General features: G+C 35.8%; 1 protein-coding gene across 2 annotated transcripts; it reads left to right on the plus strand.

Moving 5' to 3' along the window:
- Nucleotides 1-19,834: 19,834 nt before the first annotated feature.
- LOC137241013 (O-acyltransferase like protein-like) lies at nucleotides 19,835-40,732 on the plus strand. Of its 2 annotated transcripts, XM_067768145.1 has the most exons (7): nucleotides 20,227-20,333; nucleotides 24,361-25,532; nucleotides 27,459-28,299; nucleotides 28,356-28,475; nucleotides 39,455-39,700; nucleotides 39,774-40,332; nucleotides 40,482-40,732. In XM_067768145.1, the coding sequence occupies exons 3-7, from the start codon at nucleotides 27,590-27,592 to the stop codon at nucleotides 40,608-40,610; spliced, it is 1,764 nt and encodes a 587-aa protein (XP_067624246.1). In that variant the 5' UTR covers nucleotides 20,227-20,333; nucleotides 24,361-25,532; nucleotides 27,459-27,589; the 3' UTR covers nucleotides 40,611-40,732. The 2 variants fall into 2 exon arrangements, with proteins under 2 accessions (XP_067624245.1, XP_067624246.1); XM_067768144.1 differs by lacking the exon at nucleotides 24,361-25,532 and having other exon boundaries at nucleotides 19,835-20,333.
- Nucleotides 40,733-72,089: the final 31,357 nt, after the last annotated feature.

Consider the following 72,089-nt stretch of genomic DNA (forward strand, 5'->3'; position numbering starts at 1 on the left):
CACGATTTTCCTTACTAACACTAGTAATGGTACGATGCTATGGTACAATATTTATAGGCATCGTTGGTAGGTAATATTTTACTTTTTTAATTACTCGCATAGGGCTTTAGATAGTTATACGTACGTATATACATTCGTGTTTAGGCAGGTACTTTTTGGAATCAATGCTACATGGAAATACGCGTACATTGTTTGATTTCTTCTTACCATCGTACGATAAAAGCGCATTTCCATCATTGTTAGTGTAGTAGTTGTGAAAAAGAATACTATACATACAGTAAACATTAAATTTGCCTAATTTTTTCCTTTCGTATCTGTATTGGTATAAATTTACATAAATTCAAAGGTTATGTCCTTTTTTGTTAATGGGGGCTTATGCTATTATTTTGATTGCCCTTTGTTGGCATAAATATTTGTGCACAGGTATTTTCCTCTGCTGTGCACGAATGAATTAATAAAATTTATTTTAAAGGCCTTTCACGTTTGAGTCTGTATGAATCTTTATTATTTGTTAAAAACTTTTATAAAAAAATCTTATATATAAACTTGTTGAACTCCTTTGAAACAACTCGACCGATTCTCATGCAATTATTTGAGCTTATTGAGTAGTTTGAGAATCGGATCTTATCAGATTTTCATACCGCAAAATGGAAAGGGTAGTCCACCTTTTTGAACTGGGAATAAGGTATGGAGAAAAATAAAAAAAAAACTAGAGCGAAGAAAACGAGGGAAGGGGGAAGAGACTGAGAAAGAGATAGGGTATGGCGAATATAGAGTGAGAGTATATAGAGCGTGGATGAAAATTACGGAGAAGGAGAAGGCCACGCAGCGAGATGAGAGAATAAAAGAACTAATAAAAGAGAAAGAGAGGGGGAGGGTAAGTAAGAGTTGAAAAGCGAGAGAAGCGAGAGATTTCAAAAATTACTTTAGGATTCACCAAACCGTAAAATACTTGCTTTAAGCGTATTTCTTGTGACCTAAGGAATTGAAAGATACAAGAAAAATACATTTAGTTCAACATTTTCTACTTAAAGATACACGTTTTTACACTAAAGCAAAAGACGTGCAAATGTATAAATACGCGCATACATGTATATATTTAATAGTTCGCCAACCTAGAATAAAACTGCGATCAACTCAAGAGAGGAATAAAACTGATTGGCTTCCCAATATGCACTAATGTAATTTTTATCTTTCAACAAACATTCTCTTGATGATAACCCAGCAAACATACGGAGTCATAAAGGAATCATCACTTTTAGGCTTTCGATATGAATTTTATATTCTTCCTGTGATGGTCCTAAATATCACTCATAATGGCACATATACGCGTCATAAAAAGCTTACTTTCGGCACATATTGGACTTCCAACGGGCACTATTTTGAACTTTTTCAAAGCCATTTATGATTCTTAAAGTCTCATACATATATTTGCAAAATTTTGTTTTTGAATTAAATCTTTTTGATAAGGATATTAAAGGATACTTAAATAGCTAAGCATATTCAAAACATTGTTTGAGAATATGATCTAAGCATATAGTTCGGATGAAATCCCTGGAATTATAAGGGGCGGTATCCATATGAACGACATACCGAGGAGAGTATAATGCTTTGAAAATCCGCCAGAAAATGGCTTGAGTACTTATACTTCTGGGATACGATGAATGGAGACGGTCAACGACAATAAATTTAACCTAGTCCATATCAATGTGCAACAAAAATACAGAAAAAGTTCAAACATACTCGTATGAAAGACTTTCCATGATCAAATATGAAAATTTGGTCAAAGCAAACGGCTTATAATTTTCGTGATAATGGAGTCATAAAAGACTCTTATAGCATCATATTTCTGAGGCTCATATTTTTCACATATTTCGGACTCATATCGGATTTCTAAATTAGGAGCATTGAATTGAGGAATCCGATATTAGGCATAACTTCAGAATTTCAGATTTTTTACTCAGCTCTCTATTGATCTAGGTGTGCGATATATTTAATGGAAGTAGCACTTAAATTTATGTAATTGTGTGTGTGTGTGAGTGTGTGTGTATGTGCTTATCAGCGATCCAAGCAAATTGCTTGTCATAAATTTAACAGCTTTCCCAGTTATGTTATCAATTAACTGGAAATTCCTTGTCTACGTAAGGCAAAAGTATCAACAAAAACAATTCAAAATGCCCAAAACAGCAACAAAAGCAAAAATTTAACTACAAATAGTCATACTAATTGCAACAGGACACTTAAATGTGATAAATTTTCAGAATATTGCACAACAAAGGATGCTTATATAAAGGAAAGAAGTAGCAATAAATATACGAGAGTCGTTATATAAATGTCCGCATATGAAGTTTTTTCTGTTCTCTTGTAAAATTTTTATTTGTGCGCTATCCATTCTATAGTAACTACGAATATATATATACCAAGAAAGGAAGACTAAGTTCGGGTGTAACCGAACATTAAATACTCAGCTGTGAGCTATGGAGACAAAATAATGGAGAACCACCATGTAGGAAAATAAACCTAGGGTAACCCTGGAATGTGTTTGCATGACATGTGCATCAAATGAAAGGTGTTACTGAGTATTTTAAAATGGCGTTTTAATGAGGCTTTTAAAAGGAAGTAGTAGTAATTGTATATGTGAAGGCGTTTTCGAGATATTGAACAAAATGTAGACCAGGGTGACCCAGAACATCATCTGTCGGGTACCGCTAATTTATTTATATATGTAATACCACGAACAGTATTCCTGCCCAGATTCCAAGGGCTTTTGATTTTGCCCTGCAGAACTTTTTCATTTTCTTCTACTTAATGTGGTAGGTGTCACACCCATTTTGCAAAGTTTTTTTCTAAAGTTATATTTTGCGTCAATAAACCAATACTATTACAATGTTTCATCCCTTTTTTCGTATTTGGTATAGAATTATGGCATTTTTTCCATTTTTCGTAACTTTCGATATCGAAAAAGTGGACGTGGTCATAGTCGGATTTCGGCCATTTTTTACACCAATACAAAGTGAGTTGAGATAAGTACGTGCACTGAGTTTAGTAAAGACATATCGATTTTTGCTCAAGTTATCGTGTTAGCGGCCGAGCGGAAGGACAGACGGCCGACTGTGTATAAAAACTGGGCGTGGCTTCAACCGATTTCGCCCTTTTTCACAGAAAACAGTTATCGTCCTAGAATCTAAGCCCCGACCAAATTTCACAAGGATTGGTAAATTTTTGTTCGACTTATGGTATTAAAACTATTCTAGGCAAATTAAATGAAAAAGGGCGGAGCCACGCCCATTTTGAAATTTTCTTTTATTTTTGTATTTTACTGCATCATATCATTACTGGAGTCGAATGTTGACATAATTGAATTATATACTGAAAAGATATTAAATTTTTTGTTAAAATTTGACTTTAAAAAATTTGTTTTTAAGTGGGCGTGGTCGTTCTCCGATTTTGCTAATTTTATTAGGCATACATATAATAATAGGAGTAACGTTCCTGCAAAATTTCATCATGATATCTTCAACGAATGCCAAATTACAGCTTGCAAAACTTTTAAATTACCTTCTTTCAAAAGTGGGCGGTGCCACACTCATTGTCCAAAATTTTACAAATTTTCTATTCTGCGTCATAAGTTCAACTCACCTACGAAGTTTCATCGCTTTATCTGTAGTTGGTAATGAATTATCGCACTTTTTCGGTTTTTCGAAAATTTTTATATCGAAAAAGTGGGCGTGGTTATAGTCCGATATCGTTCATTTTAAATAGCGATCTGAGATGAGTGCCCAGGCACCTACATACCAAATTTCATCACGATATCTCAAAATTTACTAAAAGTTATCGTGTTAACGGACAGACGGACGGACGGACGGGCTAAAAAGTTTTTTTTTTGAAAAAAAAGGAGCTAGCTTATAGCTAATAAAGTTTGTTTCCAGAAATTTAGTATGAGGAAGTATGTATCTTTTGTCATTTAGGCCCTTACTTGACAGTTTTGAACTTATGAGTCGTTGAATGAAAAACAAAGTAAAGCTACTTTATTACATAAGTAATTATATACCGTTTTGTCGAAAGATCAATTGCTGCAATAAAAAAAGTTCAAACTCATTAAGATTTATTTAATTGTACATTTCTAATTTGAAATGGTAATTCCTTCATTACATTAATAAAAAAATATTGTACAGCTTAATAAACGTTGAACTGGCCGGTCAATATAACCTCACATAGACTGAATGTGCCCATATTGTACACAGCTTAATAAAACTATAATATAAAATATTGCCAAAGTGCAAAGTCATGCATGTATTAATTTAAATAAAACGTGTTTGTATATGTAAAAAAAAATATATTTTATTGTTTAATTTCAGCGAATGCAGTTGTATAACACTAAAGCATTACGCATACGCCCCGGCTGGCGATAAAAATTATTTTGTTGTTAAGTAAATATTACGCTATATAACAAGTAAATAAATGGATTCATTTGCATAATTTCTTATAGCAAAAAACTGTATAATAAGGCTATGCAAATTAAATGAATTAATTTAGCATCCTTTTCAAATTTTCATAAAGTTTTTTTATGGACAATTATTTTATAGTTATATTTACAGAAAAATGAAACAATGTGACATTCACATACCAATAAAAAAAAAATATTTGCATTTTTTATAATAAAAATAAAAACGTATAATCATAACTAATTACTGGTATCATAACTAGTATGGATACGTGGTAATTTATAACTCAAATTTTAGATTCAACATTTATCAATCAATTATTTAATGGCTAAACACTCTATTAAATAATTGGGCTAATAACTAATGATAACTCAAAGTTTCGATAAATATAACTTTAATCTTAACAAGAAAAAACTTATGTTTCTTGACAACATATTTCTGATAAAATGTTTCTGAAATAACCAAATGATATTTCACCATTCATATTTCATACTTAGTCATTCATAATTCACAATTCGTAATCCATAATTCATAATTCGTATTTCATACTTCGAAATTCGTTATTCATAATGCACAACTCATGCTTCACGACTTATAATTCATAAATTATAATTCATAAATCATAATCATAATTCATATTTCACAAGTCATAATTCTTGATTCCTGATTCATTACTCGTTATTCATAATTCATAAATCATAATTCATAAATTAATTTTCGTAACAAAAGGATTCATAACTTACATTTCATTTTTCATAATCCATAATTCGTGATTCTTAGTTCATAGTTTATGAGTTTCTATTCACAAGAATTCATAATTTCATTATTCAAAATGTTTAGTTCGTAATTAATTATACTTGTTGAAAAAAAATTTAAATTAGAACCCCAAAAATTAGTGTAGAGGATCAACCATAATCTCCGGAAGTTGTGATGGATTCTCTAAAAAAAATATTTGCTACATTTTCGTAGCCATGGCCAACTTAATTTAAGAGAACAAATCAAACCACTGAAAAGATTTTATGCTGAGCTCCTCTTCCAATTTGTATTGTGCTATAAATTAGTAATGACTCAAAATTTCGGTAAACCGAACACATTTGTAACATCTATGTTATTACAACAAGATAAAATAACAATTTTTGTTACCATATTTCTGATAAAATATATCGGAAAAAATATACATAATGCACAAGTCATAATTCATATTTGATACTTCGTCATTTATAATTCACACTTCGTGTTTCACACTTTGGAGTTCGTAATTCATAATTCAAAACTCATAATTTATGTTTGATAATTCATAAATCATAATTTATTATTTATTATTCGTTATTTATATTTCATAGCTCAAAAGTCATAATTCATAGCTCTTTATTCGTAATTCATTTTTCATTATACGTACATCCTTATTTATAATTTAAAATTCATAATTCATGATTCTTAATTCTTAATTTAAAATTCAATATTCATAATTCTGAATTCATAACTCATAATTTCATTATTAATATTCATAGCCCATATTTCATAATTATTATTTCATAACTAACCGCTAATAATTAATAAGTCAAAACTCGTTATTCATATTCATTACACTTATTTTAAATTGGCACACCAAAAATCGGTATAGAGGATCAGCCATAATCTTCTTAAAAAAAATAAATGTAAGGCGCGACAACCTCCGAAGAGATCTAAGGCCGAGCTTCTCTTCCAATTTGCGTCGTGCTCCTCTTGATTTTCCTTACAAATTTGCCGGACGGGACCTACATATTTTATGCCGACTCCGAACGGCATCTGCAAGGCAGATGAGTTTTCACTGAGAGCTTTTCATGGCAGAAATACACCCGGAGCGCTTGCCAAACACTGCCGAGGGGCGACTCCGCTTAGAAAAATTTTCCTCTAATTGAAAAATTTTATTTCTAAAATTTTGATGTTGCTTTGCCCGGGGTTTGAACCCAGGGCATAAGGTGTGGTAGGCGGAGCACGCTACCATCACACCACGGTGCTTGATATTGAATGTTACAATCATTCTATTGGCAACTATCTGAGAGGAAAGATATGAAATGTAGTCAAATGCACCCCACGCTTTTTACTCTGAATTAAATTATTCTGTTAATAACTTAAATTTTATTATAATTTTATTTTGAGGTGATTAACTATAAACGATTGTTTAACCTTCTACTACTGTTATATAAACTCTTTTTAATTGAAATTTATTTTCTATTTTTTAGTTCGGTTTGTGAGGTGCTGGTCTGGTGGAAAGCACTGGACACGGCGAGCACCTCCAAAATGCTAGTGTCAGTGCAACGGACGGCGCTTATCGGCATCAGTGGCGCTATGAGAACAACACCTACCTTGGCACTGAATGTCATGCTGAATATACATCCAGTAGATATTGCGGGAAAGGCAGCCGCGGCCCGGTCGTTGGTCAGGCTTCTTGATATGGGTTATATGCTTTCTGACTTCGGACACTCTAGCCTTCTTACTAGTTTCGACTTTATCCCGGACAGGACGGACTATTGCATGCCGGTGGCCGCTCCCTATACAACCTTCACCCCAGTCATTCCCCCGAGGGAGGAGTGGAGAAGAGGAATTATCTGGGGCATGGGACCGGTTAACTTGTTCACGGATGGGTCGAAGTTGGACGGAAAGGTTGGCGGGGGGGTCTTTTGTCAAGAGCTAAATGTAAGCCGCAAGTTTAAGTTGGCTGATCACTGCAGTGTATTCCAAGCGGAAGTTGCTGCGATTAAGGATGCGGTGGATGAAATGCTATCCAGCGCTACTACGGTTAGGGAATTTAACATCTACTCTGATAGCCAAGCGGCTATAAAGGCCTTGAGCTCAACTACAGTGCGATCGAGGGTGGTCTGGGAGTGCCTGACCACACTTGCGATTGCATCGAATTATTTTACAATTAAGATTATCTGGGTCCCGGGCCATGGTGATATTCCGGGTAACTGTCAAGCGGATCTCTTAGCCCGAATCGGTACAACTGAACCGGATGAAGATGGCTGTAGGGATTTCGGGATTCCGCTAGCCACCTGTGGATTGCTCTTCCATAGCTGGGCCTCGAGTCAGCTCAGCAAACGTTGGGCGGGCACTACTTCTTGTAGGATATCAAGATCTTTCTGGCCGAAAGTGGATGGCAGGAGGTCAGCTGAAATAATTGGGTTCACTAAGGCTCACCTATCAATGGTCATTGGGGTTTTGACAGGGCACTGTCCCATGGGTATCCATGCGGTACGTCTCAATATATTGGAAACTCCATCCTGCTGCATCTGTATGGAGGATGATGAGGTGGAATCACCAAATCACTTTATGCTTGACTGCCCAGCTTTTGCCAGAACTAGGCGAAAGTATTTTGATCGTGACTCACTTGGATCTCCCGAGGAGCTATCCAAGGTTGAGATCGGGATCATTCGGAACTTTATCGTTGCTACCCAACGATTCTCTAAGTAGTTATATCTACGTCACCGTTAGTTTAGTTTATTATATGTGGTATCACAACGGACCGTCATGTTGTCCAAGTGAGCTTCCTCTCATCAGGGAAGCTACCACCCAACCAAACCTAACCTAGTTCGGTTTGCTATAAAAGTGTGTTTTTTGTTAGTTTTTTTAAACTATTATTCATTTTTAATTTTTTAGTTCAAATAATTTTAAAAGTTTTAGTCGAGAGTGATGAAACCTCGAAACGCCACGGTCCATGGATGAATCCAACCAAACGGCACCGAAAAGGGCCAAGACGCAGGGAGGCTGGACGCGGTCTTTCGCCGAAATTGCCAAGGGTCGGCAGATCAAACCTATGGCCATTCAAAGTGGTAACAAGGCCAATTGACATTATGGCCGTTGACATTATGTCAACACACCATCATATTAATGCATTGTCATCGAGCCTTGATACGTGTGCAAAGTTTCAAATTAATCAGACTTCTAGAAACCGGTGAAAATTAAGCTCAAAGAATCTGCTACATACAGGTCAAGCTAATAAAAGCGTGTTAATAAACTAGTTTTATGGCAGGCGATGATGCTTTACCGGTAATTTGAACTTGCTGACATGACTACTTAGCCAGTCATCGATTTCCTATTGTAAATGTAATTGTAATTGCTTAATTTAATGTAATAAAAAAATATCGAGTAATTAAAAGTTTTTTTTAATTGACATAACGATTGTTAATGTAATAGATAAATACTCAAATGGATTAGCATCTACGTGATTAACCACATTTTATATGGTGCAATTAAACAGATTGGTTATTTGCATATTTCTATGCATAAATTGAAGCTTATTACTTTAAGGAAACTTTTTAGATTTAAGACAAATTTATATATATGTTATCAATGCAAATTAAGTAAACATAACGCAATTATGTACTTACTAGACAGCGCTATGATTGAAGTGCTTTGAAAAAAAAAATCGTAATTTAGCGTTTTTAATTCCATTCTTTGCAGATTGACATTTTATTGAAACGAAGTTTTTCAATTTTCATTCTTTATTTATGTGCTCATTCTCTTTTCATCACTTTTGTTATCGATCAAAAAGCAAAGTATCCTCACAGTCGTAAATCAAAGTCAATCACATCTCGATACATAAATACAAGTAATCTAAATTTTTTTTTGATGTCATTCGTAATTTGATTTCACTTTTGATGGCTTTTGTTTTTACTCATACTCTTTATGCGCTCTTTGGATTGGGTTTATTTGTAACAGAATCATTTGTTATTCACTTCACTTACAATACTAAAACGAAACGTTTCTGACAGGAAGTAAATGGCTAGCTGGAAGTAGAATGCATATTTCAAAATTAAAACTTGCTAACTATGCATTATGAATTATAAATTATGACTTGTGAGTTACGAGCTATGTATTATGAATTTCGAAGTATGGATTAAGAACTATGAGTTAGTAATTATGAATTACGAAAAATGAATTATGAATTTCGCATTTCGAATTATGAGTAATGAACTCTAAATTATGAATAATGAATTATGAACTCTGAGTTATGAGTCATGAATTATGAATTATGAACTATGAATTGTGAGTCATGAATTACGAATTTCGAATTATGAATTACGGATTAGGATATATGAGTTATGAATTACGAAATATTTGTTATGAATTTCGAATTATGAGTTATGAATTCTTAATTATGTGTAATGAATTATGAATTATGAACTATGTATTGTGAATTACGAATTTCGGATTATGAAGTACGGATTAGGAACTATGAGCTATAAATTACAAAATCATGAGTTATAAACAATGAATTATGAATTATGAACTAGGAAAATTCATGACATTGGAAATATGAATTACGTATTAAGAACTTTGAGCTATATATAATACTTAGCTACGATCATAGATGTTAAGTAATGATTAGATAATTCTAATGATTGCTAATTAACCTTCATTTGCGAAATTTTCTAATTCATTAAACAATTAGAAAGGTTCACCTAATTCCCATTAGATAATTGAAATTTTTATTCTAATGGTAAATATAAATGCAATTAGTTGCCATTAGCAAAAAAAATTGGTGTACCTTTACAATTAGAAATCTAATTGACTTCTGCTAATGCAATTAGATATTCAATTAGCTTGAATTAGAATCAATTATTTTGATAAAATAAATCGTTTTCAAAGAATTATTGAAGTGAACGAATAATGATGTAAATAAACATAAATAATTGATTTTAATTCGAGCTAATTGAATATCTAATTGCATTAGCAGAAGTCAATTAGATATCTACTTGTAAAGGTAAACCAATTTTTTGTGCTAATGGCAACTAATTGCAATTAGATTTACCATTAGAATAAAAATTTCAATTATCTAATGGGAATTAGGTGAACCTTTCTAATTGTTTAATGAATTAGAGAATATAAACCAATTGCATCAATTGCTAATTCTAATTGGAATTTAAAATGTATGGCTACGATTTACGCAGTAACATTTTTATTTCCGCCTTATAATTTTTGAATAGTAAATGATGTATTCTAAATTTTGAAATATGAATTATAAATTAGTAGCTGTGAGATATGAAGCTTTAGGTGTTATGATTAATTTGCAATACCAAGTTTAAAAATTTTAACGTGTAATTCGTATTTATGGATTATAAGCTAATTATTATAAATTGGAAATTATTCATAATAATAGTATTGCAAAGGTTAGTTTAAAAATTAATTTTGATCCACTTACTATTGAATTATTTCTCTTACTTGATTAATCACGAGTTAAGGTATGAGGGCTGTGGGGTAAACGCTAGGCCTAGCCAACTATAGTAAAAAAACGTACATAAATAAATATCTGGCAATATTTATCTCAGAGGAGTTTAAGGTCCTGCTGCTCTTCCAAGACTAATCAAAGCTGATAAAAATATAACAACAACAATTATTTCATAAGTTTATGCGGGTAATAAGCAGGAATAGTGGAGCATAGATTATTGGCTTGATAGTGAAAGCAATTAAGATGAGAGGAACATAGCACTTCCAAACTCATTTTTTATTTACTTTAATGGGCAGGTTATGTTTAAAGCTGTGACACTTTACGTTTCATTCACTCACACTCACAGTCACCACCATATAATTCCAAGCATTTCAACCCCAGCGGGTTAGGGGGCTTAGAATATATGTATGGCGACTAAAATAACAAATTAATTCAAGGGTTTCATAGCGCAACCCTCTCAAGGGGTTTCCAGCGCAATACATAGCTTCTCCAACCCAGTTATCAACCTCACCTACCCGTGGCGAATCCTGTTCCATTAACAGCTGAGGCTCTGGCGACCCCGAACTACTGATGAATGTAGGGGGTGGGATGGCGTTATGGCTCAGAAGGTTTCATGTGTTTATACCAAATCGTTTCCGAGATGGTCGGGCTAGTGCCTTTATGGTACTTAGTAACGGAACGTACCGGATCTGCATCCGGCAAAGGACAATCAACATCGATAACACTCTCCAAGGCCTTCGGGCAGTGCCCTTATCGCTACAACAACTACAACAACCAAGCATTTCGCAAAGCATTCAGGTTTACTGTCACTCACTGAAATGATTGAATGCTGTCATATGATAGGAATTTTGGTTAAATAGCAATTTGAAGCTGATTTTGTCATAACTGCTTAGCGATGTTAACTTATTAATATATTTCCACTTTTTTTTCTTGACAAAATGTTTAGTCATTTAAATAACATATAATTAAATAATTTAAAATAGTTCACTAGTGTCACTCTATTTTCAAACGACTATAATGTAAATCTATTTATCACCGTGATTGCATTTAAAATTTTGTTTTAAGAGAGTTCACTTTGCTGGTATAAGTAATTTGTAAGACCTGCTAAATGCATCTGTGTGGGTATAGGGAAATTGTTAGTAGCCTGTGTTGTTAAACGAATCCTATTTCGGTTGTGAGCAAACTATATAAACTCAGCTGTGTGTTTCCAACTTTCTATTTATTCCGTTCCAGTCTTTTAGTGCTTCGTGTTATCAAAATTAGCATGATTATTGTGCTTAATTGTATAATAATTTTTATATAGGAAATATGGTGCAGTGAAATAACTCCCAAATGAAATAACTCCCATGAAATAAGTCCCAATAAAAATTATTTGCCAGTTATTTCATAATGAAACCACAAGTCCCAAAAAAAATGAAATAACTCCCAAATCAAATAAATACCAAAAAAATTAAATAAATCCCAAATCAAAATTTGAAATGGTATCTTTATACTATATAATCAGTTACAATGAGATTTGAAAAATAGAAAGCTTGGAATAAAAAATCGCGCGATGCTCAGGAATTCTGCGTAGAACACCTTTCTGCATAAGCGGTCTTCGGCCGCGCTTATAAAAAATAACCCTGGCCTACGCCATGCCAAGTCCGGGTGTAGAAGGACATCACCGTGCGGTAGCCACGGTTATACCACTTCTACTCAGAAGGACATCACCGTGCGGTAGCCACGGTTATACCACACACCCTGACTTGGCGTGGCGTAGGCCAGGGTTATTTTTTATAAGCGCGGCCGAAGGCCGCCTATGCAGAAAGGTGTTCCACGCAGACTTGTTCCTTTTATTTTTAATAAATTATATTAATTTCATGGAAAAATGCGATTTTTTTAAATAAATTACGTTTACTTCATAAAAAAAAAAAAATAGAAAATCTGGAATAAAAAAAGGCGTGATTAAAATAGATTGAGTCATTTTTTATTAATACATATTTTGAAGTCTGGTAGCACCATTTTTGCTCAATTCACTGTGTTTTCTTGTATTTTTTAGGTAACTTTAATATTAAATTTTAATCAAACTATAAGCCTTCGGCAGGTGGGGGCAGTGTTTTTAGAAAGGGGGAGTCGCCCCGCACCACTATCACCGCCCCCAACCATCTCCCTAGTCCCATAATGAATAGTCTATCCCTTGATTTTATTAAAATCAATATTTTTCGTCGATTCCTGCTGGTTTTATTAACAAAAAACTTTTTTCAACACCCAGTATGAGTTTACAGATGCATGTAAAACTATTAACATAAGGTTAATTAACATTAACATAAGGTAAGCATATTTCTTGAAAATTCTCTCGGATTCCGCTGACAGTACTAGATGCACTAAAAGTACTTGTGGAATGTAAACATCTATCCTTTATTTCATTAAAGGCTTTGAGTTCAGTATATAGCTCATGTTGATCATTATGGTTATGCTCTATGAAGTTTCGAACCTTTCGACACTGTCCGTTTTCCAAAGATACTCGCGATTTACAATTTGGTTGGGAACACGTATAGTATATTTTACCATTACTTTCAGATTTTTTTAAATAAAATTGTTTTTCATTTTTTATGTACAATAATTTGCTATTTCTGCTTTTTCCACTCACTACTTCAAAATCAAGGCTTGACATTTTTTTGCACTCTCACTAAGCACCGATCTAAATAGTAAAATTCTAACAAGAACTGATGGCGTACAGATTGATAATTGAAAAATAACTAATTGTTTTGATACAGGTTTCTTTACACCAGTTATAGAAACTGTTAGAAGAACATCAAAGCTTGATAAAATTGTATTTTTAAGAAAATGAAATAACTCCCAATGCCTGAATTACAAGCAATGAAGTAAGTCCCAATAAAAATGAAATAACTCCCAATCTCAAAAAATTATGAAATAACTCCCAAAAAAATTTTATTTGGGATTATTTCATTTGGGAGTTATTTCATTATGAAATAATTACCAGCAAAAATTATGAAATAAGTCCCAATAATTTGGGAGCTATTTCATAATGAAATAAGTCCCAATTTGTTTGGAAAATATTTGGGAGTTATTTCATTTTTTTGTTGGGAGTTATTGCATTTGGGAGTTATTTCACTGCACGCGGAACTATGCGTGCGTCACCATTTTCAAATGAGATGAGTTTTCGTTGATAAACTTATCCATGCAGATATGTACCTGTTTGTGACACAAAAGTCACAGGTTGAATATGCATTCATTGTCAACGGGGTCTGAACTATATTCCATGTTTCAAGTTTGTAGCTTATCGGGAAGTTACTTAAATTTTAATTACAAAATTCGTTCACAACGGTTGGCCGCTACACAGAGTCAAGCTAAACAAAAACTTGAAACGCGTTTTTCTCGAAAACTTATTTTCGCACAATAGGGTCGTTTCATGATTCCAGGTCACATATATATATATTTCGTCTGTACGTGTGTTTGTCACTGAACTCTTGCTAAACGACTGGACCGATTTTGATCAAATATTGTGTGTGCGTTCAAGAGGGTCGAGGTACATTGAATTCACAATTTCCTATTCCAAATTATCTTGTTCGTGGTCCGATTAACTTAAAATTCGTTACATCTTCAATCCTTGACTATCCTCATCCGTGACTAGCTCATTATTAGAAAAACTTTTGTTTCCAGGAAGTAGACCAAAGACCGACTTATTTCAAAAAAATTTACTTATAGCGTAATTTGCTGAATACTCTGTGCACAAAGATAATATTTGAGAAACTTTTATTTCCGGAAAGTGGTCCAGGGACCGACCTTTTCTACATAAAACAACTTTTAGTGTGATTGGCTTTAAATTCGGTATACGGGTACTTCCTTTCTTCGCGAAAAGTGGACAAGGGTGAGACCGGAGAGTGTTCCTGTGAAATTTCTTTGAGGGAAGTGGGCAATGGCCGATCCGTTCAATCAAATTCTATTCACTGTTCGATTTGCCTGACAATTTTTTTATCATAAACCACAGATAAATGAAGTTCCGATTCAGTCAATACCAGAAGATGCTATGACAGTGGCCATCATTTAAAAATTATAACATTCGATCAATTCGTGAATTTATGCTACATTTAATGGAAGGAAATAAATATCTTGTATTTAATTTTTTATTTCCTTTATAATAGTCGGTTGAATGTTTATACGCATTTTCAATACAAACATTGCAATCGAACGTTAAGTAACTTCTGAATAAGCTGCAGACGTGAAATTTCACTCACAGGTTAAGACACCGAGACAATGCAACAAAAGGGGGGAAATAATCCGTTAGGTGGCGCACGGGTCGAAATAATTAGATGAGAACTTAAACCTGCTTTTAGGTAATTATCGATGAGCTAGAAACTTGAAACTTGATTCAGAGGCCGATGATAGTTTAAAACGCATAATAAAAAGTTGCACTAGAGGGTGCATGGATCGAGATATTTAAAAATTACGGAACCGAGGGAATCTTACGATCGATTTAGGTTAACACACCGTGAAAAAGGAATAAAAGAGAAAAAAATCCGTTAGGTGATGGAAGGGTCGAAATAATTAGGTGAGAAGTTGGAAATTTGAAACCAGCTTTTAAGTAACTTCTCGATGAGCTAGAGACTTGAAATTTCAAACTTAATTCAGCGGCCGATAACAATATAAAACATAATATAAGAAGTTTTGATATGGGGCGCATGAATTGGGTATTAAGAAAAATCACACGTAACGGGGGGAATCTTACGATTAATTTTCAAAAGACTTCCAATTGAGGTAAAATCTTGGAACTTCATCCACATACTCACTTGTAGCAATTCAAGCTTGGCATATATGAACAATTTTCAAGTAGCTTGATGTATTTTTTTATTGACTATAAATAGATAAGTTGACTCCTTTTATACCAACTTCCCAATCCAAGTAATGTGCGTTCCACTTTTATATTTTTATTTCTCATAAATATTTTTACAGTTTCTATGTCAAAATTTTAAAATCCAAGTTCAGAAAGGATATGGCTTTATACATAAAGTATACATTTTTCGCTGATTTTGGCCATTCATATAAAGAAAATACTTAAACATTTTTATACTCAGCTGAGCATAGCTCCCAGAGTATATTAATTTTGTTCGCATAACGGCAATCCGTAACGGCATAAACTAATCGAGATAGATATAGACTTCATATATATCAAAATGATCTGGGTGAAAAAAGAAATTCATTTAGCCATGTCCGTCCGCCTTTAAACACGATAACTTGAGTAAATTTTGAGGTATCTTGATGAAATTTGGCATGTAACTTCCTGGGCGCTCATCTCAGATCGCTGTTTAAAATAAACGAAATCGGACCACAACCACACCCACTTTTTCGATATCGAAAATTTCGAAAAAAGAAAAAGTGCGATAATTCATTACCAAAGACGGATAAAGTGATGAAACTTAGATAATACCCTTTGCTCCGGTTATTATCTCAATTGTTCAACCGTGTTGCCTACAAAACTGTTTTGGGAATATTCTAACCCGCCAGACGAATCCAAAGCTGGCTGGATGTACCTTTTAAGCGTGTATAAATTACTCATCAGCCATACCCGCTGATCTCTGTGACGTAGTTAACAACAAAATAGTTGGCGTGATTGCAGTGTACATATATACTTAAGTAAAAAATAAAAATTTGGTGAAAACTACCGGTGCATTATATAACAATGGTAGCGTGCTCCGCCTACCACACCATATGCCCTGGGTTCACACCCCGGGCAAAGCAACATCAAAATTTTAGAAATAAGGTTTTTCAATTAGAAGACAACTTTTCTAAGCGGGGTCGCCCCCCGGCAGTATTTGGCAACCGCTCCGGGTGTATTTCTGCCATGAAAACCTCTCAGTGAAAACTCATCTGCCTTGCAGATACCGCTCGGAGTCGGCATAAAACAAGTAGGTTCCTTCCCACCAATTTGTAGGAAAAATTAAAAAAAGGAACACGACGTAAATTAGAAGAGAAGCTCGGCCTTAGATCTCTTCGGAGGTTATCGCGCCTTACATTTTTTTTATACTCAGTTGAGCAGAGCTCACAGAGTATATTAAGTTTGATTGGATAACGGTTGGTTGTACATATATAAAGGAATCGAGATAGATATAGACTTCCATATATCAAAATAATAAGGATCGAAAAAAAAATTTGATTGAGCCATGTCCGTCCGTCCGTCCGCCCGTTAACACGATAACTTGAGTAAATTTTGAGGTATCTTGATGAAATTTGGTATGTAGGTTCCTGAGCACTCATCTCAGATCGCTATTTAAAATGAACGATATCGGACTATAACCACGCCCACTTTTTCGATATCGAAAATTTCGAAAAACTGAAAAAGTGCGATAATTCATTACAAAAGACAGCTAAAGCGACGAAACTTGGTAGATGATTTGAACTTATGACGCAGAATAGAAAATTAGTAAAATTTGACAATGGGCGTGGCACCGCCCACTTTTAAAAGAAGGTAATTTAGAAGTTCTGCAAGCTGTAATTTGGCAGTCGTTGAAGATATCATGATGAAATTTGGCAGGAACGTTACACCTATTACTTTATGTACGCTTAATAAAAATTAGCAAAATCGGAGAAGGACCACGCCCACTTTTAAAAAAATTTTTTTTTTAAAGTCAAATTTTAACAAAAAATTTAATATCTTTACAGTATATAAGTAAATTATGTCAAGATTCAACTCCAGTAATGATATGGTGCAACAAAATACAAAAATAAAAGAAAATTTCAAAATTGGCGTGGCTCCGCCCGTTTTCATTTAATTTGTCTAGGATACTTTTAACGCCATACGTCGAACAAAAATTAACCAATCCTTTTGAAATTTGGTAGGGGCATAGATTTTATGACGTTAACTGTTTTCTGTGAAAATGGGCGAAATCTGTTGATGCCACGCCCAGTTTTTATACACAGTCGTCCGTCTGTCCTTCCGCATGGCCGTTAATACGATAACTTGAGCAAAAATCGATATATCTTTACTAAACTCAGTTCACGTACTTATCTTAACTCACTTTATCTTGGTATGAAAAATGAACGAAATCCGACTATGACCACGCCCACTTTTTCCATATCGAAAATTACGAAAAATGAAAAAAATGCCATAATTCTATACTAAATACGAAAAAAGGGATGAAACATGGTAAGGTATTTGGATTGTTTTATTGACGCGAAATATAACTTTAGAAAAGACTTTATAAAATGGTTGTAATACCTACCATATTAAGTAGAAGAAAATGAAAAAGTTCTGCAGGGCGAAATAAAAAACCCTTAAAACCTTGGCAGGTATTACATATATAAATAAATTAGCGGTATCCAACAGATGATGTTCTTGGTCACACTGGTCCACATTTTGGTCGATTTCTGGAAAACGCCTTCACCCCACTCCCTTTTAAAACTCTCATTAATACCTTTAATTTGATACCCATATCGTACAAACATATTCTAAAGTCACCCCTGGTCCACCTTTATGGCGATATCTCGAAAAGGCGGCCACCTATAGAACTAAGCCCCACGCCCTTTTAAAATACTCATTAACACCTTTCATATGACACCCATATCGTACAAACATATTCTAAAGTCACCCCTGGTCCACCTTTATGGCGATATCTCGAAAAGGCGAACACCTATAGAACGAAGGCCCACTCCCTTTTAAAAATACTCATTAGCACCTTTCATTTGATACCCATAACATACAAACAAAGTCTAGAGTCACCCCTGGTCCACCTTTATTTCGATACCTCGAAAAGGCGTCCACCTATAGAACTAAGGTCCACTCCCTTTTAAAATACTCATTAACTCCTTTCGTTTGATACCCATATTGTACAAACCAATTCTAGAGTCACCCCTGGCCCACCTTTATGGCGATATCTCGAAACGGCGTCCACCTATGGAACTATGGATTACTCCCTTTTAAAATACTCATTAACACCTTTATTTTGATACTCATATTGTACAACCAAATTCTAGGGCCACCCCTGCTCCACCTTTATGGCGATATCTCGAAACGGCGTCCTCCTATGGAACTAAGGATTACTCCCTTTTAAAATACACATTAACACCTTTCTTTTGATACCCATATTATACAAACAAATTCTAGGGTCACCCCTGGTCCACCTTTATGGCGATATCTCGAAAATGCGGCCACCTATACAACAACCACCACTCCCTTTTAAAACCCTCATTAATAACTTTAATTTGAAACCCATATCGTACAAACACATTCTAGAGTCACCCCTGGTCCACCTTTATGGCGATATTTCGAAACGGCTGCCCCTATAGAACTAAGGCCCACTCTCTTTTAAAATACTCATTAGTACCTTTCGTTTGATGCCCGTATTGTACAAACAAATTCTAGGGTCACCCCTGGTCCACCTTTATGGCGATATCTCGAAACGGCGTCCACCTATGGAACTAAGGATTACTCAATTTTAAAATACTCATTAACACCTTTCATTTGATACCCATATCGTACAAACGCATTCTAGAGTCACCCCTGGCCCACCTTTATAGCGATATCTCGAAAAGGCGACCACCTATACAACAACCACCACTCCCTTTTAAAACCCTCATTAATACCTTTAATTTGATACCCATATCGTACAAACACATTCCAGGGTTTCCCTCGGTTCATTTTCCTACATTCTTATTTTCCCTTATGTTGTCACCATAGCTCTCAACTGAGTATGTAATGTTCGGTTACACCCGAACTTAACCTTTCTTACTTGTTATTATATAACAACATAAATTGTAAGTTTAACTACAACTTGGCAATTACAATAAACAATTTACGAGACACCGGTAATCATATGAACTTTCCATTAAGTAGTTCACACAACACATTTGTTTGATGAAATATATTTTACATACACACATACATCTACATTTGCTTTGCATTAATGTTGATAAAACAAAACTGGTTTTTAATTTAGATAAATAAAAGCATTCTTCAGTTTGCGTGCGGCTGAGTGAATGCAGTGATCTAACAGGGGGCAGTTTTATGTAATAAATGCTAATTGTTTTATTTGTTATAACAAAGTATTTGCTAAGTTATTATTAAATTAAGAAGTAACAGTGATCATTAAAGCGATCAAGTTTATTGCGTTAGTGAAATTGTATTATAATTATTACAATTACATATTAAACTTTTATTTTGCATATTCTAGCGTAATAAATAAAAGCATGAAGGAGTTACTGGTGCCAGTTCTTAAGAAACGTCTCTTGTGACGAGCCGTTTAGGGCGTTAATTCGCGGACGCGGAAAGTGAAAGTGAAAAAAGAATGCAAAAAGTTTAACAAAATTTTAAGTAAAGTTTAGAACATTGCACAAGACAACAATTAAGAAAAAAAAAAAACATTTACCTAAGTAAACACATAGCAAATTATATGCACTGATTTTCGATTTACTCCCAAAAAAATAAAAAAAATTTCAAAACGATATGTCTCATCATAAACCATATTTGTGTATAGTTTTATTCATATTGTTACTTGATGCTTCCCAAATAACTGCACAAACTGCAGCTGTCAAAAGCGATCTATACATTCTTATGGAACAATCATCTATACTTTTTGGTTTGACCGCCATCAGCCGCCCGGATATGGTGAACGCTGATTGCTACACACAATTGCAGGAAGTGCAAAACGGTATATTACGACAGCAGCCATGGGCTATGAAAAGTGAGTTGTACGCGTACTAATATGAACTGTAGCTAAGAGAATTGAAAGTGGTTGCTCATCCAAAAAATAAAAAAGAATAATATTTAATAAATAGGGACAGCCAAAGAAATAAAAAAAAATAAAATTTTATTGGTTGCAAAAATCTGCTATGATTTTCAAACTTTCAACGAAAGCAAACATAATGAGAGTACATTAACAATGTTTTTGATTCAGACTCAGATTTTCACTGGTAATATCCACTGTAAAAATATACATGCAGAAAAATTGAGATATCGTCCAGAATAAAATTTAATAAATATGGACAGCCAAAGAAATAAAAAAAAAATAAAAACTTTATTGGTTGCAAAAAATCTGCTATGATTTTCAAACTTTCAACGAAAGCAAACATAATGAGAGTACATTAACAATGTTTTTGACTCAGACTCAGATTTTCACTGGTAATATCCACTGTAAAAATATACATGCAGAAAAATTGAGATATCGTCCAGAATAATATTTAATAAATAGGGACAGCCAAAGAAATAAAAAAAATAAAAACTTTATTGGTTGCAAAAAATCTGCTATGATTCTCAAACTTTCAACGAGACCAAACATAATGAGAGTACATTATCAATGTTTTTGATTCAGACTCAGATTTTCACTGGTAATATCCACTGGAAAAATATACATGCAGAAAAATTGAGATATCGTCCAGAATAAAATTTAATAAATATGGACAGCCAAAGAAATAAAAAAAAAATAAAAATTTTATTGGTTGCAAAAAATCTGCTATGATTCTCAAACTTTCAACGAGACCAAACATAATGAGAGTACATTAACAATGTTTTTGATTCAGACTCAGATTTTTATTTATTTATTTAGTCTATGTTATACAGAGAATCCTACAGACTTCATTAAATAAGAATTCATATACTTATATATAATAAAGAACCACTTCACTTAAAGTAGAAAAGGGCAAATTTTTAAAGCATTGCCGCGATAAAGAAAAATCAATACAATGTTTATGACTAATTGAGTTGATTACAATGAGAGCGCGTGTAATTGGTCCATTCAACTCATAATTAGACTTAAAATTCTCAAGAGCAAACATATAGTGTTGACGCAAATTAGGTTGTGGAACATGGAAGTTCAAAGATTCAAGAATTATTGGAAAATCGATTAAGCTATTCACAATATCATAAACGAACATAATTGTGGATATTACCCTTCTACTTTCTAGGGAACGAAGATTAATTAACTTACAGCTTGAAGAATAAGGAGGAAGGGGCTGGTCGAATTTTAAATCAGATAAACAGTACTTCATAAAAGTTTTCTGAACTCGGGCAATCCTCATATTATGAAGCACATAGTGATGACTCCATATGTTAGAAGCATATTCAAGCCTAGATCTAACGTACGCATTATAAAACAGCTTCTTAGTATATGGGTCCTTAAATTCGGAACCATTTCTTTAATAAATGCCAGTAAGGCGTAAGCTTTGAGAATTATGAAATTTAGATGTTCAGATGTTAAATTCGGAACCATTACTTTTATTAAATGCCAGTAAGGCGTAAGCTTTGAGAATTATGAAATTTGGATGTTCAGTAAATGTGAATAATGAATCAAACACAACACCTAAATCCCTTATTTTACTTATCCCAACTAGAGCTGTATCAGAAACAAGATAAGTCGAAGTCACTGTATTTCTTAATTTAGAATACGTAACACTGTAACATTGATTGACATTGAGCGTGAGCTTATTTCTACAGCACCAAGCAATAAAATCATTGAGTTCGGTATGAAGTATGGAAACATCAGACTCTTTTTTAATTTTCAAAAAGATTTTTAAATCATCAGCATACATGAGTTGACGACATTGCTTAAAACAAGCACTTACGTCATTGAAAAACATGATGAAAAAGAGTGGACCAAGGATGCTTCCCTGAGGCACGCCCGATGTAGCCACTTAAGGTAGTAACTCCACACGGTCAGTGACAACGAAATTGACTCTATTGGATAAGTATGAACTTATCCATTGTAGAAATGAGGAATGAAATCCCCATTTTTCTAGCTTACCCAATAGTAACCAGTGCGACACTCTATCAAAAGCTTTGGCCAAATCAGTATAAATTAAATCAACTTGACAGCCATTCGTGAATGATGAAATGAAATAATTAGAAAATACGGTGAGACTGGACACTGTGGAACGTCCTGGAACAAAACCATGTTGACAAGAACTTAGATAGCGATTAACCATGAATGATATTTTAGCCATAACAATTTTCTCAAACAATTTAGATATAGCGGGAAGTTTAGAGATTGGGCGGTAATTTGAAACTTCATTTTCACTGGTAATATTCACTGGAAAAATATAATTGCAGAAAAATTGAGATATCAAGACGCTCTGCGTGTACCAAAGGAACAGTTTGGCACTACAGGTTTAATTATTGCCTCCAAATTGGATGCAGAGCGGGAGAGTCGGTGGTCACACTTGTACCAACAGCGCTAAAGCCTAAGCTACTACTATAAATTTAAATTATTTGCTCAAAAGCAACAACAATTTCAGAGCCATATACGACGAAACTAGTTTAACAAGCGTTCAAAAAGTCTGCAAAAAAGAGTCCATGCCAATTCGACAGTTTATATCCTGTTTCTTTGTGGGCGATATGGTTGCGTTTATTTGTCGTTAACACTAAGGCAGTTTCATATTATCTGAATAAATATTCCTTTAGATTTAAGCTGCTGATTTATACGCTTTTGTAACGATGCATTCAACTATTAATCATCGGCGATATTTTCCCAAATCAACATATATTTTATATTTAGAGTATGTCGCTGAGAGACTGAGTAACCTCAATACATCACATAGACAGAAAGCTTGAAATTGAATTAAGCTTTGCACGTAGCCATAATAAATAATGTTGTTCTTACATAATTGCTCTCTATTGTCATTATCAACGATATATTTTATGACAAACTGAATGCCACTATTATGCTATATTTATTATTTAAGAACTCACGAGCTTAACACCGGCTTATAATAATTGCATGTTCAATTAGTTCTCTTAGAAAAACATAATAATTCTTAAGGCCTAATTTTTAAATAATCCGCCGATTAATTTTTGATAAAAGAAACTATTAAAATTACTATACATTTACAGACTTGAAGATTCTGGTGGTTTCCTGAGAGAGAAAAAGATTTAAGTATTCATCATACTCACTATTCTCTGACAGGAGTTGCGCAATTCTTTTGAGTCCGATTTGTTCTTAAAACTATTTTTCTGGGTGCAACCTCCGCTAGAGATGATCATTTTGCTTCTTAGATGAAGCACTTTAATAATTTTCTTCAAAGCTCTTGGAGAATAACAATAAGCAATTCCACACCCATGTGAAATTTAACGATCTTTGTCATGGTTGCTCCCAAACAAATTTTAACCTTTAATTTAAATTAGGGTGTCGACAAAATGCAGAAAAAGAAAAAAAATTATCCGCTAGGTAGAGAGATCGGAATATGGCATCGGTTTTAAAGTAATCTCTTTGTGAGCAGAGACCTAAAATTTAAAATGTATTTTCAAAGGGCAATGGGCATACAATTCCTATCACGAAAAGTTACGCCAGGTGGCGCAAGTCGATGCATTTATTAAAAGCCTTCGGGTGGAGCAAATCATATTTCACTTTAAGAATGTGTTATTTCAAAATAGGTCAGAAGTGTTTTCGAGATCTTTTTGAAAGCATTAAATTTTTATGTTTAGGGTATTTGAAGATTCGCTATTGCTAAGATCCATTTTGGAACGGTCTTGAAATCACGTCGTCACAATTTCAGAAATAACGTATACCACTTCAAATTTGGTTTCGATCACAATGATTTTAGTTAGGATTGTTGAAGAATTTTTGTGTATATTGTTACGAATATTAGCAACAATAAGGGGTACTGCCATCTCTAAGCCGATGCTAAACAGTGACTTGCATACACATCCATAAATCAATCATTATGTATCTACACAAACGAATCAATAAATTATGTCTACACATATGTACGTACACGCAGGGAGAAGCAGTGCACAAACACATGCATATATCTTTGCTGAGATGCTCCCAAAAGTATGCAACTGTAATTGTGGAAGTGTCGCTCAAAAATACACGCATATGCGAAGCTATATACGTGCATCTTTAGTTATAATTAAATGGCGGTAACTAAGAAAATTCTGGAAGCGCCTAGAAGATGCCACGAGAAAATCACAGAATATAAAAGCACCAGCGGTAGAAGCGCTACAAGCAGTTTTCGATTAAGACGCTATCTAGCGAGCAATCGCAGTATTATTTGAAAATAGTAGTTATTTATTGTGAAGTACATTAATAAAGGCCATTTTGCATTATTAAATATTGAAGTTATTTATTTGACAGTTTGGTGATTGAACTTAGCAAAAGGGCAAATAAGAGGATTTGCAGTAAATTCGTTACAATATCTTAATTTTTAGTTTAATCGGACAGTGACCAAGGAACAGTCAAACTTTATTCTTAAAGCTACCGAGAAGATCAAGAGCTTTTATTGTAACATAGCTATATTTCTTTACCTTTATATTAACATTACAATGGAAGTAAAAAATCCGCTAAGTGGCGCACGGACCTAGATATACAGAAAATTTGTTTTGAAATGGAAATTTTTCGATCGACTTTTAGCTAACTTCTCGGTGAACCAGAGACTTGAATCTTAGCACATAGTTTGCGAGTCGATGGCACTACAATTCCTGGAAAACAAGATGCCGCCAGGTGGCAGACGAATCGAGATAAACGAAAATCCCTGAAATCCCCGGTGAGCTAGAGACCTGAAACTTGGGCTGTAAGTCAGTACCCGGTAACAATGCAATATTTGATCAAACAATTTCGCTAGGTGGCGCACGGATCGAGATATTAAGAAAATTAATTTGGATTTGGGAATCTTTCAATTTTTAACTAACTTCCCGTTGACCTAGAGACTTGAAACTTGGCACGTTCGAAGCTTGGTGGCAATACAATTTATAAAAAACCAAGTTCCGCTAGGTAGCGTGTTAATTAAGATAACTACAAATCCCTGAAAAACGAGGGGGATCTTGCCATCGATATTTGAGTAACTTTCCGGTGAGCTAGAGACTTGGAACTTGGGCCGTGGATCAGAACTCGGTGACAATGCAACATTTGATAAAAAAAAAATTCGCTAGGTGGCGCACGCGGATCGAGATGGTAAGAAAACCTATTTAAATTAGGGAAATTTTCAACCCATATTTGACTAACTTCCCGGTTACCTAGAGACTTGAAGTTTGGCACTTAATTAGAGGCCTGGCGAATATATAACTTTTAGAAAACAAAGTTCCTCTAGGTGACGCGCTAGTCAAGATAACTGCAAATCCTTTAAAAACGAGGGGGAATCTTGCGATCGATTTTTAAGTAACTACCCAGTGAGCTAGAGACCTGAAACTTGGGCCATGAGTCAGAACCCGGTGGCAATGCAATATTTGATCAAAAAAATTTCGCTAAGTTGCGCATGGATCGAGATATTAATAGAATTGGTTTTGATTTGGGAATTTTTCAATAAATTTTTAACTAACTTCCCGGTTACCTAGAGACTTGAAACCTGAAATATAGTTCAAAACTCGGTGACAGTGCAATGTTTGATCAAACAATTTGAGCTACGTAACGCACAAGTCGAACTATTTAGAAGATGCGGCCATACCTTCATGGCTACCCTCTCGAGTGTTGCAAGCGTTGTAGAATTCCACGTCGTTGAAGGCCCAACTCAATGCACGTCCTTGCATACATTTAGGCGTACGCGACTTTCACCACGATTCTTTTAGACTTTCAGGCGTATGCGAATTTCACCATGATTTTCAGTTGTGCAATAGCTGACAAACGAGTTGGAATTCTCTTGTTATGATGCGAGGTGGAATTCTGTTGTTTTCGCCAGGGTTGTCAGCGAAAATTCCACTAATTCTATTAAATCTTGCCACTCGGCCACCGTGGTGTGATGGTAGCGTGCTCCGCCTACCACACCGTATGCCCTGGGTTCGCACCCCGGGCAAAGCAACATCAAAATTTTAGAAATAAGGTTTTTCAATTAGAAGAAAATTTTTCTAAGCGGGGTGGCCCCTCGGCAGTGTTTGGCAAGCGCTCCGGGTGTATTTCTGCCATGAAAAGCTCTCAGCGAAAACTCATCTGCCTTGCAGATGCCGTTCGGAGTCGGCATAAAACATGTAGGTCCCGTCCGGCCAATTTGTAGGGAAAATAAAGAGGAGCACGACGCAAATTGGAAGAGAAGCTCGGCCTTAGATCTCTTCGGAGGTTATCGCGCCTTACATTTATTTTATTTTTTAAATAAAGATAAGAATTTTCACTTAGGAATTACTTAAATTACTAATCAAAGTTGCAATTGCCTTTTTGTAGACAAAATAAAAAGATGATAAAAAATTTTAAGAACTACCTTTATATAAATGGACCAAAAAATATAAGGCAATTTTTCCTTTAATACAGACATAGCCTTGTTGAATTTTGACTAAAAAACTTTAACAATAGCTTTTGTAAAAGAATTTTGGGATTTAAAATTATAAAGGTAGAGTTCGTGTTTAAATTTTAAATAATCAATTAGTTAATCCCAAGTACATGGTTTGCTTTAAATTGAAAGATTGCGCTCCACCTTTATAGTTTTAAATCCCAAAATTCTTTTGGAAGAGCTATTGTTAAAGTTTTTTATTCAAAATTCAACAAGACTGTGTCTGTATTAAAGGAAAAATTGCCTTCTATTTTTTAGTCCATTTATATAAAGGTAGTCCTAAAAAATTTTTTATCATTTTATTTCGTTTTACATTAATTTACTTTTAATTAAATGGAATCGCAGCACTAGAAAGGTTAAATAAATAATGAGTGGTTCGCCGTTTTTGCTTCTGGTTACCGGGGTGGAAGGCAGCATAAACTTATCACATAAGAAAAGTTTAGCTGTGGACTATTTTTATATATATATTTTTTTTCGGACCGATTACACATTTCTCTGAAAAGTAAAAGCAGGAATAATCTTGCAAGTTTCTTGGAGATTGACTGTGTATTTACGCTAACCGATTAAGTTAAATTAAATAAAATATAATAAACTGCATACTATTTTCTCTTTATTTTATATAGTGTACGACGCCTCAGGTTCAAAAGCACCTGGCTTTCTACTCGGCAACGGGCATTGGTTAGGCAGTCGCGATACTTGTGATGCTGTTAAACAACCTTTAAAACTAAAAATTTCAAACGGCATACCACATAAAATGAACAGAAAAATCATCACAGATATTGCATCATTTGCAACCGATTTCCGCATCGTCAATTTGTGGCACAATTCTACATGGCAAGTGGATCCACATTATCCCTTTTATGAACCGCGTGTCAATATTGGACTCTGTTTACCCAGCGCTTGTACACTAACCGAAGTCGCGCAACTCATGGCAATTTATGTCGAAGATGATTTATTTCTAGCGAATGATGTATATGATTTACGCTTACGAGTCGAGAGTGTGAAGGATCTGAAAATGAGGCCTGGTTTCTTCAGACGACCATCAACAATAATATTCTTCACCACGTGTTTTTTAACGCTACTTTTAACATTTTTAGCTTTGGGACGACGTATGAAGAGAATAAGCGAAAATGTAGATAGAACTGAGAGTGAAGAAAAAACAGTGGAACAATCTAAGAAGAAAATTGAAGTGAAATCACACTTGAGGGCTAGCGGTTTTATTGATTGCTTTGATATACAAAATAATTGGGAAATGCTATTTCCTGCAACCGAGGAGGATAAAGCGGGTGGCAATGCTGCTTTTCCTGCAGTAAATGGACTACGTTTCTATGGTGCCATGGGCGTTGTGTTATTTCATCTGCTTTGTTTTACTTACCTGGCGTCAAGCAATAAAGCGGAGCATTTCAAAAGTACTAGCAATATCGGAAATTTTGATATTTTTGTGGATTTATTTTTTACAATCAGGTTAGTTTGATTGTTCGTGACTCACTTTAGTTTTGCATCGAATCGTCTTTTTTCAGTGGTTTTCTACAAACATACCATTTTTTTCATAATATCAAAACAATTGAAGCCATACGAAGGAGTAGTTTCACGCAGAACACGAAAATGGTTATTCTTTACGTAACTCATCGTATTATAAGGTAAATCCCAGTCAAATTTTTAACCAAACTTAATACAGGAGATGATAGTCCCATCCTTTTTATTTTTAAGATATTTTATCAAATTGAATAGTTGTCGTCGTCGTGTCCAGACGTGTTTGCTATCACTCCGCAAACTTCTACTGTTGTTTTTGCTTCTAGTGTTGTTTTTGCTTTTCTACTTCTTTGTTTTTATTCTACTTTGCATCGGAATTAAGATACCGTCTCTGTGTAACATACTTAATTTCTTATTTCACTCAAGCAAATGTAATAGCAAATATAATAATCGAACAATCATTAAAATATCATTTCAATAATGCCTTGTTGTTGCGGGCAAAGAGTCAACAGAATAGTTGCTGATACACAAAAAGTTCAGTGTCAGAAATGCAAAGAAATTTTTCATATTAATTGTGTTGGTATTAATCCAACTGATCTTGATTTCTTGCTCTCGAGTGGTAGACCGTATTTTTGCAATGCCTGTATGGTTAAACGTCCCCCCCCCCCCCTCCCCCCCATTGAATGTGGATGAGAATAATACTGCGAATATCGGTTTAACTACTAATGCTGAATCACAGCCTACCTCTCAGAAGAGGGCAGACACTAAGAACGTAGCTGAGAACGCCCAAACACAACAACTGACTCTGCAATCACTGCTTCAGGAAATGTCCGCTCTAAGAGCAGAGAATACGAAAGCTATTTCTACTATCAAAGCATTTTGCGAAGATAAATCACAACAGTTTAAAAAAATAGATGAACTACACGCCGCGGTGAGTGCACTGCAGTCTACCCTAAGTGAAAAAGCTGCTAACATTATAAAACTCAATGCCGAAATTAAAAATCTTAGCAGCGCTGTTGAAAACTTAAACCGCATCATTAAGAATTATGCTAGCGATAGACATAGACCAGCTACTCCCACCATTTCTTTCAACGCTGGCGCTAATGCCAATAATGCCGACCTATCTACTAGTAGTACATTCGCTGCTGTTGCCGCCGGCGTTCAGAGCCGAGGTATGACAATCAATGTTAATGCCGTACAAAATGTTAAGAGTGCTGCCGCTGGTGATGCTAGTCGATGTACGCCGAGTTATGCTAATGTTAATGCCAAAGAAAATGGTAAGAGTACTGCCGTTGACGATGTTAGTCGACGTTCGCCAAGAAATGACGCCAACATGGATAATAAAGGGCCAACCGGTGCCAATGTTAATGCAAATGCTAACATCAATGCTAATGCCACGGGCGGTGTTAGGAAATATCCACGTACGCCTAGCTATGTTAGTGCAAATGGTAACACTGATGTTGATGTTAATGCAAACTCTAGCGATAGTGCCAAAAATGCAGATAACGTAAAAAATCTAAATGCCGCCCCCGTGGTTGGTATGAACGATAATTTGGAGCTTGATGTGGTTGCTAAGAAAAGATGGATTCTTATTTTAAAAATACCGTCAAAGGAGAGGATATTATCTCTTACGTTACAAAGCACTCTGGGATTACTCGCGACCATCTATCGTGTTTTGCGCTTGTGAAGAAAGATGCATATATCAATGAATTAATGCGCATAAGCTTCAAACTCGGTGTATCTCCATGTCACTATGATGCCATATTTGATGCAAAGCTATGGACGGCTAATATTAAAATCCGTCCATTTCAGTCTTTTCAAGCGGGAGCGGAGAATGTCGAAACGGGCTAACTAGCTCAACATTACTTGAATCATTTTCAATATACTATCAAAATGCAAGTGGTATACGAACAAAATCAAATTAATTTAGGATTGCTTCATCATTACGTGAAACCTGGCTTTGTGAACAAATTTCCAGCTCCGAGTTTTTTGACAACCATTACACTGTTTATCGCCATGATAGATGCCCTATTGCTAGTGGCTGCGCTCGAGGTGGAGGAGTGTTATTAGCAGCTAAAACAAGCCTAAATAGCAGTTTCTTAGTTTTGCCCTTTGCTGATAAGCTAGTTGAACAAGTCTGCATAGATGTATCAATTTCAAATGACAAACATACTTACATCTTGATATCATATATACCGCCTAACTCTAGTTTTAATGTTTATGAACAACAGCTCAATTGAACCCATCTTCAAATCTAGAAACAAAAGTCTCATCTCCAACTATAGAGCTATAGTTCTTTCCAAAAATTTTCGATCACATACTTAACAAAAAACTTCTGGAACATGTTCAGCATGCCCTAACTAGCTGTCAACATGGGTTTTTGCCAGGTAAATCAATAGTCACTAATCTATCTCTTATTTCAAACAACATTATCACTGCAATGGAACGATATTCGCAACTCGATGTCATATATACCGACTTCTCAAAAGCTTTTGATAAAGTAGACCATACAATTCTTTTACTGAAGCTCAATAAATTTGGTGTTTCCGGCACTTTATTGAGCTTTTTCAGAATTTTTCTTTTTGGTAGGAAATTATCGGTGATAATTAACTCAATACACTCGAACATTGAAGTCTATGCCACATCGGGTATTCCTCAAAAACTCACATTGGCCCTCTGTTATACTTACTCTTCATAAACGACTTACCGTCGCATATCATATCGTCAAAATGCTTAATGTTCGCAGATGATGTCAAAATATTCCTCAATATTAACAGCCTTAACGATTTCCAAAAACTTCAGCAAGACTTAAACATTTTCTTAAATTGGTGTACCATCAATAACCTAAGCCTAAACATTAGCAAGTGCTGCGTTGTCTCTTATTGCCGCCGCGCATATGTCTATACTTTCAACTATTCTCTGGATGGCGTTGATTTGTTGCGTAAATCCGAAATTAAGGATTTAGGAAATATCTTTGACACAAAATTAACTTTTTCTAAACATATTGATCTAGTCTCGTCTAAAGCGTACTCTATGGTGGGTTTCATAATCAGGAACACCAAAGATTTTAAGGATCATATGACTCTGAAGAGTGTGGGGCGATCAGTTGGAACCCATACTACACAAAGTACTCTGATAAAATAGAGATGATCCAGAGGAAATTTACCAGATTTGCTATGAAAAGAGTGTTTATCGAAAATGACATTCCAAGTTACGCCTCAAGGAGGAAACTCCTTGGCTTATAATCTCTTGCGGACAGAAGGTCATATCTGTCGCTGTTATTTGCCTACAATATTTTATCTGGCAATATTGACTGCCCAAACATATTTATTCTGTTTCGAGTACAGGAATCTAATATTAATCTCACAAATCCCAGAAAGTTTACTGAGGGTTCACATAAGTTGCTCTATTCTTATAATGAACCGATAGCCAGAATCATTCACCTGTGTAACACATTCACTCCGCAAATAAACTTCAACGACAGCCTTTATTGTTTTAAGTTAAGCCTATTTGCACTATTTAATTAAATATTTAAATATGATCATAGTCTGTAAGAAATCTTTTTTCGATGACTGAAATAAATAAATAAATAAATTTAAGCTACTGCTCATGTCGCTTTTATAGATTCCTTTATATAATATCGAAATAAGCTATCTCAGATTGCTTTGCTTTAGAACGCAAAAACCGTATTCAAATGGTTTCAAAGATGCACGTCTAATGGCTCTTTTGGCTGCGAATGGCTCCCAAAAACACAATTTTGGCTCCGAATGGATCACAACAATTACACGGAAAATTTTGCATGTCTTAAAATTCAAATGAATCCAAACTTTTTTCACACAAGCAGACAATAGATCGACATTCATTCACTTTGGCTCCGGAGCAAGTAAACCAAATTGATTGTGGTGGAAAAACGCGCAAGATGATGCGTAGTTATAACTTTATATCGACATTTAAATATATATATATATATATATATATTAGGCCGGGTCGATTTGTGGGGAGGCAAAAAAATCGCCCATTGCTCTGTGAAAATCGTATTCTAGGGATCAATATAAGAAACTTTGCCGAATGATCCATACCTCCTTAACGAATTCTAATGTCCCCCCCCTTTGGGTCGTAGGGGCAAATTTTGAAAAATTCCACTTGGAAATGCCTATGTTTTTTCTTTTTGGAGTTTATTTTTCTCTTTAGAAATTTATTTAGTCAGAACATATGTAAATGAAAAAATGAATTTAACTTAGTAAAAGAAAAGAAATTAAAAAAATTTATTAGAAATTAGCTTTTTTACAACCCCCTTTTAAAACCAAGGCATCACTGTGATGCATTTGCATGTCGTAAACTTAGTTGTGTGGGTTTTTTATTCAACCGTTTTAAAAAATGAAGGTATCACTGTGACACAATTGCAGATCGCAAAATTGCTTGTGTTGTTTTTTTTAAGCCACCACAAGACACATCAGGTAGAAGGGAAATTGCCCCTACCCAAAAGTTCCACCCAAAGGGGTGGACATCAGAATTCGTGTTAGAAGTATGTATCCTTCGGCAAAGTTTCTTATTTTGATCCCTAGAATACGATTTTCACAGACCGATTTTTAAAACGACCCGCCCAAATATCTATAAATCTTATAAAATAAAGTCATTAAATGTCATGTATGCACATAACTTCACACAGAATGCTCCGATTTTAAAACGGTTTTTTGCTTTTGAAAGCTTAGCTACGTGAGATGGTACAGTTAATATAATTTGTAGGTATATATTATGGGGGCGTGGTAAATTGCCAAAATGTAGAAAAAATCATAAAATTTTTGTATACACAGCTATAACTCATGAACGGAAGGATGGATTTGAAAAATTCTACTTTTCAGTAAAACTTTGAAATATTTACCTTCGTTCTGCATGAAAAAAAAACTTGATTCCATTCTTATATCAGCCAAATTGTTTAAACAAAAGTAACATTTTTACCAAAAAATTCGTGTGTATGATTGTTCGGTGTCAACTGTACGCGATAATTGCTTTTGAGTTAGGTATGATGCGACACATACGTACATATTGTCACGGATATTAGCATCCCTAAGCTATACCATCACTAAGGCGATGCTAAGCGATGTTAACGTCAATAATCAAATCATGTATACACATATATAAGGCAGCCGAGAGATGTCGCACACAGATGCATTTACTTATACGCCTATGTGTGTGCGAGAGACTGTAAACTACAAACTCACATACATCTGAGAGACGCTGAAAAGTAGAAAATTGTAAACAAGTAGAAACTATATGAGAACTATAAACACTCGAAATAGTTGGTAAGTTCTGGAAATAGAAGAGCCTAGATGTATGCAGCGTAAACTATAAAAGCGGCACAAGCGAGTAAGAAGTAATTCAGTTTGATTTGAATTGTTAAGCAGTTACGAGTAAGACGATATCTAGCGAGCAATAGCACTATTATTTTGAAAGTCAGTTTCCTTTAAGATATCAGTTTGGTTATTAAGCTATTCGTTGCACAGTTTGAGTGTTATTGTGAAGTATTTTAATAAAGGCCATTTTTTCGTTATCCAATATTGGAGTTATTTATTCAACAGTTTAGCGATACGATCCTAGCAAAAGGGCAAATAAGAGGATTTGCAAGTAAATTCGTTACAATTGGTGTCAGAAGAGGAATTGTTGAATAAATTCCGAAGATTGGGAATACAACTTGGACATGGCAAAGTTCAGTGAATTGAAGATCCAGCAACAGAAAAAGGAGTTGGAGAACCGTGGATTAAATACAACCGGCAATAAGATCGACCTTCAAGCACGGCTACGAGAGGTAATGGAGTCGCAAGGAATTGATGTGAACGAGTTTGTCTTTTATCCTGATGCGGACGAAACCACAACAAAAATTGAAGAGAAAAACGAAACATCGCAGACAGTTACGAGCACAGACTTGAACATAATATTGGCTGCAATATCTGCACAAACATCGACAGTAGCATCAATGTCGTCGCAACTGGCATCTCAACTAGAAGAACAGAAAACGTATATGTCATCACAGATGGAATCCCAAGAGACACGAATAACATCGAAGATTGAAGCACAGGAAACACAAATTTCTTCACAACTTGAAGAAAAGAAGACGTATATGGTATCCCAACTGGAATCGCAGGAAACCTGTATAACATCACAATTGGAAGAACAGAAGACACATTTGGCATCTCAACTGGAAGCGCAAGAGGCACGTATATCTGAAATGTCGGCACAAATTTCGGAACAGGTATCATCGCAGCTCTTTGTGAAACTGGAAGAGCAGGATGCAAACATTTTACAACTCGAGGGCAAAATTGATGCCGAAAGAGAAGCGCTAAAAGGTCGTATGGAGCAGTTACAACTAAACCGCCCAGCTGTTTCAGCCAGTAATCCAAAGGTAAAGACACCATCCTTTGACGGTTCTGTTCCTTTTCAGGTCTTTAAGCTACAGTTTGAGAAGACCGCAGCAGTGAACCAATGGAATGCTGAAGATAAAGTTGCAGCTCTGTTCGTGGCGCTGAAAGGGCCTGCCGCGGAAATCTTACAGACCATCCCAGAGTACGAGCGGAATCACTACGAAACATTGATGAGCACTTTAGAGAGACGTTACAGAAGCGAGCATAGGAAACAAATATTCCAAATTGAGTTGCAAAACCGCTACCAAAAAGCAAATGAGACATTGCAGGAGTTTGCTTCAGATGTTGAAAGGTTGGCTCATCTCGCAAATGCGGACGCACCCGTGGAATACACCGAGAGGGTAAAAATCCAGAGTTTTATAAATGGCATACGAGACGTGGAAACGAAGCGAGCTACATACGCGAACCCAAAACTGACATTTGCTGAAACGGTATCACATGCATTGACTCAGGAAACTGCCTCCCTATTAAGTAAACCAGCATATAAGGCTCATCGTGTAGAAGTAGAAAGGCCAGAATGGGTAGACACAATTTTGGAAGCACTGAAGGGATCACAACAGAAGAATGCCGGAGTTATTAAATGTTTCAAGTGCGGCAACCCAGGTCACATTGCACGTCATTGCGATCTTGGTCCTAATAGTTCCAACTACGTGGGTGGCCGTAATCGCAAAGCTGGCGGAAATGAGCAAGAGCGTGTCGAATGTAAAGAACGAAAACTTGCCCCGGCTGTTGAATGTCCTGTGATATCTGTGTCGCAAATTGGAAGGAAATCAAGCAGCCTTACCGTCAGAGGGAATGTGGATGGTAAAGAGCGTGTACTGACTGTAGATACGGGGGCATCTCATTCCTTGATTCGATCTGATTTGGTCTACAGGAGAGTAAAGTCATTACCTGGAGCAAGGTTGCGTACGGTAACAGGCGAATATAATCAAGTCCAAGGCGAAGTGGTATGTGAGGTATTAATTGGAAAAGTCATGGTTCTACACAAATTCGTTGTGGCGGAGATCGTTGATGAAGTCATATTGGGAGTGGACTTCTTGGTTGACCATGACGTCAGGATCGATATGCGGAGAAAAATTATGCGCTATAAGAACCAGGACATACCACTTAACTTTAATTTGGAAAAAGGGTTCAGCAGTAATCGGGTACTGGTGGAGAAGACTCGACGAAGGCCACGAAATTCAAAGGTAAAGGTTGATGGAACAAATGGGCCAAACAAATCAAAACCGAAGGTACCTGTGAGAGAAACACTGGCATTAAAAAGCCCTAACGGACGTACTGAAACGAAGAAAGAATGCAAGGTTGGTTTCAAGCCAAGGCACACTACTGTTGTGAAGCGTCGGAACGATACTGATTATGCAAAGGAAATCCGTCCAGCGCAAGCTCTGCGAAGTAGTTCTTCATTGGTCAAGCAACAGAGTGCGAGGGAACGATTCAGGATAATGAGTAGTAAGATGAAACACAGGTACGACAAGCAAAATAATTCGAAAGGTTTCTTGGCGGGAGATTTGGTACTGTTATACAACCCTCACCGGCGGAAAGGTGTTCCATCCAAATTTCGGTGCAGTGGGGAAGGCCCGTACAAGGTTGTGAAGAAGATCAGTGATACTATCTACCGCATACAAAGCATTGAGAAACCACGGAGTAGAAGAGTGGTACATTTGGCGATGCTAGCAGCGTTTAGATCGAGAGATTTGTCTGATCGGGACGATCAGACTTAGATGGAGGGCAGTGTCACGGATATTAGCATCCCTAAGCTATACCATCACTAAGGCGAAGCTAAGCGATGTTAACGTCAATAATCAAATCATGTATACACATATATAAGGCAGCCGAGAGATGCCGCACACAGATGCATTTACTTATACGCCTATGTGTTTGCGAGAGACTATAAACTACAAACTCACATACATCTGAGAGACGCTGAAAAGTAGAAAATTGTAAACAAGTAGAAACTATATGAGAACTATAAACACTCGAAATAGTTGGTAAGTTCTGGAAATAGAAGAGCCTAGATGTATGCAGCGTAAACTATAAAAGCGGCACAAGCGAGTAAGAAGTAATTCAGTTTGATTTGAATTGTCAAGCAGTTACGAGTAAGACGATATCTAGCGAGCAATAGCACTATTATTTTGAAAGTCAGTTTCCTTTAAGATATCAGTTTGGTTATTAAGCTATTCGTTGCACAGTTTGAGTGTTATTGTGAAGTATTTTAATAAAGGCCATTTTTTCGTTATTCAATATTGGAGTTATTTATTCAACAGTTTAGCGATACGATCCTAGCAAAAGGGCAAATAAGAGGATTTGCAAGTAAATTCGTTACAATATGTACATAGCATTCGCTGCGTTATTTAACTTCGGGCGTATGTTTATAGGCATGGATGAATGTACATATGTATATATTTTCATATCGTATCAGCTTGACATAGGTATGTACAGGCATGCTTAACGAACGAAACGATATCATTTCGTTACGATAATCACCGTTCATAAACGAAACGAAGTCTCTTCGTTTCGTTTATTAACGTTAAGATCATCAAATTAACGTTAATTTGACGTTCTTAACGTTAATAAACGAAACGAAATGACTTCGTTTCGTTTATTAGCGTTGATTATCGTAACGAAATGATATCGTTTCGTTCGTTAAGCATGCCTGGGTATGTACATACATATTTATGCAACATAAATGGTTAATTGTTAATGCAACATAAATGGTTAAGAAGGCATACATCTATTGAAAAATAATCTTTCGATAAAAATATTAAACATTTCCTTAAAATTCTTCAAAAAAGTTTTATTTTATGGTATTTTTGCATGTATCACTACATATTATAAAACAAAGTCGGTTTTGCTGTCCCATGTCCCTTTGAATACTTAAACCTTTAAAACTACGCAACGGATTTTCATGCGCTTTTTCTTAATAGATAGAGTGATTGAAGTTTGTAGATCGTATAATAACATCCATTAAATAGTGGAGAAATACTGTTATTTTTGAAGTTTCTAATGTGATGTATATATGTACATATATGACTGAAAGTGGTGTTATTTACACTATTTATAACTCAAGAACCGATGAACAGATTTGGCTGAAAATTGGTGGAGGGGTAGCTTACAGCCAGGAGACAGACATAGGATACTTTTTATCCCGTTCTGGATAGGGCCTTGAAATCAAAACGTGGACCTGGGTAATCCAAGGATATGTTTGTACAATGTGGGCATCAAATGGAAGCTGTTTATGAATACTTTGATACGGGATATTTTTCGCGCCCGTGGGTGACTAGGGTCTCGAGATATAGGCCAAAATGTGGACGCGGGTACCCCTAGAATATGTTTATAGAATATGGATAACAAATGAAAGCTGTTGATGAGTGCTTTAGTACAGGGCAATATTCATACCTATTGGTTACTAGGGTCTCGAGATTGAGGCCAAGACGTGGACCCGGATACCCCTAGAAAGTGTTTATACAAGAAGGATAACAAATAAGAGCTGTTGATGAGTGCTTTAGTACAGGGTTATTTTCATATATATTTGTGACAAGGGTCTTGAGATATAGGCCAAAACGTGGATCAGGCTAACAATAGGATGTGTTTTTACATTATGGGTATCAAATTGAAGCTGTTGATGAGTGCTTTAGTGCAGGGTAGTTTTCATACCTATATGTGACTAGGGTCTCCAGATATAGGTCAAAACGTGGACCAGGGTAACGCTAGGATGTGTTTTTACATTATGGGTATCAAATTGAAGCTGTTGATGTGTGCTTTAGTGTAGAGTAATTTATACCGCTGGGTGACTATGGTCGCGAGTTGTAGGTCAAAACGTGGACCGGGATACCCCTAGAATGTGTGTGTAATATGGATATCAAATGAAAGCTTTTGCTCAGAGCTTTAAAGTAATTTTCATTGTAATATTCGATTTAGTCGTATCAACCTGGCAAAACTTATAAATTTGCATGCGAAGCCAAAAAAAAGCATGAATTGATAATACCCACATACCTGTTTACATACGTCCTGTTCGATTTGCCTGAAATTTCCTATATAAATTTGCCTATATTATTATTTACGATCTTTTCTTCGGTGAAGTAGACCAGAGACGGGCTGGGAATGAGATTAGGACTAGGATAGGGACTGGAACTCGGAATGGGACTGGAAAAAAATACATACCACCCTCTTGGACTGGCAATAAGGGATGAAGAAGAATGGAAAAAACTTGAGAGAAGAGAAAAGAGCAAGAATAAGGAGACTGAGAAAGAGATATAGTGAGACGAAAATAGAGATAGATGAAGCGAAAAAGACGGAGGTAGCAGTGAATAAAATGATTAAGAAGAAGTGAAGATGGGAGGGCAGAGTTAGGGAGAAAAAGCTTATTAAACTGTATGCAGATAGACCAAATTTAGGGCAGAACAATGTCTGACGGGTCTCCTAGTATATATATATATATATATATATATATATATATATATATATGTGTATGTCTATCAGATATGATGATCAGATATCAATAATCTCAGAGTGAAAAGAGAAATTGATTAATTTGAGCAAATGTTGAGATAATTTTTTTTTTTTCTTTTGGCTGTGAGTTCTTGACATCCTTCACAAAATAATGATACAACGTAGGACTAAATCTTGTACATTGATTTTAAATCATTTATTTTTTTTAAAACCATTCTCAATATGTTTACAAGATTTATTTAAACTGGTTACCATTTCTTTCCTTCTCTTCCACACAGATTAGTTCCATTGTATTTGATTGTTATGTGCGTGGCCGATGCTGGTTCCCTTATGGTTGATGATTTATCCGTATTTCATTTTAGTCATCGTCTCTATGAGAATTGTGAATTGCATTGGTGGCGAAATTTGCTCTTCATACAAAATCTATTCAATCATAATGAATTATGCATGCTTTGGTCATGGTCATTGGCGTGTGATATGCAATTTTATGTATTTAGCATAGTTTTGCTTTTCATTTTTGTAAAGTAAGTATTCGTGTGTGTGATTGTTTATATAAAACGTTGTGTTATTTTTTTTTTCTTATATATATAATTACAGGCATCCACGCGCTGCTAAAGCTCTTACATTCTCCATTTTAACAGCAAATGTTGCTTATACTTTTTACATTGGTCTTAGCATGAATTTTCTATATTCATTTGAAAGCACAACAACACTATTCACCGAACTTTATATGAATCCATTATCACGCGTAATGGCTTATGTGATTGGTGGCGTTTCTGGCTGGTTTTTTGTACAAAATCAACAACAACAATTATATGCGAATTTCTTTCAGAATCAATCGCTGCAGGAATACCTCGGCTATTTGTCGATCATTTTCTTTTTTACATGCAGTTTTGCATCAATCGACACCGGTTATACGGTGCTCTTCTATGTTGTCTTATTGCTGGTGCAACGCATTGTTTTTGCAGCAAGTGTTTGTGGTTTGATATTCGCGAATGCTGCAGGTTGTGTAAAATGGTTTTTTTATGTTTTGGAGAATCCAATTTTTAAAAAACTAAATCAACTTACATATACAATATTTCTCATGAATCCATTACCCATAATGCTGGTGACGGGTTTGAGCAATGCGAGTATCTATTGGAGTCCATGGAAGATGGTGAGTTAAAATTGACATCGCTATGGTTTCTCACTTATAAAGTTTAAGTTATCCTAAGTGCGCGTTCTCAAAAAAACAGTGCATATTTTTAGGAGTTTAACTTAACTTCGCTACAATACTTAAAAAATATTTTTTTTTTTTCTTTCCAGATTGTCGACTTTATTGGCTACTGCGCTACTCTCTACTTTTTCTGCACAATTTTCGCCTTGTTTTTTGAGGTACCATACAAAAATATATCAAGACTGATTCTGCAACGCACAAAAGCGAAAACTAGCTGAGTAAAATTTTAACTGTGATGGATATTTATTTAAGCAAAAATAGAATAAGAAAGATTATTTTATCCATTATTTTAGTAAAAATTTCCTTAATGTCAATTAAAAAGTTAACTGTTATAGATTAATTAGTTTGGAATTTTACAAAATTACTTCAACTGCATTCTATGGTAATGACTCAAATGCCAATTATTTGTGTCTAAGGTTGTTTTTGAAAATTCTAATTTTTTCCATTTTTCTAAGCTTTCAAAATCAAAGTGGACGTGGTTTTCGTCCGATTTCACTAATTTTCAATATCTCAAATTTGCTCAAGTTATGGTGTTAATGCACGGCCAGATGGGCGGACGAGTGGACGGACGGACATGGCTCAATCAAATTTTGTTCGATACTGATGATATTGATATAGGGAAGTCTATATCTATCTCGATTTCTTTATACCTATACAACTAAATGTTATCCAAGAAAAGTTATAATCCCCTATGTACAATTGCAGCTGTGTATAAAAACCGTTGTCTGAAGAAAGGGAACGATTGCGAACCAAATCAATCAGTTATCACGAAGTAATTACAAAAAACATCTCCAAAAATTACCCGGAAGTTATTCGGAAATATCTCACATTTAAACTGACAAAAACTCCATGATGAACTGAATATACTCCTTAGTTCATGACCTTCAAAAAGAAAATATCGAAACTGTTCGAAAATTGTTTGGCAGTCTCTCTCTCTTCCAATAATTCTGACATGTTCTGGAGATAGCCTAGAAATGATTCCGGTATAGTAACGAGATGAACTGGAAATAGTTCAAACATTTTTCGAAAATCCTCGGGACTTATCAAAGAAATAACACCGAAATAACAGGAACACAAATCCTCAAATTGAAACATGATCTAAAGAACAATCCCAAAAATATGATCAACAGATATTTCTAAACTACATCTTAATACTTCTGTTTTGATTCTTTTAGTTTTACTCTCTCAAAAATTATAATGAATTTATTTTGAAGAGATGAAGGAATTTCCCCTGAAAACAATCCCGTTCTCTAGTTATGCCCTATGTATTACTAGTTATGCCTTAAATGATGTCGAAAAAATGTTCGAAATTATCTGAAAACATTTATGAAATCATTCCGATTTGATACTTAAAATCATCCTGAGAATATCCATAAAACAACACTGAGTTTTCTTGGAATGAAAAAGCGTAGTCCGAAAATGAATCAAACATATGCACACAGGACAATCCCGGCAACAATATCAAGAATGTATCCCGAAAAAAAAATCTCGAAGCTATCCAGGCTTTATCCCGAAATCATACCAACAAAAGTCTCGCATATAATAATCCTGAAACTATCTTCCCAATATGATTCTTCATCCACAAATAATTGCGAAATATTTCTGAAATAGCCTTGAAATGACTCGACCGTATTCCTAAAATGAAAAAAAATTAGTGCTGAAATGGTGCAGGAATCAATCCCTAAGGGATCATTATATCATATCAATCCATTTATTATATTCAAAACAATGCGGAGTTTATACCAAACTGATATAATCCCACAAATACACCGTAATCACCTTGGCATAATTTGAAAATACTGAAAACAATCCCATAACAATACCAAATTATATCGTAATAAAACAAAAACAATTGCTAAATATTATAGAGATATTTTTGAAATTGTACGGACGTATGTAGGTCCAAAATGAAGCAAAACAACTCCCAAAACTATATCAAAAACAATGCCGAAGTTATCAATAAATCGTAGAGAAAACAGTTTCGAACTAAATCTAAAGAGGTACCTCAATTATCCCGAAATTATTCTGAAAAAGTTCCAAATCGATAATGAGATCATCAAAGTATAACCCTTCAAATAGTCACCGAAATGTTTTCGAAATATTTCTGATAACAGTCCCAAAATTGTTCGTAGTTATTTCAAAAATCATCCGGAAACGCACTTAAACTATCCTGAAAATGATTCCGAAATGTATGTAAAGTCATCGCAAAGCATCCAGTAATGATTTCGACACTCTAACGTAACAATACAAAATCTTTCCAAACCTACGGAGGCAAAATAAAGTATCTAGGGGATAGATAAATCTTATGGCAATTTCAAGTGGTAGTGCCTGTTAAATGGGGTGATATACTGCTGTTACAACAACAACAACAGCGCCATTTTACACAGAAAAAATGGAGACACGAAGGAGCGGTCCAATAAAATGGAGGTACGAATTGTCAACAAGTCAGTCGAGAGAAATAGTTGTCGAAAATAATAAAAAAAAAAGTAAAGTTGTCTAAGTTCGGGTGCAACCGAACATTATATACTCAGTGTGAACTTTAATTGTACATTTCATTTCAGATAAATTTTGTATATAACACGTGGCACCGCCCGTTTAAAAAAAATATTTCCCCAATTCTTCTTACAATAAAAATTGATAAGTGAAATATTATTGATTCTAAACTATTTTTTTCCTAGTTATAGCTTATTATTCTAGTCTTCGACCCTTTAAACTTATTTTATATCTTAGTTGCTGTGATCTTTAACCCATTCCCAAAGATATAGCTTATTAATTTCATCTAAATATATCCTGCTATAGGGAAATTTGTGTACCTAATTTTATTACGATCCGTTTATTTTTCTTCGAGTTAGGCTCCCGAAACATAGAAAATTGCTTAGTCATAAAAGGCGTGGTGCCACGCGCATTTTTTAAAATTTGAAATTTTTTCTATTTATTGCTATAAATCCTCTTGGGAAGTCAAATACCTTTGATATAGAGCTATTTTTTGCAAAGACATAGCTTATTTTATTCGTACACGACCCTTTTAAAAATCTTTTATATAAAAGTGGGCGTGGTCCTTAACCGATTTCGTTAATTTTTCTTCAAAGCATTCCTTATAGTAAAGGCAACATTTCTGCCGAATTTTGTTACGATGGTTTTAACGGTTTTTGATTTATGATTAATAATATTTGTAAAATTGATTTTATCACAAGTAGGCGGTGCCACGCCATTTTTTTTTTTCAAATTTTTATCAAGAGTTTCAATATCAGTCCACATGTCAAATTTCAACATTCTAGGTATATTATTTACTAAATAATCAGGTATTTTGGGTTTTGCAAAATGTTGTGTATATAAAAAGTGGGCGTGGTTATCATCAGATTTCGTTCATTTTCAATACCAATCTATTCTGGGTCCAGATAAGTTCGTGTACCAAATTTGGTGAAGATATCTTTACTCAAGTTATCGTGTTAACGGACGGACGGACATGGCACAATCATATTTTTTTTCGATACTGATGATATTGATATATGGAAGTCTATATCTATTTCGATTCTTTTATACCTGTAAAACCAGCCGTTATCCAATCAAAGTTAATGTACTTTGTGAGCAAAGCACGCTGACTGTTAAAACAAATCGTAACGGGAAAAATTCAAACCTTGAACCCATTTATTGTTGCAGAAATTACTTCGATTATGAAAGGAATTGATAAAGTAATAAAACTTCCTTATAATGAACATGAGCACGCATATAAAAGTAAGTTTTCTCCAAGCAGATTTCGAAAGGAGATAAATATCAGTCATAGTCAGGTAGGCTCAGAAAAGTGCATGTAAGACTGTGCGGATTTAAGTGCTCTTTCTCTCGTCTGCAAGAAATGTCACCTTTTAAATCAGAGCTGGGCTATAACGACTATACTTGCAGTCGATTTCCTATGCGAATAGGATAGCAGTAACCATGGTCGTGGTTTGGTCTTTTATGATTACTATAATAGTAATTTATTTACTTATTACGTAATTGTGTTGTAATCGTAATCCTTAGATATCGAATCTTCTGCAATCTATCCGCTTTTATACAGTTAACATTGTTACTGTCACAAATTCTTGTGGACCTAAAACTTAACAATGCGACTTCATATCTGGTAAATGGAGTAATAACGAAAGCTGGAATTGTTCTTAGCTTTCTTTCTCCATATATCGGATGCAACGGTACATTGAACAGTACCGTCGGCTGAGTCAAAGCTATGAACGACCTCTGCAAATCCCAGCAACTAAACATCATTTCAGGCAAGGCAAACTTCTTGATGCGAGAAAAGCTAATATATAAACCGCTATACTAGGCTTTAAGTTGCATATATATTATACATTCTAGAAGACCCCGCAGACGTTTTTCTGCCCTAAATTTGTCGTATCTGCATACATTTTAATGAGCTTTTTCCGTCTATCTCTGCCCTCCCGCCATCTTCACTTTTTCCTAATCCTTTTATTCACTCCCCAAATGCAGATATTCGTTGCTTTTGAAATTCGGCTTAAAACTAAATAAAATAAATAAATAAATAAAACTTGAAAATGGAACAACTAAACACTCTCCTGAATTCAAAAAAAATGTATTAGTACCTCAAATCCCGGGCCCCCTCTCGCCGGCCCTATATGTAAAGTTAAATAAGCACGTGTACAAACATATCCATACCACGTGAAAATAGGTGTTCCACTGCGTATACGTTACATTTATTATTACTTATAAACAAATAAAAGAAATTGCAATAAAATAATACTGCGACTATAAACTGAGGTATAACCTATCTTATGTTTAAAGTTAGATCAAACTATACACGGTGTGCAAAACTAATTCAAAATCGGTTCATTAGTTTAGGAGTCCATCGCGGCCGAAAATGTTGTTACACGTGTTTTTTATATATTAAGATATATATGCCTTCGTAGACATGGAGCATGAAGCAGTCAACCGTATTTGTATTACAACAATGATCTTTCACTTTCACTCCGGCAGTCAGCTTTATTACATATGAACAAAAAACTCTGAAATTGTTTCCTTAGCATACATGTAAGCTCTGTATGAAAACTTTTTTCAACCATACATCTATTTCTATGTAGGGGATACTAAGCTTAAAGCAACAATTCCCTCATTTTCATTCTGAACTGCATACTTCATTCAGCTTCATAGTTCAATATAATTTTAAGTGCCAGCTATTACTGTAACAACAAGTTTAGTAGCTAATAATCTAAAAGCTTTTAAGTGTCTTCGTATACATTCTATGCCATCGATTTGTTCTGTAAAATAAGCTGATTAAAGGATTTTGCATTTTACATTTACAATTCGTAGAGAGAGTAACTGTAAATAAAAGAGAAAATAAAAATTGTTAGTAGCTATTAGTGAAATGGCTTTTAGTGCTGAAAGGAATTTTAAAGTAAATAAATAATAAAAATTTAAGAAAACTTTGCAGCACATTAACATAATTATGGAAATGCATAAGAGTGTCGTATTCATTGTAAAGTCGTAAGTTGTATGCTGTTTTCATGTTTCTCAATAAAATTAATATCAAAACAAAGCACATATGGAAAACAAGAGAACTTGAATTGATTTCTGAGCAAACCTAACCTTCAAACTTTCATTTATTTGAAAACGAGCTGATCACAAAAGTGTCCTTTGAGCCATTTGTGAATCCTGACGACCTAAGCTTTGGTTCATAAGGAATGTAAATTTTTACTTATTTCAGTAACACTTCCTCCTTTAACTTGAAAACTCCATAACTTTTGAAAATTTTTCACCAAGGCATCAAGAAGATATTACATATTGTTACAATATGTTGCTAAAGATTTATTCGGCGTTTTCACTTCTAGAGTGAAAAAACTATGGAAGAAGTAATCGTGGAGAGTTAGAGTCTTGACGTGATATGTTTAGCTTCATATCGGGAGCAATATTTTCTAAGGCAGCCGCCATAATGTGGTAATAGCGTGCTCCGCCAACCACACCGAAGGTTCTGGGTTTAACTTTTGGGAAAAAGTAAAATCAAAATTTTAGAAAAAAAGTTGTTTTTTTTTTTTTTTTTGATAAGAAGAAAGTCTTTCTAAGCGGTGTTGCCGCATGGCAGTGATTTGACAAACATTCCTAATGTATTTCTGCCATGAAATGCTTCTCAGTGAATACTCATCTGCCTTGCAGATGCCATTCAAAGTCGGCGTAAAACATGTGGGTCCTATCCTGCCAGTTTGTAGGAAAAATTAAAAGGACAACAGCACAAACTTTAAGAAAAGCTCGGCCTAGATCTCTTCGTAGGTAAATCGCGCCAATTATTTTTTACTTTATATTTTCTAGGACACCAATCGATTTTTTGCTGTACTATTATATTATTATTGGTAGTTTCTGGAATTTTTGTGAATCTTCTGACATTTTTGAGAACTTTCTGATAATATTAATATGCTGAATTTGAGCAACGCACGAAAGTTTTCACACTCTCACCATCAGAGTTTTCCAATCGTTTTTGTAAAAACTTTTTGGATGATATGGGGCAATCCAGCTAATCTAAGGCAGTGTAGGTGTAAGCGTATTGTGTGGAAGTGGTATGCTGTGTGGGGGGGATACACAAGGGAGATGTAGGTGTACACCAGCAGGCGTAACATGGGGAAACGGTGGGAGGAAAAGATATGAAAAAGAAACTAAGGGTAGAGCAAAGGAAAGAAGGTAAATAAAACCGAAGCTGTCTTCCGCTTTATCGATTTATTTTCAAAATTTTAGTTTGGTAATTATCGATTAAAGCCGTTAGATTGACAAGTCATCACTTTACTGTCGAAGTGTTATGGGCATTATACACTGCTTTTAGACAAGTTATCGCTGTGTTATCCATTTGTTATTGGTGTGGTCTACGAGGTGAAAGTGACCTAGGGATTTGTTATATAAGCGCTGTATATTTTTTATTGATAACAAACGCAAGCGATAAGTAATCGCTTTTTTATCCATGAACTGTCGAATTTTTGAAGATGCATATTAAGGACTTGTTATTGAAAAGTTTTAGATTTTTTTTCGAAAAGTAATCGATTTGCTTTCGAAAAATTTTTGGTTCGTTATATAAAAGATGTTACTTTGTTATCGAAAAGCTATCCTTTTATTACCGAAAATTCTAATAGATTTTTTATTTTTTTATCGATTCATCGACTGCGTTTTCCTCATTATTCTTATCAGTTTGTTATCGTTGTGATAATGAATTATCGAGTTATCGGTTTCTTATCGAAATTTTTCAATAGTTCTCATGGCATTTTGTCACTTCCTTTATATTATTTTCGTTCAAGCTTTTTCACGCAAGGGAATAGGTTTATAAGTAAGGTTCAATAGGTTTATAAGTAAGTTCCCAAAGAGATATGGTCTTTTGACGTGGTATATGCTTCAGAGCTTGATAACAGTTTAACATTAGGTACAAGGTTTTGCTAGATTACACAAGATTGGAAATATTTCAAACAAAAGCACTTGAATTTGGGGCGGGCATGTTTAAGTCCCGGCGTGCTAGTGACTTTTGACATCTGGAGCAAACAAATCTACTATAATCATTTGGAGAGGTATCAACCTGAAAATTTTGTCAAAATTTTCGTTGTTGCTTTGCACTATACCATCGCACTGCGGTTACCGGTGGAAATTAACTAGCTAGAAAATATTGGGCGACTCTTTGGAAATTCTCGATTGTTTTGCACCTTAGGTTATAGCTCGGATAGCTAAACTTTAGTCGACATATTCAGTATAGGTAAATGTTCTTTATTTACGACACTACTATCGTAGTAGTGCTTCACAACTAAATTACTCGCGTACTTCACTTAAAGCGTTTTAAAATAAAACTGACCTACTATTTATCGGCTATCGTTGCTTTTATACTCTCAGTTGCCCCGTTTGCCTATTTCTCCTTGAGTCAAGAACTTTCACAAATAGCCCTTTCGAATAATTGTATTATATATTCCTCGTTTCTGTATCACATAGCGAGTTATTTAGCTATACACATGTATGCGTGTGACTGTTTCTCTTTCTTCTTCACTCTTCGCTTTGCTGTTTCTTGTGTATTTATTTACTAGCATAATATAGTGACGTATCGAATCTGCTAATATTCGCCCCAATATTTTACATAGGTAAGATGAACTTAATATGCTTACAGCACTTGTGGTCTCACGAAACTGCCAGCTCAACTTCATCTATGTTTGTTTACAAAAAATGTGAGAGCATTTGTCAGACCATAAAATGTTTAATAAATGTTTTACCAATATTGCGCCAACTGATGGCCCATAATAATAATCATTTATCTGAATGAAAATCATTTGGAGAAATAAGAATAAACAATATCGTTTCCTGAATGCCTGCAATCATTCTTATTAACGCCTCAATGGCATTTGGTCAACGACAAGCAATTCCTGATAATGACAGAGATGACACAATTACAGAATGGATAACAATATTTATGTAATTGCAATGGCATCCAACAATAGTCATGGAAAGCAACAAATGATTGCAATTTGGTGCTGGTCGAGTGAAGCTGAGCCAAGCTGACAATTGACAATTTAAATTTGCTGCAATAAATTTATATTGTTGTTGAGTGGTTGGAGAGCAGCATGGAAGGGGAAAAGGTAATTTATATATACGTCGATGTCGGTTTCAAAATGATTTTTATTTACTTTTGCTTTATTTTTATCTGATAAGCGCAAATTTTAAGAATGTAATGTAAAATATAAAAAATGGTGTTGAAGTTGAAAATTTATAAAAGAGATATCAATATATGGGCCACATTTAAACGTAAAGTGAGGCTTTTAATAAAATTTGTGGGTTTTTTTAAATATACTCTATAATATATATACAATTTAGCAATAGCCTCATGCGAGCATATCAACATTTGATTTATTTAAAGTGAGAAAACCGTTCATCTAGCTTCCAAAGTTTTTGAATTTATCAAAAGCAGGCGAGATTCATAAGACGAAACTACTTACTTTACTTAATTGGCGCTTAACTGTTTAAACGGTTTTCGGCCGTCCAACAAGGCGCGCCAGTAGCTTCTTCGCTCTGCTAACGGGCGCCAGAACACTCCTAGAACAACTTCATCTGATATTGTCATGGTCCGTGTTTCTGCACCATGTGCGGTAAATTGCTGTCTCCTTAATCCAACTACTCTCTGGTCAACGGTTACAAGTTCGCCGTTTTCGTTTTTACAAGAGTTTTCCCTGGATTTAAAACCTTCCGTCTGTAGCAGAATTGTTTGGTAAAATTTTCGGGCGTTATTCCTTGTGGCTAGCAGCTCAGTCTCCTCGCACTCACGCCTTTCTGCCGCTGTTTCTTCCTCCTGAAAAGGCGTCACGCTTCCCCTTCTGAGACAGAACTGGTACAAGAAAATTCAAAGGATATAATTTATACATACCTTTTGGGCCCGCTCAATCCTATAAATTTAGGTTTTGTGATTGGCCTCTATATGAAAGTAGCGTATTCCAAATTAGAACGAACAAAAGCCGTGTATAACAACTTGAGAATATAAGAGTCATAAATGTAAATACCGAATAAGCCTTGGAAATAATTTGTCTAATATGTCTATTGAAGAATAAGTTACAAAAAAAATTACACCGAGATCTTTAATTTCATCCAAACTTTGTAACATTGAATGATAAGTAAGATGTTGGCACGATTTTACGAGTTTCCGCATACGTGACTTTAAAAAACTTTTTGCTATTTAAAGAAATCTCAGAATTTAAGCACCATATTTCTTAGCTTTCAATGTCTCAGGTTAAGTTAGGTTAAGAGAGCGTGTGTTGGTATTAACCACACTTCCACTCTGAGATATTTTTGTGCATTGTGAGTGCTTTAGGGTGGCGGCACATTCGTTTAACCCCAATACCTCCTAGTGGTCCTTAACGAACCTTGGATGTGCTGTTTGACCTGCTACAAAACCAACGATTGGCCGTTTAGTTTTTCCGTTTTCACAAAATGTGAAACATCTACTTCTTCGTTTCCACCTATTTCACCAAAAACTCTCCCTCTTTCAATCCAGCAGCCAGCAAAGGCACACCGAATCTCACGTCTACATAAGTGCTAATTTTTTATAATATAATTTTAATATAATTTTTTCCACAACATCTATTAAAGAACACTTTCTTAACACTTGCTTTTTCAAATTGTTAATAAAAACTACATATTACCATTGAATAAACTCGAAACCCTTTTGGGTATTTTTATTTTCATATCTTTTTTCTCGCCTAAACATTCTAATAACAATTACGTGAGTGCGTGCCGTTGCCATCACCCATTTGTCCACCAACAGTGGTTGTTTCTGCTACTGCCTCGTAAGTTAAAGTTCCAGAACGAGACCAAGTAGAACGACACGTCCGCCTTCCCAACCACTGCCAGGCTATCGAAGAACTGTGCACTCAGAAATCTGAGCATTCTTTTTTGAAGGCCCGTACATCGGCAGAGAAAATAGTAGATCGATTCCTGTTCCTTCTCATCCTGACAGAGTCTGCAGAGGGAGCTTCTTGGTATTCGCCACCATCGGATTTTTTCAGTTTGAGAAGGAAGCTAGTGCCTTTCCTATCCAAGCATGGCCATAATGACTTTGAGACTTCGCAGCCAACCCTGTTAGTTTACAGCAAGTCCGTTCTCGCTGTTCTCGTATTTCTACATTATCCCCAGGAGATAACCGAGCGGTGGTCGGACGGAGTTGTCCTTTTCGCTTTTGTCCAAATCGGAACTTTTCCTAGCCATTTCATCTGTGAGTTCATTCCCTTAAACACTTCTGTGCCCAGGAACCCAACAAAAGGAGATAATGAGATGCCTTACAGAAGGCAGCGAGTCTCGACAACTCCGCACGATATCCGATTTTATCATGTTAGGCTCTAATGCTGTCAACAAAGATCGTTACATCGCTGTCGAAGACCATACTTTCTTGAAGCAGCTTAGATGCTCTGTCTATGGCATAGACCTTGGGCTGGTATACACTACACGCATCAGGAGGTCGGAATGATTGGCTTAATATGTTGAGTGCATCCCAATGTCAATGTCTTTCTGAAAATACCTTTAAATCATCGACATATAGTGAGAAATCTGCAAAATTGAAACAGGTGCTTATATCATTAATAAACAAAACAAACAGCAGCGGGCCTAGTATACTAATTTTGAGGAACCCCAGAACCCAGAACAGACGAAGAATGATTCAAATCAGACTTAAATACAAAGTACAATTTTTCGTTAACAATAGTTACAAAAAGTTTCGAAACCGTAAAGGTCTTTGAAATGGATCTATAATTACAGACATCACTCTTAAAGGCTGCTTCAAGAATAGGACTTACAGAAGTAAATTTTCAATCATCAACGAAAACTCCAGTTGACAATGAGAAACTGAAAATTAGTTTTAAAAGCACAACTAAAGCAGAACAATTCTTCAACAGTAGAATTGAAAGTCCATTAAAGTCCGTTTTCGCAGATGGTAAAGTTTACTAAAGCCAGTTATAATATCTTTAGGAGAGAGGCAAAGAGACCCAAAACTGCAAGTAGATTCAAGTAGTAGTTCAAGTAGTTCAAGCTAGACGGAAGAATGTCATCACCAACAACAAAATTTGATTCAAAACAAATAAGGAAGGCTAAGTTCGGGTGTAACCGAACATTACATACTCAGTTGAGAGCTATGGAGACAAAATAAGGAAAATCACCATGTAGGAAAATGAACCTAGGGTAACCCTGGAATGTGGTTGTATGACATGTGTATCAAATGGAAGGTATTAAAGAGTATTTTAAGAGAGAGTAGGCCATAGTTCTATGGATGGACGCCATTTAGGGATATCGCCATAAAGGTGGACCAGGGCTGACTCTAGAATTTGTTTGTAAGATATGGGTATCAAATGAAAGCTGTTAATGAGTATTTTGAAAAGGAGTGATCCTTAGTTCCATAGATGGACGCCGTTTCGAGATATCGCCATAAAGGTGGACCAGGGGTGTCTCTGGAATGTGTTTGTACGATATGGGAATCAAACGAAAAGTGTTACTGAGCATTTTAAGAGGGAGTGGGCATTAGGTCTATAGGAGGACGCCTTTTCGAAATGTCGCCATTAGGGTGGGCCAGGGGTGACTCTAGAATGTGTATGCATGATATGGGTATCAAATGAAAGATGGTAATGAGTATTTTAAAAGGGAGTAATCCTTAGTTCTATAGGTGGACGCCTTTTCGAGATATCGCCATAAAGGTGGACCAAGGGTGACTCTAGAATGTTTGTATGATATGCGTATCAAACGAAAGGTGTTACTGAGCATTTGAAGAGGGAGTGGGCATGAGGTCTATATGTGGACGCCTTTTCGAGATATCGTCATTAGGGTGGGCCAGGGGTGACTCTAGAATGTGTTTGTACGATATGGATATTAAATTAAAGGTATTAATGAGGGTTTTAAAAGCGAGTGGCCCTTAGATGTATATGTGAAGGCGTTCTCGCGATATCGACCAAAATGTGGACAAGCTGATCCAGAAAATCATCTGTCGGGTACTGCTAATTTATTTATATATGCAATACCACTAACAGTATTCCTGCCAAGATTCCAAGAGCTGTTGATTTCGCCTTGTAGAACTTTTCCATTTTCTTCTACTTAATATGGTAGGTGTCACACCCATTTTACAATGCTTTATCCAAAGTTATATTTTACATCAATAAACCAATCCAGTTACCATGTTTCATCCCTTTTTTCGTAATTGGTATAGAATTATGGCATTTTTTTCATTTTTCGTAATTTTCGATATCGATAAAGTGGGTGTGGTTATGGTCGGATTTCGGCGATTTTTTATACCAAGATAAAGCGAGTTCAGATAAGTACGTGGGCTAAGTTTAGTAAAGATATATCGGTTTTTGCTCAAGTTATTGTGTTAACGGCCGAGCGGAAGGACAGAGGGTGGACTGTGTATAAAAACTGGGCGTGGCTTCCACCGATTTCGCCCATTTTCACAGAGAACAGTTACCGTCATAGAGTCTATGCCCCTACCTAATTTGAGAAGGATTGGTAAATTTTTGTTCGACTTATGGCATTAAAAGTATTCTAGACAAACTAAATGAAAATGGGCGGAGCCACGCCCATTTTCAAATTTTCTCTTATTTTTGTACTTTCTTGCATCATATCATTACTGGAGTTGAATTTTGACTTAATTTACTTATATACAGTAAAGATATTAAATTTTTCGTTAAAATTTGAATTAAAAAAAATTTTTTTTTAAAAAGTGGGCGTGTTCTTCATCCAATTTTGCTAATTTTTATTTAGCACATATACACTAACAGTAGTAATGTTCCTACCAAATTTCATCATGATATCTTCAACGACTGCCAAATTACAGCTTGCAAAACTTTTAAATTACCTTCTTGTAAAAGTGGGCGGTGCCACGCCCATTGTCCAAAATCTTACTAATTTTCTATTCTGCGTCATATCTTCAACCCATCTAACAAGTTTTATTGCTTTAACCGCCTTTGGCAATGAATTATCGCATTTTTTCGGTTTTTGCGAAATTTTCGATATCGAAAAAGTGGACGTCGTTATAGTATCGATACTGATGATTTTGATATATGGAAGTCTATATCTATCTCGATTCCTTTATACCTGTACAACCAACCGTTATCCAATCAAAGTTAATATACTCTGTGAGCTCTGCTCAACTGAGTATAAAAATCTGCAAACAAATTGGTCACATTAAATGGGGTGCTTACAAATTGCTTATCTAAAATACTGCCGAAGGTTTAAAAGAGTTCGACGTTTTATACTTAATAAACTGACAGAATGCCTTCGGATTTGATTTAGTATTCTACTCCATTCCAAGAATATAGTTTCTGTATAAAAATGTATCCAAACAGATGAAATCTTTCGGGTACTGTTGATATTAGATAAAATATGTTCGATTACCAGATAATTTAAAATTCTTAAAGAATTTATTTCCAAGGTTCTTTAACTTTTTCATATTAATGTTATACCACGCAACTTTCTAAAGCATTTTATCTTCCACCGCACTTAAGTTTTGCATGTTCACCTAAATTAGCATCTCAATGCGTTATTTTAAGAAAGCAATTTTAGCGGCAATGCTAAGTCAGCTAATTGAAATGAAAAAAAAAAAAAAATTGTTTTCCTTGCTTGCACATCTGACAATGCGCATTTCCATAGCAACATGCTGACGTTTGCCAACAGCCAACAAACCAATCTTAACAGTATTTTTCTGCCTTAACTTCTAAAGTAAGTAAACCAGCAATGCTGGCAGCGTATTGGCTGCAGTTTCTGTGTTGCTGCTAGTGTTGCCAAATTAGTTGTAGCAATTGCCGTAATGTGTTCGTTGTAGCGTGAAATGCAGAAATCTAGAAATCTCAGCGAAAAGAAAACCGTTTCAAATGGGTTAATTGAAACGTGAAGTGAGTAAATACGAAGTAGGAAAGAATAGAATGATAAAACAAGTGGGCATATACTAAGTTGATAGCTGCCAAGCGGATGATTCTTTGCTTTACCTTTGTGAATATGTCAGCATAAATGTGTTCTTAGAAGGATGAGACTTAGACGAGTAAGTAGTTGACACTCATATTGAAAGATCAACGTTTGCAGTCTCATTTTATTTTGCATTCTAAGATCATGCTATACATTCTAACCTATGCAACCTTTTCTAGAACTTCAACTTAGCAAACTCGATCATCGTCTTGGTCTATTACTTTTTAACCATCTTGTCAATAGTTGAACTCGTCCTTTATATTTCTGAAGAAAAGGTGAAAAAAAATTGTGTATCTTATAAACCGAGAAAGCAGATTTGATTAAATCTCTCATCCGAGTATTAAAATTTCAAAATCACAAATGGTAAAATTAAAAAAAAAAAACTTGCCTTTTCTTTTTACCAAATTTAGAGCAATATCCGCCCATTCAAAAATGATTATAAGTAAAATGAAACTTTTATTTTTGTTTTATCCTACATAAACTATGAAATTAATATTCCATTTCCACAATGCTTTAATATTGTTGTTATTGCGCTTGGCGTGTAAATCACAATATGCCGACATTGGCAGTTAAACTCCCATATACACACACACATACACATGTTAAAAAAATATATAAATAAATGTAAGGCGCGATAACCTCCGAAGAGATCTAAGGCCGAGCTTCTCTTCCAATTTGCATCGTGCTCCTCTTGCTTTTCCCTACAAATTGGCCGAACAGGACCTACATGTTTTATGCCGACTCCGAACGGCATCTGCAAGGCAGATGAGTTTTCACTGAGAGCTTTTCATGGCAGAAATACAATCGGAGCGCTTGCCAGACACTGCCGAGGGGCGACCCCGCTTAGAAAAATTTTCTTCTAATTGAAAAATCTTATTTCCAAAATTTTGATGTTGCTTTGCCCGGGAGTTGAACCCAGGGCATACGGTGTGGTAGGCGGAGCACGCTACCATCACACCACGGTGGCCGCCACATGTTAACTTATAGAAAGTCACACTATTCATGATACTTGGCAACTTATTCATAAAAGCAAATATTCACTTTTGTTTACACACATGCTGTGACACACATACATACACATATGTATATTGTATGTTTAATTATTTGCACGGCTGCATACGAACCATTAAACGCTCATACAAATGTTAACACATTTACACAATTACATTTGTAAATATTGTATGACAATTGCAATCTACAAACAATAAACGCGAATACAAACAAATGTTTCCGCTTTTGTTTTTCAAAATATTTATTTGTAAGCACGCTAGCAAATGTACATACAATCATAAATACTGTAAATAATAAAAATACGTATGTAAGTGTGTATACAATTATATCCAGCCCTATTGTATTGTGCATTGAGCGATGATATCTTTGTAATGTCTCGCCAGTTCGTTGTCGCGTTGAAACTATTTTTATTCCTGTAACAATTTCAACGAGTGCGCCACGCTTTTGTGTAAGAAAAAGTATGGTCGACCATGGCGTATACGCAACATTAAATTAAATACTTCATGCAGTGATGGCGGTTGGCACTCGTAATTTATATGAGAATGTGAGATATAGGAATATATATGTTTTTAGTTGTGTGAGTTTACATATATAACAGATTTATTATCTTTATTCCCTAACTTAAATTGTTTCAATTTAGATTAAGTTAAGCTGTTTGTTTCTCATCCAAATTTACCCCGTTTTGGCGCTTTCATACTAGCGCTATATATTGTGTTCCGGTACATTAGGTAAATTTAAGATTGAGGTTGACTTGGGAAATTCTGTAACATAGCAATTTCCTAAAGGGAATAACTATGACTGGATCTCTTAAAATTTTAATTAATCATATCCATATGTCATATACATAATATCTCACTGCAAAATGTATTCAACAACTCAGATAATACTCGGGTCAATCTAGATCATAGCTCGTTAGGTCGTCGTTTCACACTCTTACTTTTAGTAGCTGCTGAAAAAGCATCGTAGCAACATGGGCGGATAATATTATTGCAATGTATTATATTCTAGTTGTTTGTCAGGCTCATGTAATAAAATAATAGTTTTTACGAAATATTTTTTGAGTGTTAAAAAATATGCATGCATATTTTTTGCACGTTCCTCGTTAATCAACGACTACACCGACAACACTACGATGATAGTACTCCTACCTACACAGTCACAAATTCAGTTTTGTCATTAGTGCTAACTGTTCAAAACTCAGTTTTCTTCACGAACAATGAATTCATTCTGTGAAATTCGCCAGAACTCGGTTATATGGAAGGCACTTTTTTATTGAAATTTATAAAGACAGACATAAGTTATACAAGAAATTATAGATAAAGAAATCAGTGATATAGTATAATACGATTAACACAATTCCGAAATACATTATCCCGGAACGACCAAACAATACCGCTCATAATCAAGATACGACCAAATCCCGAGCTCTCATAATCCACACGACTAAGACCCGACCATACATAATACCGACAAGACAAAGCGCCGACAAAAAGTGCAACCAATATAGATATATAAATATACTAAATACATAAATCTTAGTAAGCTTTTTCACTCCTCCCTCTGTCTTTTCGCTTCATCTATCTCTATCTTCGTCTCACTCTATCTCTTTTTCAGTCTCCTTCTCCTTCCATCTTTTCTCTTCTCTCAAGTTTTTCCCATTCTTCTTCATCCCTTATTGCCAGGCAAATCGAATAGGACCCATGTAAATAGTCATGTCTTTATTTCGGCTTCGCATGCATATTTATCAGTTTTGCCAGGTTGATGCGACTAAATCAAATATCACAATGAAAATTACTTTAAAGCTCTGAGCAACAGCTTCCATTTGATATTCCTATTACACACGCATCCTAGTGTTACCGTGATCCACGTTTTGGCCTATATCTCGAGACCCTTCACAAATAGGTATGAAAACTACCCTGTGCTAAAGCACTCATCAACAGCTTTCATTTGTTATACGTATTGTATAAACATTTTCTAGGGGTACCCGCGTCCACGTTTTCGCTTATATCACGAGACCCTAGTTACCCGCGGGTACGAAAAATACCCCGTATTAAACTACTCATAACCAGCTTCCATTTGATATACGTGTTGTACCAACATATCCCAGGATTACCCACGTCCACGTTTTGATCTCAAGCCCCTAGCCAGAACGGGATAAAAATTATCCTATGCCTCTCTCCTGGTTCTAAGCTGCTCCTCCACCAATTTTCAGTCAAACATGTTCATCCGTTCCTTCCTCTTCAATCACTCTTTATCTGTTAAAAAAGCGCATCAAAATCCGTTTCGTATTTTTAAAGGTTTTACATGCCAACATAATATAAGCGCACGCAAGTCATTTTATATCAAAAATGTCTCATGCACATACAACTTGTATGAGAGCAAACCAAATTGAATTTGCTGCGTGAAAACCTAACTCGATTTCCAATTTTTGTTCTGCGTGACATTTAGATTGGACGTTTGCACACATGCTTTACATTGTCGCAACGCATGCTTATTTGGGTTAGGGCAAAAAACGCCGGCTGTTTGCGTGCGCTAAAAAAATGCAGTGCGGTTTTATTCGGTTGGCATGTTGGCATTGAAAGGGACATAGGGACAGAAAAAGCGACTTTGTTGTATACTGTGTTGTGATGTACATCCATACATACCTATAAACCTACGCCCGAAGTTAAATAACGCAGCGTACCTACGTATGTATGTGTCGCATCATGCCTCACTCAAAAGCAATTAGCGTGCACAGTTCACAGCGAACAATCACACAAACACATGTTTGGTAAAAATGTTACTTTTGTTTCAAAAATTTGCCTGATATAAGAGAGGAACCAAGTATTTTTTTTGATGCAGATCGAAGGTAAATATTTCAAAGTTTTACTGAAAAGTAGATTTTTTTAAATCCATCCATCCGTTTATGAGTTATAGCTGTGCATACAAAAATTTTATGATTTTTTACTACATTTTGGCAATTTTCCACGCCCCTATAATATATATCTTCAAATTATATTAACTGTACCAGCTCATGTAGCTAAGCTTTCAAATGCAATAAACCGTTTCAAAATCGGAGCATTCTGTGTGAAGTTATGTGCATACATGGCATTAAGCGACATTATTTTATAAAATTTATAGATATAGATGTTCTTTTATAATACAATATTGTGCTTGATTTTGATTGATAGTTGTCGGTTTTTCTTGTGCTGTTTCTATATCTTGGGCTTCAAGCATTGTGCCTTGTCGGGGTTTCTCATAATGGTAGCGATTATATTATTTTTTCTGAAAGTTTTCAGATCAACTGTCAAAAGGCTATACTCTTCGGTAGACAGCACTCACCCGCTCATCCGGACTGCACTTTTCGCTAGTGTATGTATGTAACCGATTCCACCACTTAGCTTAGAAGAAGGGGGTGCGATGGCGGCACGAGTCACCCTTCGCTTTACCTGGAGGACGGGGCGGGTACCTTCGGGATGCTTGTCCCCCAGTCAACCTGGTGGGTGAGAATTGGCCCACTGTCTGTACGACCATCCCCGCGCACGTCCCCCAGTGCGTTAGGGGGACCGCGACTGGTATACCTGTCGTAAGAGGCGACAAAAATACCCAATTTATTCAAGGGGTTGCCAGCGCAATATATAAATTAAATTCTCTAACCCAATTGTCAACCTCATCTAACCGTGGCGAATCCTGTTCCTGTAACAGCCGAGGCTCTGGCGATCCCAATTTCCTCATGGATCTAGGTGTTGGCAGGGCAGGATGGCATAGAAGGTCTCATGTGATCACACCAAATTGTTCCCGAGATAGTCGGTCTAGTACCTTAATGGTGATTGTATCGAAACGTACCGGATCTGCATCGGGCAAACAACCATGAACATGGATAACACTCCCCAAAGCCTTCGGGGAGTGTCCTTATCGCTACGAAAACAACAAAAGCAACTCCCTCTCCACAGCTATGGCTTCGATCGTGAAACGATGCTTGTGCAAAAAGGACTACCGATGTTTATTTAACAAGTTAACTTAACTTACCCTCCGACCATGAATCAATTCAAGGAGTCTCGCCTGATATAGTCTCATTCTCTGTTAGCACCTTCCATATAGCGTGCAGATATGGAGGTGGGTGTGTAAAGCCAGCACTTTTCTAGTTCTCGTAATCTTTTATAAGTCATCGACTTTCCCGATCCCGCCTTTACCGCCGACGATGAACCCTGGAAAAACAATTAGCTGCTGCAAAGATAAACCAGACAGTAGTATTCATCCCCTTGAGGCCCGCCCTGGTACGCGCTCCGTAGCCCACTCCCACCGCTGTCATGCCATCGCCCATGTGGTGCCACACACCTACCAAAACCCGTGCTGATCCCTCCTCTGCTACGACAATCGTTGGTCGTCCGCTACTATACCACCTTCAGCGAACGTCCTGATCCCTCCTCTACTACGATGACCATTGGCCGCCACGCTCCTCCTTTCTCCAACATCTTGCCATGAAAAAGTGCTGTCCTCCTGGCACCTCCAGCCGTCTGTTTGTTCGTAACACACAAATCCTATGTTTTTATTCAGTAGCGCTTTGTGGGACCTTTACTTGACAATGGATTGACTAAGCACTACCTCAGCCTTCGACAAAACCCACCTCATAAATTAAACAGAAAAAAGAGTTGTTCGAAAACTACTTCTTCTGATATTTTTTTTACTACCTTGATTAGTAAATACTAACTTAAAAACTCATTTTTGGGTTGTATAAATTTAATATTTTTTAAAAAACGTAAGAGGTACTACAATGAGTATGGAAACGTACAACGACTTAAAAGAATAAAGAAAAAAATTTACTTAAATATCCTCATATAAATATAAGCAAGATAAAAAAATTTTATAAAACCTCAAAAACCACTTTCCATATATTTGCATGCGCTCCTAATTCAATCATTTGTATTTTGCTAGCAACGTTTTTTTTCTTTTTTCTCATATTTTTTTTCTTCCCCACAATTTTGGGCACTTGAGCATAAATCGTGTAGCAAAATTCAACAATGCTGGTTGTGACTTTATACTGGGGTATGTATGTGTGTATATGTATGTGATGGCATTATATAAAATTTTCAACTACCGTCACTACGAGACACTTTTCACTGCGTTGAGCTGTCGCATATAACAAAAACAAAACACTTTAGTTAGCAAAAGTGTGACAGTCATCAGTAACAAATCAGCGTGTTATCATTTTTCACTTCACAAAGTGCATAAAGTTCCCTCTAAACCCAACGACATGAAGTAGCAATGGAACGTACATTGTTGAAGACATTTATGCGCATACAGGGATGTAAGTCAAATGTCAAACTAAACAATCGCCGACAGTGTAATGAAAAATATCATAGATGATGTGAAAGCATTGTTTTATCGCTTAAACTGTGATTTACAGAGAAGTTTTATATGTTGTCTCTTCACCATGCACGGAATCTAAGAATATCTAGTATTAAAGAAATGTTAAATTAGATGACGGTTATTTGTCTAATCTATATATATAACAAGTAAGGAAGGTTAAGTTCGGATGTAACCGAACATTACATACTCAGTTGAGAGCTATGGTGACAACATAAGGGGAAAAAACATGTAGGAAAATGAACCGAGGGTAACCCTGGAATGAGTTTGTATGACATATGTGTCAAATGAAAGGTACTAAAAAGTATTTTATGAGGGAGTGGGCCATATTTATATAGGCGGACGACATTTATGGATATCGCCATAAATGTGGACCAGGGCTGACTCTAGAATTAGTTTCTACGATACGGGTATCTAATGAAAGGGGTTAATGAGTCTTTTAAAAGGGAGTGGGCCTTAGTTCTATAGGCGGACGGCTTTTCGAGATATCGCCATAAAGGTGGACCAGGGGTGACTCTAGAATGTGTTTGTATCATATGGGTATCAAATTAAAGGTATTAATGAGGGTTTTAAAAGGGAGTGGTGGTAGTTGTATATGTGAAAGCGTTTTCCAGATATCGAGCAAAATGTGGACCAGGGTGACCCAGAACCCCATCTGTTGGATACCGCTAATTTATTTATATATATAATCCCACGAACAGTATTCCTACCAAGATTTCTAGGGCTTTTTATTTCGCCCTGCAGAACTTTTTCATTTTCTTCTACTTAATATGGTAGGTGTCACACCCATTTTGCAAAGTTTTTTCTAGAGTTATATTTTGGGTCAATAAACCAAACCAATTACCATGTTTCATCCCTTTTCTCGTATTTGGTATAGAATTATGGCATTTTTTCATTTTTCGTAAATTTCGATATCGAAAAAGTGGGCATGGTCATAGTCCGATTTCGGCCATTTTTTATACCAATACAAAGTGAGTTCAGGTAAGTACGTGAACTGAGTTTAATAAAGATATATCGATTTTTGCTCAAGTTATCGTGTTAACGGCCGAGCGTAAGGACAGACGGCCGACTGTGTATAAAAGCAGGGCGTGGCTTCAGCCGATTTCGCCCTTTTTCACAGAAATAAGTTATCGTCCCAGAATCTAAGCTCCTACCAAATTTCACAAGGATTGGTAAATTTTTGTTCGACTTATGGCATTAAAAGTATCCTAGACAAATTGAATGAAAAAGGACGGAGCCAAGCCCATTTTGAAAATTTCTTTTATTTTTGCATTTTGTTACACCATATCATTACTGGAGTTGAATGTTGACATAATTTACTTATATACTGTAAATATTTTAAATTTTATGTTAAAATTTGACTTAAAAAAAAAAATTTGTTTTTAAAGTGGGCGTGGTTGTTCTCCGATTTTGTTAACTTTTATTAAGCATACATACAGTAATACGAGTAACGTTCCTGCCAAATTTCATCATGATATCTTCAAAGACTGCCAAATTACAGCTTGCAAAAATTTTAAATTACGTTCTTTTAAAAGTGGGCGGTGCCACGCCAGTTGTCCAAAATTTTACTAATTTTCTATTGTGCGTCATAAGTTCAACCCACCTACCAAGCTTCATCGCTTTATCCGTCTTTGGTAATGAATTATCGCACTTTTTGTGTTTTTCGAAATATTCGATATCGAAAAAGTGGGCGTGGTTATAGTCCGATATCGTTCATTTTAAATAGCGATCTGAGATGAGTGATCAGGAACCTACATACCAAATTTCATCAAGATACCTCAAAATTTACTCAACACGATGTTAACGGACGGACGGACGGACATCGCATAATCAAGTTTGTTTTCGAGTCTGATGATTTTGATATATGGAAGTCTATATCTATCTCGATTCCTTTATACCTGTACAACCAACCGTTATCCAATCAAAGTTAATATACTCTGTGAGCTCTGCTCAACTGAGTATACAAATGAAATGATGTTCGTTCCTGTCCATATTTTGGGGCCGATACGGATAACCCTAGGATGTGTTCTTATAATATTGGTATCAGATGGAACTTTCTGATGAGTACTTTAATATGGGGTACTTTTCGTACCCCTAGGTGACTAGGGTCTGAAGATATAGGCCAAAGTGTGGACCCGGGTACCCCAAGAATGTGTTTATACAATATGGTTATCAAATGAAAGCTGTTGATGAGCGCTTTAGCAGAGGATAATTTTCGTACATCTGGGTGACTAGGGTCTCGATATGTTGGCCAAAACGTGGATCAGAATAACCTTAGGATGTGCTTTTACATTAAGGGTATCAAATGGAAGCTGTTAATGAGTACTTCGATATGGGTATCAAAAGGAAGCTGTGCTGATGAGTGGTAATTTTTCTCTGGGTGACGAGCGTCTCGAGATCATTTCATCTGTACAACATCTTTTGAATAAATATAGGAATTTTTCGACTTGCGAAATCGTTATCGATATCGATATCAAAATCGTTGTCGACATTATGGGTGGGTACCCTACATTTTACATCTTACATCCTACATCTTACATCCCCATACCCATACCATCCTCCATATACATACCATCCTCCATATACATACCATCCTCCATATACATACCCATACCCACCCATACCTTACATCGTACATTTTACATCTTACGTCTTACATCTTACATCTTACATCTTACATCTTACATCTTGCACTTACATCTTACATTTCACATTTTCACATCTCACAAATTCCCCCATACCGTGAGCAAAGATGTTTACACCTCAAAAATATTCACATATGAAAACAATAATCTCAAAAATGCGATTTTTTTTTTAATTCAGGCCCAGAAATGAATAAAAAAGTTAGCGCTATGAATTATTATTCATATCGATTAATGATTCGTGAAAATGAAGAATCTCACATTCCGAAATGCAGAAGATTGTTCCACTAATTTGTCGTGGTTATGTATGTAAAAATTGAGACTGAGCGTGTAAACTATATCAAATTCAACCAGACTAAGTTACGGTCCGAGGAATACATTCACTTACGGGATGCAGTGAATAACGATGGAAATTTGAATGACACCGGTGGACTGATCATATTACCAACAACTTATACTGGTAGTCCGCGACTCATGCATGAATATGCACAGGATTCCATGCCGTATGTTCGCGCTTATGGGCGGCTGGATCTGTTTGTTACTTTTACATGCAATCCGCAATGGATTGAAATCAAAGACCATTTGTTTCCTGGCCAATCCCCAATTGATCGACACGACATAACTGCACGTATTTTCAAACTAAAACTAAAATCACTTATGGACTTTATTGTCAAGCGTAGAGTGTTTGGAGAGGTGCGTTGTTATAAGTATTCCGTTGAACGGCAACAGCGGGGATTACCGCTTGTCGATGTCAAACAAATCGTTAGTACAATTGGGCATGTCAGCAGCAAATCGTCCAATGCATGATATGTTCAATCGAAAACTGGAGAGTGAATACCATTATGATTGTAATGAACTAAACACATTTCTAACATCAAATTTAACGAAATTGAATGACCAACAGCAACCCGTTTATGATACAATCGTGAATAATGTTAGACATGGAACTGGTGGATTGTTTTTCTTGGATGCTCCGGGGGGAACAGGCAAGACCTCTTTGATTTCATTGATATTTGTAATAATTCGATCAGATAATAACGTTGAATTGGCACTCGCTTCTTCCGGAATTGCGGCTACATTACTGGAAGGAGGTCGCGCAGCACATTCTGGATTAAAGTTGCCTTCGAATATGCAGGTAAATGAAACGCCAACATGTAATATTTCGAAAACATTTGGAATGGCAAAAGTTCTTAAAGTATGGAAGCTCATCGTATGGGACGTGTGTACTATGGCACACAAGAAATCATTGGAAGCACTTGATAGAACTTTGAAAGATCTACGAGGAAGCCAAACAGACTTTGGAGGTACCATGATTTTACTGGCTGGAGATTTCAGGCAAACATTACCTGTTATCGCAAAATCCACGGCTGCTAATGAAATCAATGCATGTTTAAAATCATCGTATTAATGGGGACATGTAAACCCGCTTACAGTTACTACAAACGTACGTGTTCAACTACAGAATGATCCGTCAGCAGCTAAATTTTCACAGCAATTACTGAAAATAGCAAATGGCCAAATGGCTATCGATCCAACAGAAATGATTACATTGCCTGATAATTTCTGCACTTTTGCACAGTTTAAATAGGCATTGATACAGAGTGTAATTGCAAACATAGTTCAACATAACAAAAACTATTATTGGAAAGAGCAATTTCATCTGGGAAAAATAAGGACGTCAATGATATAAATGCAGTTATTTTGGATCAAATACCTGGCGACATAGTTGCATATAAGGCAATGGACACTATTACTGACCAAGATGATGTCCTAAATTATCAGACTGAATTCTTAAACTCACTCGAAAGACGGTAACGCATGCAAAAACTTGAGGTATCTTTACTTAATTTGGTAAACGGGTTTGTAGTGAACCAGAAGAAGTTACCACTAAACATTTGCGATATCGGACGACAATAATCTACTTTTTGTGCATCGAAACTTTTGGAAAAAATATAAACAAATTAATACCTCGTTGATAACAATAAAATAACCGTTTAAAAAAATGTTTAATCACCTACAGATTAAGGCCAAGGAGCTCAACATACAAGACCACAACGAAATACTGAACAGGCAGTGTTTGCTAAATTTTCACAAACCGGGACACCCTAGTAAACAACTGCTTGATCTAGCCTCACCTCCAAGAGAATTAAGGGAACATATCCAAAAGCACTATGATGAGATTCGGCACCTGCCAACATAGCCGTTTAATCCAAACAAGCATAAGGAGGCCATTTTCGAAATCCACACATAATCGGTAAACGCCTCTGTCAGGACGCGCCCTGTGAAATCTGTTATCAATATACAATATTCTACTCTGACAAAAGAAGAAAACACACTACCAAGGGAGACAGGAGTCATTATTGTTCTGGATACTGCATTAGGTTAAACTCTTATGCATGCGATGTACCCACACATGACACCTACCATATTTTCAATTGTAATGTGGAACCTACGCCTCTAACACAAATCTCCCTAAGGTCAAGCACTGTTTAAACTGCCAGTTTCCTTGGAATTCCGTAAAAGGACTTTAATGCCAATTTTTGAGTGGTCGCTCCCATTGAAGGGGATAAGCACTATCAACACAACAAAAACAACAAGCGTTAATTTTGGTTAGGTACCAAAGGTTTTAATGACAGAAATCAAGATAGATATAGACTTCCTTATAGCCAAATTATCAGCATTGAAAAAAAGCTAGATTGAGATATATCCGACCATGCGTCCGCTTACACGATAACTTGAGTAAAAAATAATATATCTTTAAGTAATTCGGTACACTGGCTAAGTTGGATACAGAATAGATTGCTTTTCAAAATGGGCGAAACCGTACGATAACCACGCCCACTTATCCGATATAAGGTCTGCAAATGGGATCAGTAAAATAATAAGACTTGATATATGTGTCAACTTTAGGGGAAAGATAGTAATTTGGTAAAATTTTGGATAATGAGCGTGGTACTACCCACATTTGAAAGCAAAAGATCTTAAATTATGGTAAACCGTAATTAAAAGCCGTTGAAAATATCATTTTGAAATTTGGCATTGAGTTTGCCCAGTTTTAAAAACAAATTTTTCAAAGGAAAATAGTAACAAAAATTCAATATACATTCACCGTGGCACCACTCCACTTACGTAAACTTTCCATATAGCTATTGATGCCTTAGCTCGACAAAACGACTTAACGAAATTCGGTATAAGCATATTGATTTTATGACAAAAACTGTTTCCTGTAAATATAGGCGATATCAGTTTGAGCCCGCGCCTACATTTTATATCCAGCCGTACTTTAGTAATTTCATCCGTTCACTTATAATTTAAGGAAAAAGTTGAGAGGTCATCACCAGGTTTAGTACGTGGGCATATGCGATGTCATATATTTGTTTTGAAAATGGTACTTTTCGAAAATTTCGATAAATGGAAAAAATGAAGCAATGCATTTACAAATACTGATAAAGTGATAAAACTTGGTGGGTGGGCGAACCCAATAATTCAAGACAGATACTTAGTACTACTTGGAATCAGTAATTTAAATAAATTTGATAGTTTGTCAAGCCATAAAAAAGAATCATTCTAGATGATTTTGCAATTTGTCAAAAGTATGGGTTGTGGTACTAAATATTATACATATGTACCTCTGAGCACAATTTTTTGACGATTATGCCCAATTTAGAAAAAAAAAGTTGATCAGGGAATAAGCCAAGACCAAATTGGCAGTTTCTTTGTAGGGCAGGGGCACTGCTGGAGGCTGCAGAGGCAGTCAACATGCATCTTGCACTTACATCAATTTAAAGAAACATACATGGCAGATTCAAGGAGTTAACTGTCTATAGCTGGTACTCCTCGGACACTTGCAGTATAACCAAGAAAACCTGACCGAATAACAGTAACAGTAAGAGAACAGAGGACCTACTAAATACATACGTCAAGGAAAGAAACCTTTATTATCACTGACACAAAAACGGCAAACTAGGTCACATGACCTGATTGCAGAGAGAACGGGGATCCCTTTTAACAGCATTTGCATGAGATACGGCGCTACTTTTGTGAACGCCCAGCTCTGCACACACTAAGTTTCTAACTATGGGCAGATATCTACTGCCCCAACTTGAGGAAGTAGCTAATTACTCTGTAAAATATATCAACACTTTCATTGGTCCAAATCGCTCGAACAGAATACCAACTAGCCATCAATTGGTTCATCGCAACCTAGGTTCGGATTTTTGGTATCCGAATGGCACAGGAAACAACCAACCATAGTTTGTAACTATATTACCATAAATTAGTGCAAGGTATGAAAGTTAAAAAAAAAAAGTTTAATGGACCTCGTTCGCTAGTTTAAGTTAAGCTCTTAAAGAAATTTTAAATGTCGAAGTCCAACAAAGAGCGACTAATTTTAAAGAGATTTGGTAAGAAAATTTTTCTATAATATAAAGCTTAAGAGGAAATATTTAGCTGGGTATATAATGCTCGTTCTCACCAGTCCTTGGACTTTCTTACTTGTTTTACGAAACTAATTTTTAATATCTTTCTGGAAAACGAAAAAATGTCATTAAAATTGACAGTACAAAAAAGCGCTTGTGAGCTTAACAATAAAGAAATATAAAATCTACATAGTCGAGAATATCTTGAGTGATCAAATAAATTTTTTCTTAAGATATTATAGAAACACATAAAACCAATATCTATAGATTATAGACACTTTAAGAAAACTCATTTCTTAGTTTTGTTTGAAATGGTTTCAATTTGAGAAATTTACAAAGGAAATTGCCAAAAAACCCATTTGGTTTTTTGAATTTAACATTATTTTATGCGAAATTTTATTTTTTAATCAAGCCTGATTAAAAAAAGACACAGGAATCAGCAAAGCACTATTAACTTCATAAGTACTTCCCGCAACTGTCAGCGATTGTTCCACTTTAACAAAAACAATAACCAAATGCTCGCGAATAACGTAGCCCTGTAGACGATGCCCTTTTTCTTTTTTCTTGTTACTCTGCTATCTCACTAAAGAACTTTAACGTTCATTCACGTACAACACATTTTTGCGGAAATTTTACCAAAGCATCTAACGCAGCTTTGAAGTCTTCAATATAAAGTCGAAATCATTCCGCTTCAATGAATGCCCTTCAAATTGTAATTTATAAGAAAAACCCCAAAAATCTAATTTTTAAATATTCAAAGGAAAATATCAGGCTGCCCCAATATATTTTGTACGCTTGGCGGGTTATGAAAAAATGTAATTAAAATTATATTTGCAAAACTTACACTTTATGTAACAATTTATGTATATAAATATGGACGTTATTATCAATGTACATAATCCACATGTTTCTTAATGCAGCCAGTTTATCATTAATTTTGCTGCAACATAAAGCAGCTAACACGACAATATCAACCCATCCATGCTTACATATAAAAATTTGTATAAATACAACCAACCATCTGAATCACACATCAAAATCACGCTCATTCACATACTTAAATTTACATAAGCAGATGCACAAAATCAACAACATCAACTCGTTTATCTAAAGACACATCAATGAATTGTGCTAAGTACGCATATCGCACAAAATAAATGGGGCAGCAAATAATACCACCACACATACATAACCATATTATAAGAGTATAGATGCACAGGCATAAACTTACATACATATATGTGTATGCAAATAATATTCACTTTCGCAGCATCATTCAAAGTTCATGCATTTAACGCAGCGAACTGCAACAGCCCCCATTTTAACCAAGTGAACGTTAAAGTCACAGTTAAGCACAACGCGATCATATCTTTGGTGTGTGTTGACTGCATTGTTGTTGTAATTCTATTGTATTCGCCACCCCAACTTCATTTTTGTACGCTACTGACTCATCACCGCTTTTATTTGTTGGCCTTCTGACTTTTGGTTGTCTAGCTATTGTATGTATGCATTAATGACGCTTTTGTTGTTGGATGTGTTTGTAATTGAAATGGCCAATGCTCTTCCTGCTGCTGCAGCGGCTGCGCTGCTGCGATGGCATCAACATTCGCATTAACTTGTCATTTGCATACTCAGCGAATTTCCAGCTTAACACTTAATCGCATGTTTTGTAGTCTAAGCATACATAAATAAGAATGTGTGAAATATATACCCAGTTAGCTACAGCGACCTGATTTATTATTATATTCAGGATAAAAAAATTTCAGCTTGGGCCGGATCCGGGATATTTAGAAGATCCATTTAAAGCATGTGGAATCCTGCGTTCGATTTAAAACCGTCAAATTCAGGCCACCGTGACTATGCAACAAAGAGGATAAACAAATTTCCGCTAGGTGGCGCAGGGACGAAATAATTAGAAAATTCAATTTTGGTAACCGTTGTTACTTACCGTTCCCGGTAAGCTGGGAGCCTGAAGTCCGAAACGTGGCTCAGAGTCAATGACAGTTTAAAACGCATGACAAAAAGTTTCGCTAGGTGTCGCAGGGAGCTGGAAATCGGCTGCGATCAATTTTTGAGAGGTTTTCCATTGGGCTACAAACTTAATACCTGATATCTGGATAATAACTTCATGACAATGCATTTAATAAGATTAAAATTTTCTATGCAAAGAAAGAGAAAAAAATGCGATAAATGGCGCACGGGTCAAGATAAGAAAGTTCGTACTATATTTGGAATGTTTCTTTCGTTTTTTATGTAACCTTCCTTCAAAATACGGGTTAAACGGGGCCACGAAATCAGTGGAAAGGAACATGTCGCATAGCGGGATGTATTCATCTTTGTTGCAAACGCTGGCCAACAACCAACTGCTCAGGCGGTTTGATGAGTAACCCGTCAAAATAACGGCTCAGGCAGATGACGTTGAATTGTCATACATGTGTGACACGAGGGAGAAGCTCAACGTGGAGAAGGAATCGACGGTCCTTATGCAGCTGAAATAATCCTAGAGTGTACGTGGGATCTGTCGCCTTCTTTCTCTCATTGGGTATTAAGATCGTAAACCTATCCAATGCTATGAAGTCCTTGTTTGGTGGACAGCCACAGAAAAAAAAAAAATACCTCAAAAAATTAACAGAGGTATGCAGGCTATCAATGCGGATACACTGTATGCCATTCTGCACATTGCATCTGTAGACCGTGTGAGAAAGAATATAGCGTTAACAACTTCAACAAGGTTCAGTGCCTAGGGGAAGCTTGAAAGCACACCATACGACCATAGTAGTATAGTGTAACGAATTTACTGCAAATCTTCTTATTTGCAACCTTCTGCTAAGTTCGAATCACTAAACTGTTGAATAAATAACACCAATATTTAATAATGCAAAATGGCCTTTATTCAAGTACTTTCAAAATAACACCTCTATTGCTCGACAGATAGCGTACTTAATCGAAACTGATCCTCGCGCCCCTACTGTTTGGTTTACTCGTTGAGATTTCTAGGCGGTTCTGTTCTAGAATTTACTAGTTGGGTTATCTGCTATAAGTTTCTCAGCTATAACTACAAATGCACAATTTTTATAGCTTCTCTCACAGCTCGTGCGCGTGTGTTTGTGAGCGACACTTATATTGCATATCTCAGATAAGTTATCTGCATGTATTTGTGCGTTGCTTCTCCGCTGCGTGTACGTACATATGTGTAGAAAAAATGATTGAATTATTGATGTGCATCGTCACTGCTTAGCATCAGCTTAGAGATGGCAGTACCCCTTAGTGTTGCTAAGATTTGTAACAATAGTATAATTAATTATAGGATGAATAGGCGACCTGATTCCCTATCTGTACTACGAAGTGGTATATATATCCATAATAGAGGTGGCTGGTTGGCAAGGGTGCCCATATGGCAGCGAGGCGATACACGTGTACACCGATGGTGGAAGGAGTAGAGCCTGCGCTAGACTGGACTCATGAGGAAATAAATAGACCCTACAGGCTGCCAGATTACCTTAGGTTATTTCAGGCGGAAGCAGTAGCCATAACTATATCAGTTGAAACACTGGAAGAAAATGGCTTAAACAGCAGACGCGTCAACTTTTTTATTGACAGGTAATCAGCAATTAAGGAAATAATCTCACATATGAAAGCGCATTAATTTAAGTTAGATTGTAGGCTATCTCTGGAAGTTGTCGGTATAGGGAGAAGCATACATCTATTCCAGGTGCCAAGGCATATGGGAGTAGATGGAATTGAAAAAGCGGAGGAGCTAGCTAAATAGGACGCATCCCTCGAAACTAGCTCCATAGACGATCCAATTAGATTATGCGAAATTAAAATAAGGTGATAG

Source organism: Eurosta solidaginis, chromosome 2 (genome assembly GCF_040869045.1).
Source record: "Eurosta solidaginis isolate ZX-2024a chromosome 2, ASM4086904v1, whole genome shotgun sequence".
Lineage (NCBI taxonomy): Eukaryota > Metazoa > Arthropoda > Insecta > Diptera > Tephritidae > Eurosta > Eurosta solidaginis.

Excerpts from the sequence above, each read along its gene's own strand:
- LOC137241013 (XM_067768144.1), top strand. The coding sequence starts at position 20,096 with ATGTCTCATCATAAACCATATTTGTGTATAGTTTTATTCATATTGTTA. Across the intron at positions 28,300-28,355 it reads GATTTATTTTTTACAATCAG|TGGTTTTCTACAAACATACC; the intron begins GTTAGTTTGATT and ends GTCTTTTTTCAG. Across the intron at positions 40,333-40,481 it reads ATTGGAGTCCATGGAAGATG|ATTGTCGACTTTATTGGCTA; the intron begins GTGAGTTAAAAT and ends TTTTCTTTCCAG.